This window comes from Papaver somniferum, chromosome 8, assembly GCF_003573695.1.
Source record: "Papaver somniferum cultivar HN1 chromosome 8, ASM357369v1, whole genome shotgun sequence".
NCBI lineage: Eukaryota > Viridiplantae > Streptophyta > Magnoliopsida > Ranunculales > Papaveraceae > Papaver > Papaver somniferum.
Genome location: NC_039365.1, coordinates 11815652 through 11885229, shown reverse-complemented (window position 1 = coordinate 11885229; position 69578 = coordinate 11815652). Strand labels below are relative to the sequence as shown.

The 69578-nt window shown below is 36.9% G+C and overlaps 3 protein-coding genes, 1 long non-coding RNA gene, 3 other non-coding genes and 2 pseudogenes across 8 annotated transcripts; 4 read left to right on the top strand and 5 right to left on the bottom strand.

Moving 5' to 3' along the window:
* The first annotated feature begins 26972 nt into the window (after nt 1-26972).
* Nucleotides 26973-27501, top strand: LOC113305087 (17.1 kDa class II heat shock protein-like). The gene is made up of 2 exons (XM_026554196.1): nt 26973-27242; nt 27430-27501. Exons 1-2 carry the CDS (start codon nt 26973-26975, stop codon nt 27499-27501), a joined length of 342 nt encoding a protein of 113 aa, XP_026409981.1.
* Nucleotides 27502-34362: 6861 nt separating this feature from the next.
* LOC113305086 (putative ubiquitin-conjugating enzyme E2 38) lies at nt 34363-35475 on the top strand. Its single transcript, XM_026554195.1, has one exon. It carries the CDS (start codon nt 34363-34365, stop codon nt 35473-35475), a length of 1113 nt encoding a protein of 370 aa, XP_026409980.1.
* A 69-nt stretch (nt 35476-35544) lies between these two features.
* LOC113306866 lies at nt 35545-38574 on the bottom strand. 2 transcript variants are annotated; one of them, XR_003338876.1, is made up of 4 exons: nt 38285-38574; nt 37772-37877; nt 37544-37671; nt 35545-35901 (listed from the first exon to the last, which is right to left on the bottom strand). It is a non-coding gene; the product is annotated as an uncharacterized LOC113306866 (long non-coding RNA). The 2 variants fall into 2 exon arrangements; XR_003338875.1 differs by having other exon boundaries at nt 38299-38573.
* A 6405-nt stretch (nt 38575-44979) lies between these two features.
* On the bottom strand, nt 44980-45112 carry LOC113307347. Its single transcript, XR_003339129.1, has one exon. It is a non-coding gene; the product is annotated as a small nucleolar RNA snoR77 (small nucleolar RNA).
* A 1073-nt stretch (nt 45113-46185) lies between these two features.
* Nucleotides 46186-46320, bottom strand: LOC113307346. The gene has a single exon (XR_003339128.1). It is a non-coding gene; the product is annotated as a small nucleolar RNA snoR77 (small nucleolar RNA).
* A 219-nt stretch (nt 46321-46539) lies between these two features.
* LOC113307349 lies at nt 46540-46635 on the bottom strand. Its single transcript, XR_003339131.1, has one exon. It is a non-coding gene; the product is annotated as a small nucleolar RNA snoR53Y (small nucleolar RNA).
* A 95-nt stretch (nt 46636-46730) lies between these two features.
* On the bottom strand, nt 46731-46839 carry LOC113307336 (annotated as a pseudogene).
* Nucleotides 46840-54338: 7499 nt separating this feature from the next.
* Nucleotides 54339-64794, top strand: LOC113305085 (annotated as a pseudogene).
* A 592-nt stretch (nt 64795-65386) lies between these two features.
* Nucleotides 65387-66260, top strand: LOC113304336 (17.8 kDa class I heat shock protein-like). Its single transcript, XM_026553418.1, has one exon. The coding sequence runs from the start codon at nt 65603-65605 to the stop codon at nt 66098-66100; it is 498 nt and encodes a 165-aa protein (XP_026409203.1). The 5' UTR covers nt 65387-65602; the 3' UTR covers nt 66101-66260.
* The last annotated feature ends 3318 nt before the right edge of the window (nt 66261-69578 follow it).

The window sequence follows — 69578 nt, the reverse complement described above, 5'->3', positions numbered from 1 at the left end:
ACCATGTCAAAAAATATGCTCATCATGCAACGTTGAAAAGTCGTAGGGGCATTACAAAGACCGAAAGGGATGCGTCTATATGCAAAGGTACCAAAGGGACAGGTAAAAGTGGTTTTCTCCTGGTCTTCTGGGGAAATAACGATCTGATTATATCCAGAGTAGCCATCTAAAAAGCAGTAGTGACTATGTCCAGCTAATCTCTCTAGCATCTGGTCGATGAAGGGAAGGGGAAAGTGGTCCTTCCTAGTGACCTTGTTCAATTTCCTATAGTCATTCTGGACTACAGTATTACCGGATTTCTTAGGTACAACCTGAACGGGGCTGACCCACTTACTGTCTGAAATGGGGTAGATAATGCCTGCATCTAACAACTTAAGGACCTCGTTTCGAACTACCTCTTTCATATTAGAGTTTAGTCGACATTGCATCTCCCTAGAAGGTTTGGTATCTCTCTCTAAATAGATCTGATGCATACAAACAGTGGGACTTATACCCTTAATGTCATCTATGGTCCACCCTAAAGCCTCCTTGTTGTTTTAAAGGACGGTTACTAGCCTACTTTCCTGGTCACTATCCAAGACAAAAGAAATAATCACAGGTAAAGTCTCAGACGGGCCTAAAAACCTATATTTCAGGGAATCTGGCAATGGTTTTAGGTCCAACTTAGGAGGCTCTTCTAATGAAGGAACTAGGGTAGACTCAGAAACTGGTAGTGGTTCGACTTTAGGTTTCCATCCATTACTAGTATCTAACAAAGGGGTTGAATCTAACAAAGCATTCACCTCATTAATCACATTATCATCATCAAAATCAATCCCAAAGTGAGCTAGGCATTTCTCTAATGGATCTTCTAACAAAGTGTTTGGTAATGACTCCTCGACTAATGTTCCTATCATGTTCACCTCTTCTATGTTCGAGTCATCTAGTTCAGAGGGTAGCTTACTAATATTAAAAATGTTCAGCTCAATAGTCATATTACCAAAAGACAATTTCATAATACCATTTCGACAGTTAATGATCGCATTGGATGTAGCTAAAAACGGGCGACCTAAAATTGCCGGTATCTGGTTCTCTGGGTCAAGGACGGGTTGGGTATCTAGAATAACAAAATCCACTAGATAAATAAACTTGTCAACCTCTATGAGAACATCCTCGATCACACCACGAGGAATTTTAACGGACCTATCAGCTAACTGAAGTGTCATCTGGGTAGGTTTCATCTCACCAAGTCCTAGCTTAAGGTACACATGATATGGTAGTAAGTTCACACTAGCTCCTAAGTCAAGCAACGCTTTCTGAACATGGTATTTACCTATTGTGCAAGAGACGGTAGGGGACCCTGGGTCTTTATACTTAGGAGTAGTGGTATTCTAAATAATAGAACTCACCTGACTAGCTAGAAAGGCTTTCTTCTGGACAATTAAGCTTTCGCTTTCGCTTACACATATCCTTGAGAAACTTGGCATAAGAGGGAGTCTGCTTAATTGCATCTAGTAGTGGAAGGTTGATAGTTACCTGCTGAAAAACCTCCAATATATCATTAAAATTAGACTCCCTCTTAGTTGGAACTAGCAGCTGTGGGAATGGGTCTCTAGGGATAAAGTCGAGCTCAATATGACCCTCATTGGTCTCTTTAGAACTCTATCAGTCTCCTCAGTTTCTGGTTCAGAAGGGTGAACTACAGCATGTTCACTATCAGGCATGGAAACCTTTTTGTCTATCACTCTACCACTCCTAAGGGTTTTAATAGCATTCACATGATCAGATGGTCTTTCACCTATTTCATTAATTCCTCTAGGGTTGGGTTGAGTCTGACTAGGAAGCTTACCTCTTTCTCTTAAAGACTCATTTATCTGACTAACCTGGGTTTTCAACTCGGAAATAGCCTGAGAGTTAGCCTGACCTATTCTCTTATTTTCTTCTAAAACTTGAGCAACATATTGCTGAAACTGCACAGTGTTACGAGTTAACAAAGCAAGAGACTCTTCTAAACTCATAATCTTCTTATCCGACGGGTTCTGAAACTGTGCCGGAGCTGAAGGATTCTTAGTGTATCCAAAACCTGGGGGAACCTGAGCATTACTAGACTGACCTTGATTATGGCCCTTGGACAAAGAAAGGTTTGGATGGTTTCTCCAGCCAGGGTTATAGGTTTCTGAATATGGGTCAAACTTCTGTCCGTTATCAAACCTAGTGTTGTTGTATTGGCTTGCTCTTCAACAGTATGGCCTTCCCAAAAAGGCTCATTTCTTCCACTACTACCACTAGAATGACCTAATTCTAAGGCTTCTAACCTTTTGTCTATAGCTGCTATTTTGGCATCTGACTCATGATAACCTTTTACCCTATTAACATTTCCTCTACTTAGAAGAATTGTTTTCTGGGGTTCCCTACTGTTTTCCCATTATTGGGTCTTATCGGCGATTTCATTCAAAAATGTCATCGCTTCATTAACAGTTTTATTCTCAAACCCACCTGTGCATAAGGACTCAACCATGGTTGTTGTTGAATAATCTAAACCCTCGTAGAGGATCTGAACTAACCTAACCTTCTCCAAACCATGATGAGGACATTGAGATATCAAGTCATTGAACCTTTCTAAGTACCTATATAAAGATTCTCCCTCTTGTTGGGCAAAAGTACATATTTGTGTCCTAATAGACGATGTTTTATTCCTTGGGAAAAACTTATGTATAAAAGCAGAAGTAAGTTGGTCATATGTTTCAATTGACTCAGAGTCCAAACTATACGGCCAAGATTTGGCTTTATCTTTTAAGGAAAATGGGAATAACCTAAGTTTCAATGCATCATCACTTAGGTTCTTAATTTTCATAGTACTACAAACTTCCTCAAATTCCCTAACATGAAAATAGGGTTTCTCATTCTCCTTCCCTAAAAACATTGGGAGCATCTGTAAAGTCCCAGGTTTCAGTTCATAATTTTCCTGGGTTTCATCTAACTTGATATAAGATGGTCGAGAGGTCCTAGTTGGGTTTAGTAAAGCTTTCAAATTTGTCATTTCTGGCACTACCAAAGGACTAGGAGTACTAGGGGTACTTTCCTCACGAAGAGACAGATTCTCAAAACTGAAGTTTCCAAAAACGGGGCTCTCAAAAGAAGAGTCTTCGAGATCCCCGCCTTCACAAGAAGAACTACTAGGTTTGTCACTAATCAAACGACCTAGAGTGTTTCTTTTCCAAGCCCGTTTAAAAACTTCGGGCATACACTAGAAAAACAAAATCAAAAAGAAAAGTCCTAAAACGGAAGGGATGTTCCATGCAAACACAAACAAGGATGACTCCACCACAGCAAACAAAAATCATGATGGCTCCACTTAGATTGTTTCTATACCAGCTTCTAATCCTTCGAACAGGAATTCGTTATAATTTAAGCAAACCCCTATGGAATCAATCCAAGTCAAAGTAAGTTGAATATAGGCGAGGGAAACTCGGTGGAGCTTTGATACCCAAGGCCTCACCGGTATTACAAGGCGGGGCAGTCACGCATTCAACTTACAGAAACCGTCAAGAACTTCGAAGTATGCTTAAAAGAGTAACCAATATTTGTCGAATGACTTTCCTGTTAAGCTCGTTACTCTATCGGTTTCGTTCTAGTCAAAATTTTAGACTTAGGTTCGCGTTTGGTGTCGTTTTCCTAAGGCGGGCAAGAAGAGAACGGTGATGAAATCTGAACCCTTATCTTGTATGGCCAGTCCTTGCCCTTTACTAGGAAATTAAAGCAGCCGTTTTCAAGTCCTCAACATATATGCATACGAAGGAAGACATTAACTTCTGACAGGGGATTCGCGAGTGTTTCGACAAACTTACTGGTGGATCTCTAAAAGAGTCACAAACTAATACCGCAAGTGCACGGTGTCGAGGTGTAGAACAATGCAAATACGGGTCGATCCACAGGGACAAGGTGTGTGTAGTTGAAGCTTAGAGTTTCACTAAAACTGAGTTGTAACAAAGAGTCTTGGTTGTGTTAAAACACACTTGAGATGATGGCAGTGACTGAACTGAAAAACAATAGAATGTAAAGCAAGTAAACAGGAACATGCTAGGGCTTTTGAATCCACCTCTAACTCACACTGACTATTCATCACTGACAGTAACTTTGTTTTTCTATAACCACCAGCAAGAGGGATGTCAATCCTCTATATATCAAGGGTCATTTTGATATGAAATCTCCTATCACAACTAAGGTATCTTCCCTAAGTATTAACTGTCTGTTTAAAGCACAATTAATCAAAAGAACAATATATAAAATTAAGCATGAGTTGCAGTTCAGCAACACTAGATGATTCTAACTACAATGGATGCCTGACATCCAATGTGAAAGACTAGTGTTGAAGCCCTAAGATGGAGTTTCACTATGAGCATTTACACACATCATGTCTACTGACAAGAGCATGAATAACAAGCAATAAGCTAGGGCTTCAACTCAATCCTAGCAAGTGATAAATTAAAACATGATGAATATGTGAAAATAAAAGTGAATTTGAAAGTGAAACAAAAACAGAACATGAACAATTGAGGAACTGGCTAGTCCAGTCCTCTTGGTGGTGCACTGGCTAGTCCAGGCATGGTTACAACACACACACACCATCCCTATTTATACAACAATCAAAAACCCCAAAAATTCCCAATTCAATGAAATTAGGGTTTGCATAGAAAAATGAAATTAGGTTTTACCTAATCACTGATAGCACTCAATAGCTTCGTCCCAATCTTCCTTGTCATTTTCTCTTGCTTCCCATACCTCCAATTTGTGTCTAGCTCGACCCCCAAAAATCCCCAATTCATAAAACTAGGGTTTCGAATAAAGTGAAATTAGGTTTACCTAATCTCTGAAAACGAATGATAACTCTCACCCATGCTTCCAATTCTTCTCCTGATGCTTCCCACGCCTCCAATTGCTCTCCTAACTCACCTAATTTACCAATTTTTCACACGTTAGGGTTTTGAGAAAAACGTGTATAAAAATGGGAAATTAGGTGGCTAGATAGGTTGTAATGATGGTAGTGGAGATGGGTTATGGTGTTTGGTTGATTTGAGAGGAGATGGTGGTGGTTGAGGTGGTGGTTGAGCAGGGCAGTGGAGTTGGTGGCGCTGGACATGGAGTTGCAGCAGAGAAGAAGGGGGAAGAAGAAAAAAAACACGATGGAGAGAAGGGTTTGTTTGGTTTTGGGTTATAAACCTAGATGCTAGGGTGTTGAGTGGGTTTAGCAATTTTTGATGAACAGCGAGGATGAGACGTTGGATGCGAAGATGGTGGATCGATCTAACGGCGAGATGGAAGGAAGCGGGAAGCGACCGTTGGATGCCCGATACAACGAAACTGACGGCTCAAGATGGAGTTAGGTGTTGTAGTGATTGACAGGAGCTTCAGACTTCGATGCACGACGATGAAGCGACCGTAGGATGCTGAGATGATCCAATCTGACGGCTAGAAAGGGAAACGGGTATGGATATAGGAATTGGATTTGGGTGAGGGTTTTGGGCCTTGGGTATGCCAATCCCATATCTTCTTTAAGAATAATTCTTCCTCTTCAAGCCCACTTCTAGTTTATCCGGCTCTTGAAAACATCATTCTTCGCTGCCTTCCTGCGGGAGTCTTGACCGTTTCTTTGCTCTTTTCGCTCAACAATTCATCCAAGCTTTATTTAGTACCTAAAAATACAAAATTAATTAATAAAAATATTTATTCTTGAAAACAATGAAAATAAAGAATATGGGATAAAATGTAGAATTAATGCACAAAAGATGAGTTAAATGCCAAGAAAAATATATAGAAATATGCACTTTTTAGCACTCATCAAATACCCCCAAACCTGAATTTTACTTGTCCTCAAGTAAAACAAAACTAAGGAAATCCTACCTATACCACTGTCGCTGGTCTCTCGAATGCATTTAGCGTATGCACTAAGCCTTTTAAACCACTAAGTGTCCCTAGTGGACGAGTGAAGTCTCGTGAAGGTTTGCTTAGAACGTACCTACAAAGTTCTAGGATAAAGTATAAGCTCATATTCCATGAAATGTGACATGTGCAAGACAGTAGAAGCTCACAGCAAAATGGAGATGTCAATCTAGCTATCAAAGGCACAATCCTAGCACTGATAACAACTAAAGACACGTGATAAGAGTGTAAAGTGTATCTACACATGCGTAAAGAAAGATCGGATGTTATGACTACTAATCACCAAGAGATAGTTTCTCAGGCTAAGAACCGAGGTCGAAATCTAGCTAGCTGTCCGGACTTTACGAGAATTGTGAATGAGTTGGAGGTATTTCACAATTACTCGCGTTGTACATCAATGGCATACACCCTCCTTGCTTATTACAATGAAACAACAAAATGACTATTTACATGACTCTTATTTACATTGACTACTCTCTTTTATTTTTGGAACAAGAGAGGATGGAATTGAAAATACTTGATTTTTTTTTTTTTTTTTAAGGAAACACTTTTGATACATGAGAAAAAAGAAACAAAAAATTACATGACACTTTGCAAGAGGTAGCCCTTTTTGATGCACCCAATTAAATTCGATGGTTGTTTTTCTTAATGTAACCTCCACCTTCTATCCCAACCAACCAAAGAACAAGCTAGTCAAGTTTCGTTCAGTATTCTAAAGTGATTGGCAACTAAAACTTCCGATAGAACACCTCAAGGATGAGGCTATACATGTATTGGTAGATCGTGCGCGTGCAAGTTTCTTATCACTATGTGAATTGTGCTAGAATCAGGGTGCCTAAATATCTAGACTAAGACTCCTAATATTACATATTTGCACAAGAGTCAACATTTCAAGATAAATGAGCTCCTTTTTATGTTTTTTTTTTTTTCAATTTTTTTTTTTTATTTTTTATTTTGATTTTTCATATTTTTTTTTTTCAAAAAGAATGAGTTCTTGTTTTCAATTATGGCATATTATCAAAGTATCTACTTTCACCCCCAAACCTAAACTAAACATTGTCCTCAATGTTTCAAAAGATGTAAAGAATTATAATACAACATATGGAGAGGATTATGCTGAGTAGAGAAAAAGGAAAGAGAATACCCGATTTCGGCGAAAGCAAGATTAGAACTCCGTTATTCAAGGCAAAAATCCAACATTTTTTTAGCCGAGATCATATTGGATTAGCACTATATATACAAAAGAAACAAAAGATTTAACTAAGAAACTATCTACTAGATTTTATACAAGAAAATTTGGTTTTTAATGGGATTGGACTTTTTGGGAAAATTTGGTTTTGTCGGGAGACATTTGGTTTTGATGGGAAAAAGAAAAATTTTGGTTTTTAGGGAAACATTTGGAAAACTTTGGTTTTTATGGGAGAAAAACATTTGGTTTTTAATGGGATAAGGAGACCAAGCCCACTGTTGGGTTTTGCGAAGCCCAGCTACGTTTTTGAAAAACAGGCCCACTGCTGGTGAGTAAAGCTCACTGTTGGTTTTTGGAATTTTGAAATTTTGGCCCACTTGAACTTTGGTTCAGGCCCACAGTTCAGAAACAAGCCCAGGTAACAATTTGAAATTTGGGCTCTTAAATAGCCAAAGGTCGAGGCCCAACTGGGCTTTGAAAACGTTTTCTGTTTTTGGGTCAAGCCCACAGTGTAAATGTTTAGTTTTCAAATGGATGTTAAGCCCACAGACCCAGAAATTTAGTTGGGCTTTGGCTAGCTACTAACTAAAATATGAGGCCCAACTGGGCTTTCAAAAGTTCAGTTTTCTTTAATTTAAACAACAGGCCCAAATCAATCTAAAACCACAAGCCCACAAGAAATTAAACAAACAAGCCCACAAGAAATTAATTACAAACCCAACAGAAAATATAAGCCCAAATGTTGGGTTTAATATTACAAGCCCACAAGAAAAATGGAAGCCCACAGTTTGGGTTCTCTTAATGGGTTTAGGCTTACTTGCTTAAGCACAGCCCAGTTGTTCAGTTTGGTTGCAAAATCCCAGTTGGGCTTTGGATCATCCTAAGCTTTGGCTTCAACACTCAAGGCCCAGTTGGGCTTGGTTCAATTTCCTCTCCTTCTGCAGCTTCAGTAGCAGCAGGAGCACCAGTTCAGGTTCAAAATGGTGAAGCCCAAATATGACAAAGCAAGCAAGCAAGGGCTTTGCAACAGCAGGTAGCAGCTTCACCAGCAATCAAGGCTCAGCAGCTTCACCAGTTCAGGGCTTTGCACCAGCAGCAGGGGCTTTAAGGCAGCACCAGGGACAGATTCAGCTAGCTAGCTAGCAAGCAAGGGCTAGACAACAGCTACAATTCAGTGCAAGAGCCTGGTTCAAAGTAACAATTGCACAGCAGCAGCAAGCGCAGCAGAGCAGCAGGGACTCAGCAGCAGCAGCAGTACAGTTCAACAACAGCAACAGGCAGCAACAGGGGTAGTTCAGCAGCAACAGGCTGCAACAGCAGCCACAGCAGCTCAGCAGCAGTCTTGGCCTGGCACAAGCAGGAGCACCACAGCAGCACAAGCACAGCAGCTCAGCAGAGGCAGTGAACAGGGAAGAAAGCAAAGAATGCAGGATGATGCAAGAAATGAAAAAAATGCTTAAACTAAGATGCTTATGATTACACTAATATGCAGATGCAGATGCATATGCTCTAAGTTACAGTTAGGCTAAGTTACAGCTAAAGATACAAAATTACAGCTACACTAAAACAGCAACATTAAAGCTATACTAAGTTACACTACAGGTGCAAAACAGAAAGGCAAGAGCAATTTTTTTTTTCTTTTTCTTTCAACTACACAGCACCAGTCCCCGGCAACGGCGCCAAAAACTTGGTGGCTCTCTAAAAGAGTCACAAACTAATACCGCAAGTGCACGGTGTCGAGGTGTAGAACAATGCAAATACGGTTCGATCCACAGGGACAAGGTGTGTGTAGTTGAAGCTTAGAGTTTCACTAAAACTGAGTTGTAACAAAGAGTCTTGGTTGTGTTAAAACACACTTGAGATGATGGCAGTGACTGAACTGAAAAACAATAGAATGTAAAGCAAGTAAACAGGAACATGCTAGGGCTTTTGAATCCACCTCTAACTCACACTGACTATTCATCACTGACAGTAACTTTGTTTTTCTATAACCACCAGCAAGAGGGATGTCAATCCTCTATATATCAAGGGTCATTTTGATATGAAATCTCCTATCACAACTAAGGTATCTTCCCTAAGTATTAACTGTCTGTTTAAAGCACAATTAATCAAAAGAACAATATATAAAATTAAGCATGAGTTGCAGTTCAGCAACACTATATGATTCTAACTACAATGGATGCCTGACATCCAATGTGAAAGACTAGTGTTGAAGCCCTAAGATGGAGTTTCACTATGAGCATTTACACACATCATGTCTACTGACAAGAGCATGAATAACAAGCAATAAGCTAGGGCTTCATCTCAATCCTAGCAAGTGATAAATTAAAACATGATGAATATGTGAAAATAAAAGTGAATTTGAAAGTGAAACAAAAACAGAACATGAACAATTGAGGAACTGGCTAGTCCAGTCCTCTTGGTGGTGCACTGGCTAGTCCAGGCATGGTTACAACACATACCCACCATCCCTATTTATACAACAATCAAAAACCCCAAAAATTCCCAATTCAATGAAATTAGGGTTTGCATAGAAAAATGAAATTAGGTTTTACCTAATCACTGATAGCACTCAATAGCTTCGTCCCAATCTTCCTTGTCATCTTCTCTTGCTTCCCATACCTCCAATTTGTGTCTAGCTCGACCCCCAAAAATCCCCAATTCATAAAACTAGGGTTTCGAATAAAGTGAAATTAGGTTTACCTAATCTCTGAAAACGAATGATAACTCTCACCCATGCTTCCAATTCTTCTCCTGATGCTTCCCACGCCTCCAATTGCTCTCCTAACTCACCTAATTTACCAATTTTTCACACGTTAGGGTTTTGAGAAAAACGTGTATAAAAATGGGAAATTAGGTGGCTAGATAGGTTGTAATGATGGTAGTGGAGATGGGTTATGGTGTTTGGTTGATTTGAGAGGAGATGGTGGTGGTTGAGGTGGTGGTTGAGCGGGGCAGTGGAGTTGGTGGCGCTGGACATGGAGTTGCAGCAGAGAAGAAAGGGGAAGAAGAAAAAAAAACACGATGGAGAGAAGGGTTTGTTTGGTTTTGGGTTATAAACCTAGATGCTAGGGTGTTGAGTGGGTTTAGCAATTTTTGATGAACAGCGAGGATGAGACGTTGGATGCGAAGATGGTGATCTAACGGCGAGATGGAAGGAAGCGGGAAGCGACCGTTGGATGCCCGATACAACGAAACTGACGGCTCAAGATGGAGTTAGGTGTTGTAGTGATTGACAGGAGCTTCAGACTTCGATGCACGACGATGAAGCGACCGTAGGATGCTGAGATGATCCAATCTGACGGCTAGAAAGGGAAACGGGTATGGATATAGGAATTGGATTTGGGTGAGGGTTTTGGGCCTTGGGTATGCCAAGCCCATATCTTCTTTAAGAATAATTCTTCCTCTTCAAGCCCACTTCTAGTTTATCCGGCTCTTGAAAACATCATTCTTCGCTGCCTTCCTGCGGGAGTCTTGACCGTTTCTTTGCTCTTTTCGCTCAACAATTCATCCAAGCTTTATTTAGTACCTAAAAATACAAAATTAATTAATAAAAATATTTATTCTTGAAAACAATGAAAATAAAGAATATGGGATAAAATGTAGAATTAATGCACAAAAGATGAGTTAAATGCCAAGAAAAATATATAGAAATATGCACTTTTTAGCACTCATCAAATACCCCCAAACCTGAATTTTACTTGTCCTCAAGTAAAACAAAACTAAGGAAATCCTACCTATACCACTGTCGCTGGTCTCTCGAATGCATTGAGCGTATGCACTAAGCCTTTTAAACCACTAAGTGTCCCTAGTGGACGAGTGAAGTCTCGTGAAGGTTTGCTTAGAACGTACCTACAAAGTTCTAGGTCAAAATATAAGCTCAGATTCCATCAAATGTGACATGTGCAAGTCAGTTTAAGCTCACATCAAAATGGAGATGTCAATCTAGCTATCAAAGGCACAATCCTAGCACTGATAACAAATAAAGACATGTGATAAGAGTGTAAAGTGTATCTACACATGTGTAAAGAAAGATCGGATGTTATGACTACTAATCACCAAGAGATAGTTTCTCAGGCTAAGAACCGAGGTCGAAATCTAGCTAGCTGTCCGGACTTTACGAGAATTGTGAATGAGTTGGAGGTATTTCACAATTACTCGCGTTGTACATCAATGGCATACACCCTTCCTTGCTTATAACACAAAAACACAAAAGATGACTCTTTACATGACTCTTATTTACATTGACTACTCTCTTTTATTTTTGGAACAAGAGATGATGGAATTGAAAATACTTGATTTTTTTTTTTTTTTTTTTAAGGAAACACTTTTGATACATGAGAAAAAAAAACAAAAAATTACATGACACTTTGCAAGAGGTAGCCCTTTTTGATGCACCCAATTAAATTCGATGGTTGTTTTTCTTAATGTAACCTCCACCTTCTATCCCAACCAACCAAAGAACAAGCTAGTCAAGTTTCGTTCAGTATTCTAAAGTGATTGGCAACTAAAACTTCCGATAGAACACCTCAAGGATGAGGCTATACATGTATTGGTAGATCGTGCGCGTGCAAGTTTCTTATCACTATGTGAATTGTGCTAGAATCAGGGTGCCTAAATATCTAGACTAAGACTCCTAATAGTTACATATTTGCACAAGAGTCAACATTTCAAGATAAATGAGCTCCATTTTTATGTTTTTTTTTTTTCAATTTTTTTTTTTATTTTTTATTTTGATTTTTTCATATTTTTTTTTTCAAAAAGAATGAGTTCTTGTTTTCAATTATGGCATATTATCAAAGTATCTACTTTTCACCCCCAAACCTAAACTAAACATTGTCCTCAATGTTTCAAAAGATGTAAAGAATTATAATACAACATATGGAGAGGATTATGCTGAGTAGACAAAAAGGAAAGAGAATACCCGATTTCGGCGAAAGCAAGATTAGAACTCCGTTATTCAAGGCAAAAATCCAACATTTTTTTAGCCGAGATCATATTGGATTAGCACTATATATACAAAAAAACAAAAGATTTAACTAAGAAACTATCTACTAGATTTTATACAAGAAAATTTGGTTTTTAATGGGATTGGACTTTTTGGGAAAAATTTGGTTTTGTCGGGAGACATTTGGTTTTGATGGGAAAAAGAAAAATTTTGGTTTTTAGGGAAACATTTGGAAAACTTTGGTTTTTATGGGAGAAAAACATTTGGTTTTTAATGGGATAAGGAGACCAAGCCCACTGTTGGGTTTTGCGAAGCCCAGCTACGTTTTTGAAAAACAGGCCCACTGCTGGTGAGTAAAGCTCACTGTTGGTTTTTGGAATTTTGAAATTTTGGCCCACTTGAACTTTGGTTCAGGCCCACAGTTCAGAAACAAGCCCAGGTAACAATTTGAAATTTGGGCTCTTAAATAGCCAAAGGTCGAGGCCCAACTGGGCTTTGAAAACGTTTTCTGTTTTTGGGTCAAGCCCACAGTGTAAATGTTTAGTTTTCAAATGGATGTTAAGCCCACAGTCCCAGAAATTTAGTTGGGCTTTGGCTAGCTACTAACTAAAATATGAGGCCCAACTGGGCTTTCAAAAGTTCAGTTTTCTTTAATTTAAACAACAGGCCCAAATCAATCTAAAACCACAAGCCCACAAGAAATTAAACAAACAAGCCCACAAGAAATTAATTACAAACCCAACAGAAAATATAAGACCAAATGTTGGGTTTAATATTACAAGCCCACAAGAAAAATGGAAGCCCACAGTTTGTGTTCTCTTAATGGGTTTAGGCTTACTTGCTTAAGCACAGCCCAGTTGTTCAGTTTGGTTGCAAAATCCCAGTTGGGCTTTGGATCATCCTAAGCTTTGGCTTCAACACTCAAGGCCCAGTTGGGCTTGGTTCAATTTCCTCTCCTTCTGCAGCTTCAGTAGCAGCAGGAGCACCAGTTCAGGTTCAAAATGGTGAAGCCCAAATATGACAAAGCAAGCAAGCAAGGGCTTTGCAACAGCAGGTAGCAGCTTCACCAGCAATCAAGGCTCAGCAGCTTCACCAGTTCAGGGCTTTGCACCAGCAACAGGGGCTTTAAGGCAGCACCAGGAACAGATTCAGCTAGCTAGCTAGCTAGAAAGCAAGGGCTAGACAGCAGCTACAATTCAGTGCAAGAGCCTGGTTCAAAGTAACAATTGCACAGCAGCAGCAAGCGCAGCAGAGCAGCAGGGACTCAGCAGCAGCAGCAGTACAGTTCAACAACAGCAACAGGCAGCAACATGGGTAGTTCAGCAGCAACAGGCTGCAACAGCAGCCACAGCAGCTCAGCAGCAGTCTTGGCCTGGCACAAGCAGGAGCACCACAGCAGCACAAGCACAGCAGCTCAGCAGAGGCAGTGAACAGGGAAGAAAGCAAAGAATGCAGGATGATGCAAGAAATGAAAAAAATGCTTAAACTAAGATGCTTATGATTACACTAATATGCAGATGCAGATGCTCTAAGTTACAGTTAGGCTAAGTTACAGCTAAAGATACAAAATTACAGCTACACTAAAACAGCAACATTAAAGCTATACTAAGTTACACTACAGGTGCAAAACAGAAAGGCAAGAGCAATTTTTTTTTTCTTTTTCTTTCAACTACACAGCACCAGTCCCCGGCAACGGCGCCAAAAACTTGGTGGCTCTCTAAAAGAGTCACAAACTAATACCGCAAGTGCACGGTGTCGAGGTGTAGAACAATGCAAATACGGTTCGATCCACAGGGACAAGGTGTGTGTAGTTGAAGCTTAGAGTTTCACTAAAACTGAGTTGTAACAAAGAGTCTTGGTTGTGTTAAAACACACTTGAGATGATGGCAGTGACTGAACTGAAAAACAATAGAATGTAAAGCAAGTAAACAGGAACATGCTAGGGCTTTTGAATCCACCTCTAACTCACACTGACTATTCATCACTGACAGTAACTTTGTTTTTCTATAACCACCAGCAAGAGGGATGTCAATCCTCTATATATCAAGGGTCATTTTGATATGAAATCTCCTATCACAACTAAGGTATCTTCCCTAAGTATTAACTGTCTGTTTAAAGCACAATTAATCAAAAGAACAATATATAAAATTAAGCATGAGTTGCAGTTCAGCAACACTATATGATTCTAACTACAATGGATGCCTGACATCCAATGTGAAAGACTAGTGTTGAAGCCCTAAGATGGAGTTTCACTATGAGCATTTACACACATCATGTCTACTGACAAGAGCATGAATAACAAGCAATAAGCTAGGGCTTCATCTCAATCCTAGCAAGTGATAAATTAAAACATGATGAATATGTGAAAATAAAAGTGAATTTGAAAGTGAAACAAAAACAGAACATGAACAATTGAGGAACTGGCTAGTCCAGTCCTCTTGGTGGTGCACTGGCTAGTCCAGGCATGGTTACAACACATACCCACCATCCCTATTTATACAACAATCAAAAACCCCAAAAATTCCCAATTCAATGAAATTAGGGTTTGCATAGAAAAATGAAATTAGGTTTTACCTAATCACTGATAGCACTCAATAGCTTCGTCCCAATCTTCCTTGTCATCTTCTCTTGCTTCCCATACCTCCAATTTGTGTCTAGCTCGACCCCCAAAAATCCCCAATTCATAAAACTAGGGTTTCGAATAAAGTGAAATTAGGTTTACCTAATCTCTGAAAACGAATGATAACTCTCACCCATGCTTCCAATTCTTCTCCTGATGCTTCCCACGCCTCCAATTGCTCTCCTAACTCACCTAATTTACCAATTTTTCACACGTTAGGGTTTTGAGAAAAACGTGTATAAAAATGGGAAATTAGGTGGCTAGATAGGTTGTAATGATGGTAGTGGAGATGGGTTATGGTGTTTGGTTGATTTGAGAGGAGATGGTGGTGGTTGAGGTGGTGGTTGAGCGGGGCAGTGGAGTTGGTGGCGCTGGACATGGAGTTGCAGCAGAGAAGAAAGGGGAAGAAGAAAAAAAAACACGATGGAGAGAAGGGTTTGTTTGGTTTTGGGTTATAAACCTAGATGCTAGGGTGTTGAGTGGGTTTAGCAATTTTTGATGCACAGCGAGGATGAGACGTTGGATGCGAAGATGGTGGATCGATCTAACGGCGAGATGGAAGGAAGCGGGAAGCGACCGTTGGATGCCCGATACAACGAAACTGACGGCTCAAGATGGAGTTAGGTGCTGTAGTGTTTGACAGGATCTTCAGACTTCGATGCACGACGATGAAGCGACCGTAGGATGCTGAGATGATCCAATCTGACGGCTAGAAAGGGAAACGGGTATGGATATAGGAATTGGATTTGGGTGAGGGTTTTGGGCCTTGGGTATGCCAAGCCCATATCTTCTTTAAGAATAATTCTTCCTCTTCAAGCCCACTTCTAGTTTATCCGGCTCTTGAAAACATCATTCTTCGCTGCCTTCCTGCGGGAGTCTTGACCGTTTCTTTGCTCTTTTCGCTCAACAATTCATCCAAGCTTTATTTAGTACCTAAAAATACAAAATTAATTAATAAAAATATTTATTCTTGAAAACAATGAAAATACAGAATATGGGATAAAATGTAGAATTAATGCACAAAAGATGAGTTAAATGCCAAGAAAAATATATAGAAATATGCACTTTTTAGCACTCATCACTTACCTCCCGTACCAGACGGGGGATGAACCTTTGTAGTCGACTCGGGCCACGACTCCATGTCATGTACGAACCCGATGCGCCGAGGTGATATCGTAATCACCGTCCTTCTCTATAAACAGTTTATATTTAAACTACCCTTCTGTAGGGTTTAAAAAAAATAATGTCCCAAAATTTAAAGTCCAAAGTCCAAAAATATAAAGCGAAAAAGAGAAAGAAAGTCTAAAAAAATAAAAATCTACAAAAATAAAAATGTCTTTTTTTTTCCTCTCTATAAAAAAAATAATCTTCTTCTTTCGCTCCTTTCGCTTTGCCTTTCACTCGAAGTCTTTAAGTATTCACCAAAAGCTTTGGCAAAATTTTCCTTCGCTCCAAATTCCGAATTCTGTAAGAAAAAGACAAAAACCCAAAAACGCAAAGAAGAACAAATAAAATAAAAACCTAAAAAAAAAATCTAAAAACTCTAGCCTAAAGACAAGTCCGCGTCGGCGGCGCCAAAAATTTGGCGCGGTTTTAAAGTTGTTGTAGTAAAAAGGTTCGTTGAGACTTGTGAAGGAAGATATTTTTAGACTTAATTTTTATAAATAAAAAAAAATATAACAAACTCGAATAAAAAATATTGTGAGAATTATGGAGAGACTGTGGCTAGAATTCCGCTATTTACCAATTCCAAAGTGATACTAATTATAATCATGCAATTTCACACGTTCAAATTGATTCTCAACTATTGCAAAAGTAGATTTTTAGAAACAATAAATGTTAATCCAAAGCATGAGACATCAAAACCCTAGGCTAAGCATGTTCCATCAAAAGAAAATACAATTGTTTAACAAAAACCATAAAATCTATTTTCAATCTAGGCAAATAATCATAAATAAAAATTGCACAAATTAAATAATTAAGAATTACCACTTTTTCATTGGAAAGATAGCATCATTCGTCGCCCCAAGGATTGGGTTTAGCTCATCATTGTGGAAACGCGCTCAAAAGTTGATTTCATTGCTCAAAGTGTTTACAAATGATGAATTGGAGAAAAACTATTAAAAATCGGGTGTTTGCAACGTTTTTAATTGTTGAAAAACACTGTCACATAAAACGATAAAAGCCAACTGTCGTTGTTCAGCTTCTACGACCCCCGCCTCTGTGTCGTTATCACTGTTGATAAACGACTGTCTTCGTGAGCCTGTTCTTCGTGTTCTTCAGTTCTGCAGCAGCTAAAATGGTATTCTCTGCAACTCGATTTTTCGGCTCTGTGATCCTCTGTAACTCTCCCAAACTCTCTAGAACGCTTCTATGTGATCCTAGGAACCTATTTATACTCAGTAGCACCAAGAAATCTCGCTATAACTCAAGATAATTCTCTCTTAACTCGGCCTTGATGAAAAATATTCTGGGAATATTTTCTTCCCTGATTTAGCTTCTCACGCGTTTCTACATCTGCAAAATCTCCTTATTTATCTTTGTCAAGGTCCAAAGTGTTGCTCGAGTCATCAAACATGAGCAGAACACGTTTAAATTCCTCACAACTCGTGCAACCTCATGTTTTTCCTCCAACTCCCTGTTTGGATTAAACCAAGTTATCCAGCCAAATTTGATCGAAACAAACACCCATACCAGCTCTGTTAGGACATATCACAACTACCCATGAAGTTTCAGCAATTGAATCGCACAAAAACTCCTCCAAAATCCGATCGAAAAATCTGTTAGTGAAGTGAATATTTTTCCCGCCATTTTTTATTTTTGAACTGTTGAAGATGGAGTGCCCCTATCCTTTTCTGGGGTGCGAATAGCAGATGGGTGTTGAGGATAAATTTGGGTGCTGAGGATGAATTTGGGCTACGTATAACCTTGGGTGTTCCTTAGCCAAATATGGGGTCCGTATAGCAAATGTCCTCCAGGGGTCCAAATAGCACCTTTTGAGCAACTTTTTTCACACAAGTGTATTTCTCCTAAAACACCTACACAAACATAAAAACACCATAATAAGTACAAAATCAAGCACTAGCAATAGAGACACTGAGGACAATTCAGACACAAAAATGTGTCCATCAATGCTACTCCATTAAACCCATATATGTTGTATGTTGATGGCACGAGATCCGAGTCCTTGTACCCCATGGTTCTAAAGGTATGATAAAATCGTATATCGACCGAGCTTCCCGTATCTACCAAGATTCTGTCAATTGCCCAGATTTTCTTCTCTTTGGTTTGATCTTCTTCCCATTTCGAGTACTTCCCAAAATTCAGTGTTACAACCAAGGGGTTTGTGTGAGAATTTCCTCCTTCTGGTGCATCCTTTGCTGAGAACGTTATTTCTATTTTCTTCCATTCCTCTAATGGTTCTCTTTCTGTAACGCTGAATATTTTGTTTCCTTCAAAGTCCCTCTTATGTACCCTTTTCAGTATGTTGTCATGAAAATTTTGGATGCTCTTCGCTACATGTATTATCGTATTACAGTTCGGATTTTGTGCTCCCCGACCTATTTCAATTCAGTATATCTGCCGATTATCACGAAGTGGTGGTGGTACATAGCCTTCCAGAAAATGCGTGAGTTTTCCCTGCTCTATCAGACGAAGTATTATTCGCCGAATGTTTCGACAATCCTTTATGTGGTGTCCATGAAAACGATGATATTTGCAGAACTCATGACTCTTGGTTCCTTGGGGTGGATCTCTTCCCAGATTGGGGGGTGGTGGGATCTCTTCTATTAATACTATTGCCTCCCATATCTTTTCCACAGTCGTGTTAAGCCTAGGGAGCTTCAAATCCTCGAAATCTAGTGTATTTGGTCTCCGCTCTCCAAATCTAGGCCCTTGATTATTCCTTTATTGATACCCTGCATTGTAACTTCGTGGATCATAATTCCTTTGTCTTGACTCCTCGTACCTTTGTTGATCGATCCATTCTTGATCGCCACTAGATACAACAACAAGCTTCGCTGGGACTGGAGTTGAAGGCTCTCCCTTTTCATGTTTCGAATCATTCTCCACGACATGCATTGTCCTTGGTAATATCCTTGAATTTCCTTCTTTCGCTGGCATCGGTGCCACTTCGCTAACTTACCTATGCTTTTCTTCCAAGGACATGTACTCCTCTTGGTACTCTCTTAATTCATTCATCGTCAAAGAGTTTCAGATAATGAATATTTGAGTGTACAACAGGTTAGTTGGGATTAAAGCGTTCACGAAAGCTAAAATGAAATTTTTCTCATCAACTCTCCCTGCAAGCTCGCTGCATACCGTTCTCCACCTCGTCACCAATCCTCGTAGGATTTCTGTGGGTCTCCTTATCAAATTGAATATAGTCTCAATTCCTGGCCTCAGCATGTTGTTAGTTATATATGTGGTCAGGAATATCTTCTGCAAGTCTTTGAACGACGAAATCGATCTTTCTGGGATCCCATCAAACCAGGCCAATGCTTCCCCGGCCAAGCTCGCCAGAAAGTATCTACAAAGTACCGCATCATTTCGTCCTCATTGCATCAACGAAAGGGTGTATTGCTTCAAGTGCTTCACAACACTCTCAGATCCACTGAATATGCTTGGTAACGTCGGTAACACGCATTTCTCTGGGATGTCCACGTGCATTATCTCATAGGTAAATGGAGATTTATCGGACTCTTCTATTGCCTCCGCCAGCTGCACTCTGCTGCCTCTTCGCGAATTGCTTATCAATGCTCTCATATATCGCAGCTCATTCAAGACGTCTTGGTTCAGATTCCCTCCGTTTCTCTCCTAGCGGTCTCCTCTCATCACACTGAGCCTTCCTTCCCCACGTCTCCTTTCTTCCTCATCCTTCCGATTGAATTCGCGCTGTCTTTCATCTTCTCTTCACCTCTCATTTTACTCGTGCCTCCGTCCTTCTTAGTACCTCCGCCTTTGATCTTCCCAGTTTGATATTTTCAATGCTATTTTCAACTATTTTTCTTCGCTGCTTTATCTTCATCACCTTCTTCTTCGCTCTCCTCCGTCATCCTCGCGGGTGTATCTTCCCCGTCGTAACTCCTTTTCTCCTGATGATATCGTTTCTACCTTTGAATTCGTGGCTTCGGCTGCTGCTTCCTCGTTCAGCTGGCGATTCTGCAACACCAACCTGGCGTTTTGTCTCATCAATCTGGCATGTTTCTCTGCTAGATCCTTGTCTCGTTCCCTATCAAGGCGGAGCGTCTCCCTTAGTTGTTCCAACGTCATGTCTTCTTCACCAATATTCTCCTCCATTTCCTCACGGGTCATCTCCTCTCCTGCGACGGTTTCTGTGTCGGAAATGTGTACAGATCCCTCTCTAAAGTTATCTTCATTAGCCTTCTCAGTCCGCCGCTAGTTCACGCCCTGTCTTTCTCCTGCAGCCGATGTTCCTCCTTTTTCCATTCTTCCTCCGCTTTTGGCCTCCAATCGTTGGCTTCTCCTCGTCGCTATCATGTGTGTCGCCCGATCTGGTGTTTCAGTCATCGATTTTCCCTAATTTTAATATTGGTTTTTCTCAAAAACCTAATATTAAAAAGGGATGTTTGCTAAAATATCTTACTCCTACAACTTTAGTTAAGATGTCTTGCCAAGATCTATTACTCCTAAAACTTTAGCTTCTCTACGCTCCTTAGATGAGGATGAATCCCCAATCTAAGTTCCCTGTTTCTAGTGCCAAAATGTAACTACTGGAAACCCAGTAGTACACCCAAAGTGATAGTAACCAAGATCTAAGGCATATTAAGTAAGATAAACACCGAAATCTTTATTGATGAATCATTGAAAGTAACAAAGATACAAGTTCTTGAATACAAGGAAACCCTAATCTCTCCCCTAGGTTAAACTCTCTCACTCTCCAAAAATATGATCCCTTATACATTGCCCAAGGACCTCTATTTATAGGTCATCTAACCCTAATGGAACACAACTCATTTTATCTCGTCGCGTTTTTCATAAAGTTTTTCCCTTTGTTTCGCTTACTTCACATGGGCTTGTCGGGACACCTGACTCTTTCTTGCTCCATAATTTATCTATCTCGTGGATTGTCTTTTCATCCAAGTAATCTTACTTCGTCCCTTATGACTTCGTCTTTGATATCTTGTTGGGTACTTCAACTTGGTGCGAATTTCCTCGTCTCCGCACTCACTCTCTTTGTACTTCGCAGGGGCGATCGTTGGCGAGATAATTCTGACATTTGACAAATTTCTGACTGGGATCTTTTAGTGAGATTTTCTATCCCTAATTCTTCTCTTTATGTCCGACACGTGGCGAATTCTATTTCGTGTACCTGCAGTACGTTCCATGGTCGTTGAAAATTAAATTGTTCTAAAGTTAATATATTCACACAAGAGTCAAGTTCTCATCAAAAACCCGAAAATGATATTCATCTCTTTATTCAGACCCCAATTGACAAGACACTGGACGCCATTTCCCCATGTATTTTATATCGTGGGTGGTTCATGCTTACCCACGTACGTACATATCTTTAGGGTTAGATTTTAGGGATAACAAAACCCTAGGTTTTACCATGCTACTAAGAACTGTCCCCAATAACTTTTCAGAGGGCATTAATCAAATATATCGCCCCTTCATAAAACCATCAACTAACACTGGCTTGATAAATGCAATGCACAGTGGTAATCATATCTATAACTTAGTTAAGTTTTTACTGTTTTGATTTTCTCTTCCTTAATTATTGCTATTCTCTGACAGTGATTTACGACGGCTCCAGATCCCCTGTCCCCTTCTTTCCTATCCCCTATGTCCCTCCAATAGTACGTCGACACGTGTCTCTTTTTAACTTCCCTTATTCCATACGGTTACAGGATTGGCTCCCGATCGTCTACGCCCAAACTTCTCTGCAAACTCTGTGCCTGCCAATGAACGGACGCCACGTGTTCGGTTTTCAACGTACCAAAATCAGAAAAATTGAATATATTAAAATTGTTAAAATTAAAAAAAAAAAATCCGAAGATAAAAATGGAAAATGTTTATCTTCCCTGAACTCTCTCATACGGTATCGTAGTCTTCAGAATAATTGATGAACACTTTTCATCTTCTTCGGCATTTTCAATCTATGATTGTTTTGTTTTAGTTTTAAATACATATGGAGCCTGGTAGAAATCGGCTACTATAACTATAGTGAAGGAACTCCTTACCACTGTATGACCAACACCCATAAGTTAAAATGTTTCATTCGCTATCTGTATTTGTTCTTTCTCTCCTTGGCTGGTAGTCTTTTATGCCTCCTCCATTGCAACCAAATGACTTTGGGGGATTGGTTTTTCTGTTCATAGTATTAATTGGAAGGATGAGTTTTAGCAAACATATCACGTAGCTGCTCTCTTCGTTTTCACTTTCAATAAAATCAAACTTGAGTGATTTAAGAAAGGAGAGTTATGTGTTGAGATCACTGCATATAGAGTCCTTCAGTTTGACACACTCGAACATTTTCCATAACCATAAATCTGATACGGTATGAGCGAGGAGATATTTGAGGGAGGATAAACATTTTCCATTTTTATCTCCGTGAGAATCTTTTAATTTTAACAACTTTAATATACTAAATTTTTCTGTTCTTGGTATGTTGAAAACCGAACAAGTGACGTCCGTTCATTCTCAGGCGCAGAGTTGTAGAGAAGTTTTGGGTGTAGACGATCCGGAGCCTACAGGATTTGATTATTTTGAGTAATAACAGGCGAAAAATAATTCCTTTCCTTTAATGGCATTAAGCAGGGTCCGAACCTGATATCTCTAATCAATAACGTTTTTCCATTAAAGAGAACATCAACAAAGTTCATAACTGATTAATATAAAAATTAAATTAATAGTACTGTAACAGCGTATAGCAGCTTCTCTGAATTGGGTTGCAGTCTTCGCATTTGTGCTGTAACTTGCTGCAGTCACTTTGTCTTTGCCTGCAATCTCAATTGTTTATGAGAATATGGTACTGTAACATAGTTTATGTCTCTGCAGTATGCTACAGTCTGTTTGATTTGGTTTGCAAAGTAGTGTAAACTGCTGCAGCATTGGTATTTTGGTCCGCAGACACAGTCATTGTCTTTGAGAATTTGTTATTGTAATGTATGTAACCTTATACTGGATTTTTTTATTTTTTTTGTTCTTTTAGATATAAACACTCTTTCAAGGAAACAAACAAACAAGTTCTTCAATAAAAGTACAACAGAAGATTCTAACCATTTCACCGTGAAATGACTCGTGCACCAGTTATACTGTAGCGCAATGTCTGTGACCATGGATATCTATAATTTGGATTTTATGATCGCCTTGAAGTGTTTTTGGTTGGACACTTCCATGAGAAAGCATTAGAGCTACAGTGGGTAGATAGATAAGCTTGTAGGAAATGCTTGGTTAAAAGTATAATGTCAAGAAAGTGCTAATTCACACCAACAAACTATTAAATCAATAAGCAACCATCATAAGGCCATACCAATTGTTGAAGAAAAAAATCAGAAAAATAAGTTTGCAATTTACTTCACCAAAGTTGATTAGTATTTCATCAAGTCCATTTTAAGCAGAAAGAAAAGGTACTGTGTAGGAGAAGAAATATAGCTCCAGAAAAAAATGCATATCAGAAGAAATATAGGTTCCGACCCTACTTAATTCCATTAAAGGAAAGGAATTATCTTTCACCTATAATTACTCAAAATAATCAGATCCTATAACCGTATGAAATAAGGGAAGTTAAGAAGGGACACATGTCGACGTACTATTGGAGGGACATGGGGCGATAGGGAAGAAGGGGACAGGGGATCCGGCGACACGACTTTAGAAAATTATAGTACTACTTTCTGGAGAGATAAGATATAGGTAATCGAAATTTGAGAGATGAAGCGATTTGTGCATTTATATACTACTTGTAATTAAGCGATTTGGAGTATTAAATAGAGAGAACTAATGTTTTATGGAGAAGCAATCATCTAGACCAGCAAGTAGTGTTTGGCATTACGATGAAATTTTGAACGTCAAATAAACTTATTCCCTCCGTCTCCTTTATATTAGAGACGGAGGGAGTTGATAGACGCATTTATGTGTCTAATATAGCTCATTTGTATATATTGTTAGTACTCGATATTGTACTTATTTGGTTATTTTATGTATTTGTAGGTGTTTTTGGAAAATAATCACTTGCGGCGAATTTGGCTAAAAATGTGGCATTTGGACCTCCGTTGATAACGTACCGGAAGCGCCTCAGAAGTGTACCAGAAGTATCCCAGAAATACCCCGGAGGAACCCCGAAAAAAGTGCGGAAAATGCCCCAGAGGACACTTGCTATACGGACCCTTGATTTTGGATAAGGGGTAACCTAATTACTAAGGAGTGACCCATTTCCAGGCATCTGCTAAAGGGAGACCGGAACTGGATAGGGGGAGGTCATCTTCAAAGTTTCAAAACTGGATTTTGGCGGGAAAAGAACTCTGCAGAAGAACAGTTTTAGGGGTTCGAATTTGAGCGAGTTTTAAGGAGATTCAACATCGGATTTTCACTGGGTTGGACTTCCTAGACTATAAAAAGATCAGTATAAGCAATTTAACCCAACCAATTGGGCTGGATAAGCCGGAAGAAGAGATCAAAGCTCAAACAGGTCACGTACGCTGCTGTTCAAGTTTCAAAGATTTGTGAGAGATATTTGGGAGAGTTTGACGCTGGAAATTAATGTATTTAGTCTTGTTCACGTCTTAAGAAGAGTTTGGTACCTATTTAATAGCTAACAGGGCGTGAAAAAGCAAAAGAGAACGGATTATCGTTCCAACTGGCAGATAATAGAAATCAGAGATTTGATAGAATTTAAGGGACTCTGTTGAGATATAAATAGGTGGTTTTCGAGTCTTAGAGGGGTTATAAAGTTTTAGGAGAGAATTGGGAGAGGTTTAGAGCACTACAGAGCAAGAAAATCCAAGTTGCAGAGATTCTGGTTCTGCTGCTGCTGCGAAGAGGAAGAACGTGAAGAACAGACTCTCCAAGATCGTCGTTTATCAACAGTACCATCGACTGTCCCCTGCGGGTCGTAGTTCTTCAACAGTGCAAACAGCGAACTCTCTGTGTCGTTGTTATACAACACTTGTGTTGTATCGATTATTTTCAGCACTACCCCTTTGTAACAGTGACGCTGCAACAGTATAACAGCGTTACAAACTTCAATTATCAATTATTTTCATCAATAAAAACACTTATTTAGCCATGAATACATCTTGTGAGTGTGTTTTTGAGATGAGGAGCTAAACCCAATCCCAGGGGTGACAGAGGAAGCCATTCTCACAATAATTATGTGGTAATCTCTATTTTATTAATTTATGCAATATTTTTATATGATTAATTGCATTGATAAAAATGATTTAAATGGTTTTTATTAATCAACTGTGTTTTTCCTTGATAATGCATGCTTAGTTTTAGACTCTTGATGCATTATACTTGTGATTAACATTTGATATTTTGGAAAATCTGCTCTTGGCAATATTTAGAATCAACCCAATTATTTAAATTGCATAGTAAAAAAATATTAGATCACATAAGTATTGTTGATTGGTGGAATCTTAACCCCTATTTCTCCATAAAGTTTTACTTCAGTTTGCTATTTTTCCTAAATTTTATTTAAATCTAGAAATTTTGTTACCTTCACAAGTCTGAAAAGAACCCCTTTTACCACTAGGTAAGTACCGTGTTGAGAAAGCGTTGCTTGACTTAGGAGCCAGTGTGAACTTACTGCCATACCATGTGTACCTTAAGCTAGGACTTGATGAGATGAAACCTACCCAGATAACACTCTAGTTAGCTGATAGGTCCGTTAAAATCCCTCGTGGTGTGATCGAGGATGTTCTTATTGAGGTCGACAAGTTTATTTATCCAGTGGATTTCGTGGTCCTAGATACCCAACCTGTCCCCGACCCAGAGAACCAAATACCTGTGATTTTAGGTCGCCCATTCTTAGATACGTCTAATGCGATCATAAACTGTCGAAATGGTATTATGAATCTATCTTTTGGTAATATGACTATTGAGCTGAATATTTTTAATGTAAACAAGCTACATTCTGAGCTAGATAGCACATGTATTGAAGAGGTGAACATGATAGGAACCTTAGTTCATGAGTCATTACCAAACATCGTATCGGAAAATACATTGGAGAGTTGTTTATCCCATTTTAGCCTGGATTTCGACGATGACAGTAACATTGAACAAGTAAATGCTCTGTTGGATTCTGTTCCTATGTTAGGTATTGATATATGGAAAGATAGGTTCGAACCATTACTAGCTTCTGAGTCTATCTTAATACCTTATTTAAAAGAGCCTCCTGAGTTGGAGTCTAATTATACATTTTTAGGCCCACCCGAGTCTTTCCCTGTGATTATAGCCTCCGATTTGGATAGTGATCAGGAAAGTAGTCCAGAGACCGTGCTTCAAGAAAATAAGGAAGCCTTAGAGTGGACCATAGAAGATATGAAGCAAGTTGAGGATGAACCACCTGATTATGACTTAGAGAAAGCAATTGACCTTTTTCAAGAACCGGATGGTCTAGAAATTAGGAATATTGTGACTAGTTTATCTAGAGACACCCAAAACTCTAAGTTTGGGGGTAGTGAACTAGAAGAAGCTCTAGAGTATTTTAAATACTCTCCGGATCCGGAAATTCAAGCCATAGTTAAAGGTCTTACGGAGAATAGTGATTACCCTAAATTTGGGGGTAGAGATTGTCAATTATCCCCAATAGAAGTCCCTAACTTGGGACTCAAGCCTAGTGCATCTGAGGTATCGCTTGAGTGTATTCAGACTCCACAACCTGATCCGCCTGATAAAGTCCAGGAAAAATCCATATGTTAGAGGCCCGTTTTTCGGATGAATCTGTTTGCCGAGACACTCATATGAAGCCCAATTGGGCACTCCAGATAAATCCAGTTGTCTTGCGAGAAACTTTAGATCAGGTTGTCCTCTTTCTGCTCATTTTTCTGATCTTGACCATTTGTCTCCTATTAGTGGCAGTTCTATTTGGTCTTATGGACCCACAATTGTTTCGACTATTGGTATACGACTTTGGAAGGTAAAAATTCTTTTTGAGGTATTTGATGTCTAGCTAATGACTATAAATTTAGCATTTACTGGGAGGCTCCCGCGTTCATGTGAGGAGTATTAAGTTGAAGGCCGTTGAATGGACTATCAACTTTAGTGTTGGACTATCGGTATTGCCATGAATATTTTCAACGAAGATAATTGTATACATCTAGGTAGAGTAAGAAATGGCGAGGACTCCTCCAACAGAAATGGATAATTCATACATGTTCCTCATGGACTTACATGGCAACAAAATGGAAGACTGTGAGATCAGAGTTAGGGTGGAGGCTGATAGAACCCTTGTCATTAGTTACAACACACCCGTTGTTACTTGCGAAGATGGTGTTAAATATATCTCCACGCATATAGAAAAGCTTGATCTCCCTCAGAACGCAAACATGGATGCAATCTCAGCTGTTTCTCATAATGGGGCTTTATTAGTTAGTGTCAACAAGGTAAGTCGATTGGGCACAACAAAGTATATCAAAGTTATTAACGCGGAGGTTTGATTGATTGGTATACATTACCAATAAAAAGGTTATTAAGGAAGATATTGCACTGATTAGATAGATTAGTACTAGCTATTAGCTGAAGGAGATGGATTATGATCATGATGTTTAGTTTAAAGTTTCTTTTATGAAGAAAGACAAGCCTGGTAGCTTGTTGTTCGTTCGTCTTCTACTTTTACGTAATCTGCTTTCATATGTATCTTAAACTGATGATTCATGAACTGTTACATCTCAGTTATGTTTTATGAATGTTCCTTGTTTGAATTGATTTTAAACCGTAAGTTCTTTCTTATTGGCCTTTCTTAATTAGGAAAATGAAGTCCTTGACTGTCAACCTTAATAATCCAGACTGTGAAAGAACGGCATGTTAGTAATTTTTGTTTAAATTTCCACCGTTCGTCTTTTTTGTATTTTCTTATTTCTTATGTCCATGCATGAAGTACTTATATCTTCGCTCCCATTGAAATTCTATTTTCTTTTCTTTTCTTTTCCGATGAACTCAATGTCTTATGTTATCCAAGGTTCCAAGGCCACACTACCAGCGGACCTGTATTTTTAAAATTTGACACACCTATTTGGAAAATTACTTGGTTCAACACGAGAACTGGTTCACGGATACACGAATACGACTGTGTCATGCAGATTGCAGATATAGGCTACAACTTTTCTTTTTCTATTTTCATTTATTTATTGAGATAGAAGAATATAATGAGACTAGATAGCAACAGATAGTGACTGGTGCACATAATTCTGTTGATAAAAACATACCACCATATTTACTTGGCAAAGATTTGAAGGAAATGAGGAGGCACAATTGAGTTGGCCAAAAATGGGACTAAAACTTGTGGTTCTGAAGTGAATGTTGGGAATATCTTTGATCTTGTTCTCCAACCAAAAACCTAAATTTAATTTTGTTAATCAAATCAAATACCCTTTGTTTATAGTGTTTTTTAGAGTTAAAGAGACATTTTGTGTTTTGGGCTACTTCTTTGTTTGATGTACGTGGGCGTTGGGGGCATTTTGCATTCTTTTATGTTATTGGCTTGTTGTTAATACAATGATTTTATAACTTTCGATGAAATATAATCCAAGTTCTCATTGCATCTAACGGTTTGGATTGCCAAAACTTACATAAACGAACTAGGAAAAAAAAAATTATACGAAATTTGGTGGCCTCACACACGCCCATTGGGTTTGCTTGATAAAATTATGAGTATCTATAATCATAAATAGATAAATGATTATAGCATAATCATTTTTATAATAAATTTTCGTAGACACATTTCTCAAATAATTGATTATCTTTAAAAAATTCTCTCAAAAGGAGGGGAAAAAACAATGATCTAGAAGTTTTCCCAAGTCCCCTAATGTTTTTTTAGCCCTCTCTCGATAGTTTAGAAAAAGAAGAAAAAATCCAAATCAATTTTCTTGAAGAAATTAATTTATTATAATAGTTTTAAATTATTGTGATTAATTAGTGTGATAGTAAATTTGTAATACAATTATTTCGAATAACCAGTAGGAATTCTTATCACCAACTGGGCGCCAACGCACTTCTGTATGACAACTCTATTCTACAAAAATATTTTTTTTCAGTTTTCAAAAATAATAATCGATCATTATAATGTATATATCTTTTTTGTTTTAAAACATTCTAGTTATTATAATAGTTATCCAACACATATATATTAGATGTATATTCTCGTGCATGATATCCTAACAGAGATAAATATCTCTCAAACTAGACAAGAAAGTAATTATAAAATATACGAGAATATACATCTAACATGCACACAGAACAATTTGTGACTTCATTGCATTAACCTAGTTGATTTGTATAATTTTCAGGACGTTAGTGATGCCCTCCTATCCATTTGCACCATGGTGAATTGACAAGGTTGTTCTTGCTGTAACTTCTATTAAATTTGCTCCGGAATTGAAAGCTGTTCCAGTCTATATACATATATAGATGAAGTTATGGGGTTTGGTCACAAGCTGACAAGTGTGGCTCGACATGGGTTACCACAATCATCATGAGTGTACCATTTCCAAAATGCTTTATATACCCGGAGAATATCCTGGGAATTCTACCGTGACTCACAGCTGCGGATCCACATCTGCCCGTTTATAACCCCAATGCCGAGAACTTTCTCCCTCGCTCCCCGAGTTTTTTTTGTGTCAACGTAGCATCATTCATTCGTACCATTTGCCATTCGAGTGTATCAATGTCTTCGATTGTATTGGGACCCAGCCCAACAAGTAGCTCCCACGTGGCAATATCTCAATGATTAATCTTTTATAAAATTTACTACAGTATTTCTTTTTTACTTTTAAGGCATTCAGCGTTGAAACAAGGCGCCATAGTAATATAAGATATGATTGAGGGCTAAATTGGTAAAATAGTTTGCTAAACCCTAATAAGATGTGGTATTTTTTCTTTTTACTCTGTTCTCACGTTTCCCTGAACTGTTGAATTGAAAACATGCAGAGAGGAATTTTGGGGGAAGGATCGGTGGTTTGTTAATATATGTGCCTAAAGGTGAGAGAGAGTCATGCGATGTTATGGTTTATATGTAATTATTATCAGGATTTATAGGGTTGACTACTTTTCTATTTGGATATGTTTATTTCTCTTCCTCTCAACTGATATTTGTAGTAATTATAATCAAATTGCTTTGAAAGTAGGAGTTTGATTATGATGATCTAGAATTCTAAGATATGAATCGGAACCATGGTAGATATTTTGAATTTTGGAATATGCATGTCTATGTTGTTAAACCGTTTCGGTTCTCTCTTTTCTTTGAGATTTTTTATACATTAGAAACTATTGATAATCCTTTCCTGATTGAAGTACTAAAACAAAAATAAACCTAAATAAATTAGATTAATAGTAATACCGATCACAATATAAAACCCAATAGTTTAAGTAAATTTAGGGATCGGTTTTAGAGTTTTTAGAGGATTGTTTTTTTTTTTTTTTTTTTGCGTGAATCTAATATTTAGAACAATTTTTTGGGGATTTTAATAAAGTGCCACATTTCCAATATGCAGTTTCTGAAAATGCCACCGTTTTTTTCAGAGTTTATTAAATGCCATACTCTTGACTTTTTTCATCCCGTTTTTTTGAGATAACGGTTAATGGCTGTTAGTCTCTGTTAGTGCATACGTGGCATTAAATAACCCGTACAAAATTACATAGAAGCCCCTGAATCAGTTAACAGGGATTGAGTTAATCAGTTATAGAGTAGTGAGTTAACCGGCTATAGAGTAGTGAGTTAACTCGCGACTCGGTGCACGTGAGAAAAACGTGCAAGATTTGCTAACGGTCGGAATACACGTGGGATCAATCTAAGAGAAACAATCTATACTAAAAATGAAAAATGGTATAATTTCCTCCAGAACAGGCTTGCAATTGAAGGACTGTCGCTAGGTGTGTTTACAAAACCAACTCCAATTATTGACAAAGCAAATTCAGAAAACAAAAACTGCTTCCAAAATTCTGTGAAATCCGTACACCCCGTAGTAACAAGAAAAAAGAGATTGGGTGCAGAACCTAATCCTTCAAGAGGCCTCGCTGCTTGAAACATTCTAGCATGGCAACACCAATCTTAGCTGGAGACTCGACCACGGTAACCCCAGCTGCCCTCAGGGTCTTGATTTTGTCATGGGCAGAACCTATCCTTCAAGAGGCCTCCTGACACAATAACTGCATTTGCAACAACAACAAAATTAGGATGACAAGGCTAATAACAGAGAAACCTCACAGCTTAAGTAAGATGCAGAAACAAATGAAACACGATACATGATATGCTCAGGCATCTATAGCTAACAGGCATACCTCCAGCATGACCCATATGACGACCGGGTGGAGCTGTAAGACCGGCAATGAATGCTACTATTGGCTTCTCAGTTCCACTTTCCTGTATCATAGATAACACAAATCAGTTCCACTCAACAACATGACACAATTTATGAATTAAAAAACTGTTCTGAATACTAATTTAGGTCCAAGGGCAAGTTTGCAACCCATAAGATTCTTCTTAATTGCCCTTTTTATACAAAAGATACTCCACAAATTTATATTTCAATATACCTTGATTAAAGCAGCAGCATCCTCCTCTGCAGTTCCTTTATCTGCAGCGCCAGCTCAACTCTCAGAACCAACCACTTGGTACCCTTCTCTGCATCACTAGCCACTGCATCATTGCTTCAATCTCACTCCATAGCAGCACCTCAGTTTCAGCTGCATCACTACTACAAGCCTACAAACAGCTCACTAGACTCTGTCTTCACTCCACCACCAGTCACTCTTCACCAGGATCACTTCAATTCCATCTGACCAGCTGCAACAAACCCCAATTCCAACAGCAGCAACCTGTAGCTTATTCTGCTCTTGCATTAGCTTTCTTTGCATCAACAACCAACATCAGCTGCCACCTCCTGCAATCTTGAACTCAAGGAGCAACAACATTTCACCAGCTTTCTTCCCTTGCTTCGCCAGTAGTCGCCAAACCCTTCAGCTTACAGCTCACAGCATCAGAATGGCAGAAGCAGCAGCAACATTGTCTCCCAAATGCAGTATCAACTTGTACCACCTGCACTATTTCTGTCTCAAGCCTTCCATTAACTGCCATCATCTGCAACATGCTCTTCTTGAATTCCAGATTCATCTCCTCAGCAACACAAACAAAACCCCAGTCCGAGACAAACCCATTTGAATAGCAGACAACACAAGGCAAGACCAACACTCCATTGCAGTACTGTTGCATCCATTCTACCAACATCACCACACAAACTCAGCTCGAAACCATTCACCAGTTCATACCAACAGCATCAGTTCACCCAACCAACAATTCATAAACCCATTAGCTCATTCAAATCCCTATAATTCCTAACACATGCATCTAACGGTTCCTGCTGCTCAATAAGACAACCACCCTTCACCAGCACATACTCCATCCCTCTTCCATGTATAGCAAAATCTTCATCTGAGTTCATCATTCTCTCTTATTTCAGTTCAATCCCAAGCCAAAACCCATTATTTCTCATCCTCCATCCATCCAATTTTCACTCAGTTCGAACCCTTGAGCTTCACATAACCTAATTCTGCCAATTCATCAACAACAGACTCATCTTCTCCATATTCTCATCAAATTCAGATGCCAACATAACCCATCTCTCAATTCCTTGTAAACATAACCCATCTCTCCAATTCCTTGTAAACTTGGAATCTCAGTTCCATTTCTTCAACAGCAGAATCAGATTCAATTATCTTTTTGAACTCAAAACCGTGTTTTAATCCAAGACCCATGTCTAACATGTTGTGTTGTTCTCAAACTCAATCCTGTAACAACCCCATATTCCTCCTTCATCGATCTATAACAGCAGCAGAGAGACATGCGTAAGAGGAGAAAGAATTGGGGAAGAAATGGATCCCTTCTTCTCGACCCCTAATTCAACCCATTAAATAACCCTTTACTCAGACACTAAACCTAAGCAAAATCCAGCTGAAAACTGACTCAAACCCTAATTTCTTCCACTAGAGAACAGAGCGGACAGAGAGAAAGAGAAAAAACTAGAAGAAAAATGAAGCGATACAAACTGTTTTCAATCCCACGAAGGATAAAGTAGTCATTTAGCCTGTGCTACGTGTAATAATTTCGTGCACGACATCTTGAGCCGTCCATATAAGACACGTGTAAGTAATCTTGACAAAGTCAAAAAAATTTGACCAATCATGTGGGTCCAAGGCGTTAGTGCTAACGGTTGTGGCATTAAATAAACTCTGAAAAAAAACGGTGGCAGTTTCTTGAATCGGGATTTGCAAGTGTGTCATTTTGTTAAAATTCCCCAATTTTTTCAACTATTGAAAGCTTAAATTTCCTATCCTAATTGTTTAGGGAGTCTTGAGTTGGATTTTTACTGGTAAATTTGGTTTTCATCACGAGTCTAATAACTTCAGGAATCAGTTTCAGAATGAAACTCGATAAGCACACCAACTCGTCTTAATAATGTATCAAAGAAGTTCACTGAATTATTAAAGGCCGGAAACCACAGTCCTAAGATGATCTCCACTACTAGGGGTTAAGGTCGTGAGTTAATACATAGGACATAAAACATCTTCTACCTCAATATTATCTCCAATGCTAGAGTCTTACCTTTTAAGATAAATGATATGGCCAAGTGGGTGCCAAAGATATTACGACATCTTGACTTCCACATAAGATGACCTCGAACCTAACACTAGAAATGCTCTATGTCTTTAGGAAGTTTTCAGAAGGTTTTTCTCTTGAAAGAAATTTTTTGCAATTTTTCCCCGCTAGAGTTGTATTAAATTTGAAAACCACACTACATAAATAGATACGCAAACTAGGTCAAGTTATTCCCGACTTCTCGGCCAATCTGATTCCTTACAAGAGTGAATATTGGACTGCTGAGTTTTACCAAGTTTGTGTGGAATTGTACTTGAATATTTACTGATTTGTTCGTTTGGAATGATATCTTTATTCTTGAGTAGATGGAACACTTTATTTGCATCGTTTTAATGGTACTTTGCATGTGGCATTTGTAGTGTTTAGATTTTTAGTTTGTTTACGTATATTCTTATCAATATTGTAAACCAACTGGCTTTAGCCCAGTTGATCAGGGGTTGGGCTCCCAATCTATAGATTGCGGGTACAATTCCCTCACTGATCGTGTGAAAATAAATAAATATGTATATATATGTGTACTATATGATTAAAGTGACTCTTACGCTCTAACGAGTCTAGCCGAGAGTTGGCGCTTTTTTAGCTGAGCTTGTCACTTCTGGCTCTTCCCTTCTGACGGAGTAGGGTACGAAGAGCGAGTTGGACTAGGAAAGAATTTAAAATTTTAAGAATTGGTTCTATAGTTTTAGGCTCTATGAATATTGATGACTTCATCTTTATAATTTAGATAAATTTATTGAATTGTTGAAGGCTATGATTTTAATGATTCAATTTTATTTGATTTTCACCTGTAAAGCAGGATCAAAAGAGGATAGTGCTACATATAATCTGAAGGAAATTATAATTTTAAAAATCCAATGGAAAATCGTCAACATCAGGAGATGGTCGAGATAAGAGTAGACTTAGGAGGAAGTAACAAAGAATTAGATAAAGAAGAGAAACACATTGGAAGGGAAAGTCATAATGAAGAGGAGGTGATCCAAATAAGAGTGGAAGGAAAAGGCAGAGAAGTAGCTGAAGAAATAAAAGTGAAGCAGGAGGTTGTAAGCAGAAAAGAGTTCAAACAATTCGATATAGTAAAATCTACTCCTGCTCTCAATGTTCCCTCATCTTGTCTGGCTGATCAGCAAATAAACCAGACCAATGTCGAAAGACACAACAGGATTATGCAAGAATGGCAGTTACTCAAAAAGGGTCTACCTGATTCAATCTATGTCAGAGTTTACCAACAAAGAACTGATATTCTCGAAGCATTTGTTGTTGGCGGAGCAGGTACTCCCTACAGAGATGGTTTATTCTTATTTCATATCATATTCCCATCTAATTATCCAAAGGTACCGCCCAAACTGTACTTCAAGACAAAGCCGCGTGGTGGCTTGTGCATGGATTTTCTAGAATACGGAGGTGGTATCAACGGCATTGATATTCGTCAAATAAAAGGTCTTGAAAAATGGAATTCAAAGAAATCAAGTATACTGGAAATGCTAGTAGCCATTAGACAATCATTTCACATTGAGAAACCTTATTTTCGGGATCATAATATGAACGACCTCCGTTTAGTAGAGGCCATTGAGAAGGGTTATAAGTTGGACGAATCTTATGATTGCGATGAAAGAGTCTTCAAAACGAAATGCTGGACAATATTGGGTATTCTTGCGAAACCACCGAAGGTTTTTGAAGAATTTGTTTGTCAACATTTCCGTGATCGTGCCGAAGCAATTCTAATAGCTTGTCGACCTTATTATAGGCTCAAATATGGTGATCATCCTATATATGAGACAAAGTTCTGCGATGAATATCGACAATCCATGGCTAATACGTATGTAAAGCTTCTCAAGGCGTTTATAAAGAATGGCTCTTCTTTGGATGATTATGTTGGAGACATTAATTTGGAAGATGACTTTGATTATATTCAGCCGCCTCCGCCTCCCACCAAGCCGCGTTGGCATCCACTGATTGCAAAGTATTGAGGTATTTGTTTGGGTTTTTGTATTGTTTGGTTTGTTTCCTCTTGTGGGCCTCTTTGATGTGGCTTGCAGTTTATTATGGGAGATGATACAGGGACCGACACTTTGTCCCGAGAAGATAGATTTATAGAGTCCAAGAGTTTGGCATTAGCTTTCCTAGCATACTTAACTAATATATCTGCTATACTACTAACATCTTTTCTATCAACACTAAGAATTTAAAAGTCATCAAAAAATTCAAGAAACTACCAGCTATCTCCAATAATTCCCTTGGTTGTCCAGCAGCAACTGTTGACTTCACCCATCACAAGATTATACATATTCTTGCTATCACAAAACAAAAAATCAGCATCTTCTTTTCATTTCTCTCTTTAGCCCATGCTGGCTATGATGGCCAGTGCCTCAGCTATTTCTGAGTCGAAGTGAAGCCTGAATCAAAAGTAAAATCAGTTACAATATTATCTTTAAGTTAAACAATTCCAATGCGAAAAGTGCCTGATTATTTCTTGGAGGATGCATCCAGTTGGTAATGATCAGGCGAGGTACTAGGAATTGGCACAGGCCTAAAGATATAACTACCATTTTTCTGTTGTGCATGCATTATTATCAAGAAATTCGATACTCCATTCAAGCAAAGACTTGCTAACCTGATTCACAACATTAATAGGGTTGGGTTTTATGTTATCAAAGAAAGCAATGCTCGTTAACCCAGATATTATTTACATGTTATCAAAGAAAGCCACCCTGAGATTCAGGGAACATACAGGTCTCCAAGAATCCCATTGGGTTATTTCAAGCTTGTCTAGTACTTTATCAGGCAGGGCATAGCAAGCACATAATTTAGTGCCTAGGCAGAGCAGCTTAACTAGGTTTCTAACCCCAGGAATTGTTGCCATGCAAAAGATGAAGGAATCATCTATAAAAAACAGTCGAATGATCTTTCCACAATCTAGACCCCGGATATAACTCCTTGTTGTTCAGCCCAAGAGAATAGTCTTGAAAGACTCTCAACAGCTGTAATAAACAATCAAGGAGACAAGGGGTTTGCTTATCTGAGACCCCTTGAAGGCTGAAAATGTTGACCTGTGGATCCATTTACAATGACTTGACTAGAAACAGTGGCCACATATATCTTTACTAGTTTTCATGAAGTGCAAAACTTCATGTGCAATAACAATGTTGTCAACAATCTGCCTTTTAGGAACAACGGCAGATTGTTGGGGGGGTATAAAATTATTTAGCACCACTTTATGCCTGCTTAGCTAGCACTTTCTGCACTTATTTGTGTAATGCATTGCTTGGGCTAATAGGCCTAAGTCAGCAGGCAAAACTGGATCAATAAATTTAGGGATTAGAGAAAATATAGGTCATATTCAGACCATCAGGACATTACCAGTTTCAAAAAAATTCTCAGTAAATCAGTTATACCATCTCCCAAAATGTCCCAATGTTTTTGAAAAAATCTAGGGGGTAACCATCAGGCCCTGGTGCCCCCAGGAATTCATTGATCTGAGAATAACCCAAACTTCGTTCTTATGTGGTATTCTAGTGAGAAGATAGTTATCATTAACATCAATAACATTAAGAAAGAATATCACCAAAAATATTTTGAATATTCGAATTTGAACTAGTACTTATATTGGCAAAATAATTTGACAGACAGGCACCAATCAGATCTTTATCTTCTAACCACAAACCACCATTATCTCTTAACCTATAAATATGATTAGTTCTTCTCTGAGAAGCTTTTATATGGAAAAATCTAGTGTTTCTATCACTTTCCTTAAGAAATTTGTCTCTAATGTTTTCCTTTATGTTTTCAATCTTGTTCCAAGTTTCATGCTCTTCTTATAATTTTTTTTTAAACCTTCCTAGAAACTAAATGCCCAGGCTTCCTAGAAGTTAGTTACATACAACAACTATTATTCTTTCTTCCCAAATGATATACTGTAGTCATATCTTCTGTTGTCGAAGCAAAGTGACGAGGCATTCCAAACAAAGCCAGACAAACACTTTCAGTAAATTTAGAGACTACTACAAGTAAAAGACGGAAGTGAATGATGCAAGATACCTTATTTTTTTAAACATATTTGTTCAGCCGCCAAGGCATTACTTCTTCCGCCGAATCTGTAGTATTCTTGGACGGGTCCGTTAAAATATCTCATGCCGATGAGGAAATCTTCCTAGTATGACTTGTGCCTGTATAAAGAAATTTCAAAAAATACCAAACATCAATAAAGCTTAAAATGAGATAACCCAGTAGAGAAAACTAGTTATATTAACTGAAACTGCACTTTACCTCATAGTCCTATCGTCAGTGGTTATTACAGACAGGTGCCTTGCAGTCAGTGGTGATTGATGGAAAAGTGAATAATGGGCACTCGACTGCGATGACATTAAGTAAACTGTACAAGTACCTAGAATCAGTAAGTCCAAATGTCCAATTCTGAATGCAGGGCAAGTGAAGCACATCAAAATCAAATTCTTTTAAACAAGCAAATTCAGAGAAAATTTTCTATTAATCCAACTATTCTAGTCAAGAAAAGACGCAAAGAACAGGAACCCATTACTACAAATTTGGCTTCAGAAGATCAAGCTAAGCCTAAAACATCCAAGCCTATGAGAATAAAGAAAATTCCAACATATTTATAGTGGAAACTTCTATTTACAACAGGAAAATATAATTAACAAGCACCAACGCCAACAAAAAGAAAATCCCCAAATAAAGACTAAACCCTAACAACAGATCAAATTCTGGCCCAAAAAATATTAACAAATAAATTTGATAACAAAGAAAACACTCCAATCTAACCTCAAAATGGTTACCTTCAGTCCTGGACTTTGCTGTCGATTGGATCGAAATTTCAACTTAAAAAACATCAGAATCTCAAGAAGTCTCTGAATTCGGACTCTCACAACAACAACCACATTGCCGAAGAAACCAAACATTTCACCTCAATTTACATAACCCACTTCATAAAAGTCAGATTTTCCGTATTTACAAATCATATTTGAAGTAAAGAAATGAGAATCGGATAGAGAAGCTACAGAGATGAGATGAGATATTTTTCACACAAACAGAAACAGCATTCAATAAGAGTGAAAGAGAACGCAGTAAACGATGGTTATTGGACCGCGGTCGGTGCCCTTTTTTTTTTTTTTTTTTTTTTTTTTGAAGCATCCATTTTATTTGTATTGTACGGTCAGGCAAAAAAAAAAAAGTGGTTTCTTAGGTCCATTCGTATGCAAAAGGTTAAAAATAAATTGATTGACCGATTAGGTGGTATGGCAAATGAGTTGCGCTATTATGGGAAAATAACTGAGCTACAGAGTTTCTAACGAACGATATTCATTAAAATGTTGGCGATAATATGAATATTGTTGGCGTTATAGTTACCATCGCTCGATTTTCTTTATATCGTTTTTGTCTAGCATTATCGCTTAATTTATGATAGCGATTTCCCTCCACTTTTCCTATATGTACCCCATGTACCTCTTCAAACCACTCACACCTACTTTAACATTTTTGCTTATCATTTTTGTATTTGTATCCGCAATTTTAAATTTCATAATCATCAATGGCAAGATCCAATGAAGAGAGGAATGATATTATGAATTGGTTTAGATTGCACAAGCCGAAGAAGGTTTCAAGAACTTAACGGATGAGGAAACTGAAGATAATAAACTAATCGACATTTTGATGCTCATACATTCGGACCAAATACCTAGACTTCGACAAAAGCAGTATTCTGGATAGAGTCGTGGATCAAAAATAAATAAAAATAACAACTCTTTGGAAAACTTAGATTGGAGACAGTTGTGTGCACTAACGGCTTGGTACATTTGGAAAGCACGATGCTTAAAGTGTTTACAAAACATTACACCATCACTTGTGGACACTATCAACCGTATTAGTTATATCAAAGCCTGCCATACTAGCTCAACCAAGTACATTCCCAACAAGAGTCCAAACCCAATTCATCTCATCAACGAAAATTTAGAAATTTCCAGTGTACATCATCAATGTTATGTTACAGTACTTGTAAAGAAGACGCAAGTTATTCCCCAACTGTCTGATCAAAGAGAAAACGGGAAAGAAAAAAGTGTTGCAAATTTGGTATTTGTTACTTGATTAGGCTTATTCCTATACACATGTCAAGTAGCTGGTCTTGCCATTTTAGCACCCACTATGGGTATTCCAAAGGGAAAAACACATGTGTTTAACTGTCAAATATACTACTTAGGTATACACGACAAAGTTTCTAAAGAGCGATAGAGTGTCCATCGCTATATGGTCTTAAGATCGCTCATTGGTCATTCCAACGCCAACGATAGTCATGTCGTCGCTAGTTGAGTTGATGATCGCTCATCAGTTCTTTATCCAACTGCTAAAATTTCCCTCCTATAAATAATCATCTCAATTCACACCATCTCCACTTCAAATTCGTTTAAACATGCCTAGTGCTCGCATAACCGAAGTAGTTAGTGACCCCTTCACTTGAGAAGAAGATGTTTCTCTAATTCGATGTTGGATTTCACTTGCAAGCGATAGAGATTTCAATTTAGAGACTTTTAACTTATGGGAAACTGTGTTTCAAAGGTTTATGACGTTAAGTCATGTAAATTCAAGAAGAACAAATGAGTGTCTTCAAAATCGTTATTGTTTCATCAATAACGATGTGAGAAAGTACGCGCAAATTATGTGGATGATAAAAGGGGATCATCTTGGGTTGTCAACTGAAGAACCAAAAAATAGAACATACCAAATTTTCTGAAAACAACAGAAGATGGTTTAGTCATGACGAATGTTACGAACTCTACAAGGTTCACGTGCATGGATTCAGTATTCATTAAGTATTGTGTTATGAAATTAAGGTTAATTTTTAATGAAATGTAAAACTAGTTTTGATTTGAAAATTAATCTAAAAGATAGTTTTCATTAATTAAAACAAAAATATCGCATTAGAAATATTTAAACTAAGTTGTGTCCATAAACTATTCATAAACTACTCATTTCCCTGGCCATTTCCTCCTTGACCAAAGATCCAATATTGCACGCGTTTTCTGGTCAAGAGTGTTGTTCAACATATCAGTTATTAAGACGGTTTAAGACTAACTTGGTGTTGAGTCTCTTCAAAATCATCATAACCTTGATAAGTAATGGATTCACTCAGGCGCAGGGGATCATTGATATAAATCTTGAAATGCATGTGGTTGAAATGTTGTAGCTTGATGAAATGGTTGAAATGCTAATGCGGTTGAGGAAATTGGGGTATACAGATTCGATTGCCTAATTGCTTCAATGTTCTTATCACCACCAGGAGTCATTGTGTCAGAAATAGCGATGTGTAACACAATCCTATTAAGGCTTAGCTGTAGCATTCTCCGAGCTTGTTCTTCTTCAAACTCAGGGATTGTTTCATACGTACGACAAGCAGACAAGGTTAAGGTTGGGTTTGGTAATGCTTCTTTTTTTCAAAAAGCACTTTCAAAATTCAAATATAATATTTATTTTTCATATTAGTGTTTGGTAAAATAATTTCAAAGTGCTTTTAACCCAAAACACTTCCAAAATACCTCAACTTTTAAAAGCCGCGGGAGATGAGCTTTTAAAAACTCTAAAAGCATAAGCTTTGGTCCCACCTAATTTTAATGCATGATTTTTCTTTTATATCCCTACTATATTTTATAAATGATCAAAATTGCCCTTAAATCTTTGATAATTAATATTTTATTCTCCATATCATATTCTTTAAAGATTGATATTTTAAATCTATATCACATTCTTTAAAGATTATTATTTTCACTTTAAAATTATATTTTATATACCATTTCAATTGAAAAAAATAAAAAAATATGAGCCAATATTAAATATATATTTGATTTTAGTATGATTTTTTTTATCCCAAATTATATCTATAATAAGAATAAAATATATATAAATATCTGATTATGTTTATATCTCATAAAATGGAATAATACTATATTAAAATATTATGTCTGTTTTTGTCATTTGTTACAACTACAATAAGTGAATCTATATTTTACCGAACACAATTTGATCAGTTTTTTAATCAACTTTAGATTTTAGTATAAAGTTTACCAAACACATAATTGCTTTCTTTACACTGCACAACGCAGCACAGCACAGCAGAAAGGCGCTTATAAAAAAGCCGCAGCATTACCAAACTAAGTCAAAAGCTCGTTCTATACAACTGTTGAATCCTCTGAACAATAGCAGAATGTTGACCATCTTCAATCTGTTCTTTCCAAATATCAGAATCGTACTTCGGTATGACCAGAAAAACATTACGGGGATTGATAAGAGAAGATTCTAAAACACGGAAATATGTATACCAACAATACTGAAAATAATAACATTGTTGGTTACTAAATTTTCCATATCAAATAATAAATAAATAATGTGAAGTATATCGGTTATTACCTCCAAGATTCCCAAAAAGCCATTAAAACTATCTTTGGCACGTCGAGAAATTACGAAGGGATATATAATGCTCTGACAAAATTGGAGACTCCCGGCCATATGTTGGTGCTTTCTCTAAATCTTCTAATGCTTCAAGAAAACCGATTAACACCACTGAGCTAGCATTTGGAAACAGAAATTGGCATAAGGTCCATAATACAAATAGACGTTCAAGCTCCTCATAATGCTTAGGGAAAAAATATTATTTATTTTCTAACATGTTCTCAGTCTTTATCCATAGCATAACTTAATCTACTGGCTGGGTATTAGTAGATCCTTTAAGTTTTCTGTTTCTTTTTCTTTTCTCACTCATATTTGTTTAGAAAGTAAAACTAAAGAAAATTTTGTTAAACTAGCAAAGCGAAGAGAACAAAAACACAGCGAATAAATCATAAGGGCAAGGAAGGTGTGAAGGGGAATAAGAGACGGTGCGGTATTCATAGGCGTTATGTCGACCATTAGCGATATTAATTCGATTGTTGGTGCTAGACTTTACATCGAGCGATATTCAAGGTAGCGCTGACGATTGAGACTTCATCCCTGACCGGTATTTTTTATTTCGTTCGCTAGAAACTCTGTCGCTTAGTGGTTTTCCCATAGTGCCGCAACTCATTTGCCATGCCACCAGGTATACCAAACAGGATTTTTAAACCTTATGCATAAGAGGCTTTATAAAGAGAGGTTCCGTACACACTATAACATGCACATTATCTTACTTGATTTGCAATATTTTTTCCACAAAACTCAAATACCAATTAATTCAATTTAAAGCCACTATTTATTTTGATGATAAGTTCCTCATATATCCCAGATAAGAATCAATTCAATAGAAAGCAATTTAAAGCTAATATTTATCCGAAATACAAAACCTCACTGTTACCAATATTAATTTTAACCATTTATCGATCTTAATTTTAACCATTATTTTCTAACAGTTGGATCATGAAGTGTTAGATTGTGGTGTTACACATTTCCAAATATACTCATTTTTAGTAAAAATCTGAAGTCGTATAAGGAAATTGATCCTCCCGTGCAAGGTCCTAGGAAAAATGACTTTCAACTGCACAACAGTTGATTCTCAACAAGAAAGAAACTCCCCAAGAGCTGTAGCTAAAATCAGATGGCATCACCAGCTCAAGAAGGTAATCTGCAACTTGGAGTTGAAACTACAATGGCATTCAAGCGGAGATCCAAGATTGTGCGTTGAATGATGTATTTCTTATTTCACCAAATTCAATGTTTTTTTGTTTGTACCAGTTTTTTTTTGGGGGGTGGGGGTTGGGATTCATGAACTTGTAATCTAACAAACAAGATTAACAATAAATTAACACCACCAAAAATGATTAGGAAAGCAATACAGAGATGTAGTATGCTTCCTTTAAAATTTTAGATCAGCACTCCACGACATTTCAAACTACATACCTAAAATTTCAAATTTCTCATGACAAATGATACAACAGTGGACAAGGATAAAACCGTCTCTCACAGTTTGTTTTCGTGGATTCTAGTGAGCCCAGTCTATTGGAAGAGGTGTAAGAGAAGGCACGGTTAGTGTGGTTTTTCTCCCGGTTGGGCCGGTCATAGAGACTTTTTGATGATACAATGTCCCTTTATTCAAAGAATAGAGACTTTTTGACGATACAATGTCCCTCAGTTCAAAGAACTTCACATCATTCAGTCGTCTTTTCAACTTATCTTTTGAACCCTGATTTTGGGCATATCTAAATAGGCATATAAAACAATAGTCCCATCTTGAGTGACCTTATAAGGGGTTCCCTATCGGTAGTTCAAATAACTATATACCCATAATACAAAAATCTAAAATCAGTTTTCTAAAAAATCAAAATCAGTTTCCCTTAACATCTCTTCTTCTTCCTCCTCCTCTAGCCGACTCTTCCCCCTCCTGCGAAAAAAAAATTTCATCATCGTGATTAATTGTCGATTCGTAAAAATTTGATAGTCAATTAAACTCAACCACATAATGACTCGTAAAACGAAAAGCAGGGACTAGGTAAACCAAACCGTCTTCTAATCCATCAATTGAAGAAGAAGAACCAATTGAAGATGAAGGTGTAGAAACTGAAAATCAACCACCAATTGAACCAACTGCATCTCCAACTCCGGAAATGAGGATAAGAAAGTAAGTTTTACAAACCCAATCTCCTATTTATTGTTTTTCATCGATCAAATGACGGTTACAGTGTTGGGTTCGGCTCAAAATTGAGTTGCGTTTTTAGCCGAACTGTTCTTCACAAAAGCTTCTTGTAAGTGTATATGGACAGTTCGGCATAAAATTTCATGAAATTTCAAGTCGAACCTAGTCACAGATAGAGATGCATAGGGATTCGGCGTATTCGATAATCATAATATGTGCCGAACCTAGCACATTTACGAGGTTCAACTATTACGATATTCTCAATATGTGTCGAACCAATAACAATATATTAACCCAAAAAATAACAAATTGATGTTCGGCTCATTCGATTTTCGAAATATAAGCCGAACCAGTAATTATTTTTTCCCAGGCTATTCAGGATGTTGTTCGGCTTACTATGAAACTTTCAAATAAATCGAACTAGTGTCTAGCAAAAGGGTTGGAATTTAAAATTATAGATTCGGCGCATGCAGTAAACAGATTCAGTGAGCCAAACCGTTCATCAATTGGTAAATTCAGCTCATAGATGTGAGCCGAACCTCAACTTGTTTCGCCGAACCATGATCCAAAAAATCATCTAAACAACCTTTACAATTCTGAAAATTATCTTTATCACTAAACAAAATATTTAATCACTAATCAATATTACTAACACTAATACGTAAAGGGCATATTTGCCATTAAAAAAATTGGGTTAAGGGATAATCTGATTTTGCTAATTCACAACATTTTTTTGTCTTTATGCAGTATGCCTAGTAAGATTTCAGTATGCCCAAAATCAGGATTTTATCTTTTTAAGAAGATGAATAAATGAGGGAAACCCCATGGACACTATAGTTTTAAAGAATCTTACAAAAAAAACTACAAAAATGTACTTGAGCTTACTAGACCAGCTTCAGAGAAATATGAATTTCTCAGCAAATCTGAAAAGCCAAAGAATCAATTTCCCAGTAGAACAACACCTCCTTGCCATTGTTTTTTAATTCGCAAAGGCGCTGCCTGGATTTCTACTCGTTACTTGAATCAGTTCGGTTAACTTATTAACTAATCAAACAATGCAGATTATAAAAAGCATGGCAATGGCAATTATAAACCAATTCTAGTGGAATTTTCTAAAGTAGTTCAGTTTTATTTTTCTGAGTTTCTGAGTTCTATTTCAAAGGTTGATGGCAACACAGGTAAAGAGTCCTTGGAAAATCAAAAACCATGGAGAGTATACAATCTCCTTGTCGGGAATATCCTGTATAATAATCACAGATTTAAGATCCTAATCTACAATAATAAAGAAATCACCCACTCCAGACAATTAGCCAATAGATCAATCGATTTGAACAGAAACCCAATACAAATCAACAAAATATAAAAGAGATCGAATAGAATTCTATTAGGTCAATGAATGAAACAGGTATAGTTCCCTAGGATGTTCTGGATAAACAAAAATATTCAATTCATTACAACCGAAATCACTAGAGGTTTAATAATCATCTAAAACTGAAACAGTAGAACAATTCTTTCTTTTCCCTTCATCAAACTGTAGAATTTCTTATGCTAAATATCTGAATCTCTCAATCCTATGCACAAAGGATTCAATATCCCTCTATTGCTCAACATTTCAATGTTTTGGTAATAGAGACAACACAAATCAATCCATTTAAAAGAAGTTTAAGCTAAACATTAGAGTTATGCCTTGATTTATGATATTTATCATTACAGATTTACAGTGAATTACAATTGAATCCAGTATATCACTTTTAAAGAAAAAATATCCATGAAAAATTGGAAGTTATGATTAAACAATTAGAATCAGTCTTTGATCCTCTTCATCAAACAAAGCAATTCACAATTTTGAGTCCCAATTCCAATACATGAACAACAAAAAGATGAAGAAATGAGAACAACCCATATTCAAAAGGACCTTCAAAACCTAACCCAAACTACCATACCAAATGCATATTTTTCCTCCTTTAATCCAAACCCTTCAGAAAAAAAAAACAACTACAAACCAAACCCTCGCATCTTTTGTTTTTGAACCCATATTATCGAATGTGAATGTAGCAAAAATTTGAGAGAACATATTGTACTTAAGCTTACTAGACCAGCTTCAGAGAAATATGAATTTCTCAGCAAATCTGAAGAGCCAAAGTAATTAATTTCCGAGTAGAACAACACCCTCCTTACCATTGTTTATTAATTCGCAAGTGGGCTGCCTGAATTTCTACTCGTTACTTCAATCAATTCATTAAATATTCAAACAATGCAGATTATAACACAGGATTTGGTCTTATACAGAAAGAAATTTCCATTCTATCACTCAATCTCTATGTTGAAACTCAATAGAATCTGAACCGAACAGAAACGAAATAAAGAAAATCAACAAAGTATAGAAGAGATTAAATAAATTCTATAGGACAGTGAATGAAACAGATATAGTTCCCTCAAATGTTCTGGATAAACAATAGGATTCAATTCATTAAGACCGAAAGGAATCTCAGAATTAGCATGGTAGTTAATCATCACTGGGAACTCAACAATTTCAAATCCTGATAAGAACCCTAATCTCTAAACGCATTGAATAACAAAATCCCTAAACAAATAATCCTAAAAAAAAAACGAAAGAAATCTTGGATGCTCAGATCTATAATATGGATATGGTTCAATTCCTTGACCTTCCACAAAGTAAGGTCTCGTAATGAGCTGGGATTGCATCAAAATCATCATCGCATCGTGAAATCAATAATCAATACAAAATAAAAACAGGAGATTCAGAAACTAAAACGCAGAAGAAGAGCAGATTTGAGGAGCCGAATACGGAGAGAGGCGGAGAATACGGAGAGAGAGAGAGGCAACGTGATGGAGTGACTTTAAAGAGAATTTTGATTAGGGTTTTGCTGGTTTAGGGCTTACTGGATATAACCGCCCCAGATACTACAGATGTTATAACCACACACAACACTTTTCTTGTTACACCCACGTCTATAGGTGCTCCTCTACCTGTATCTTTTCAAGCGAAGCTGCTACCCACCTACGGGATTTCCCACCCACATTTTTACACCCCTATGTGTAAGTTATACAAGGTTTGAAAAACGGCCGAATTTTCCGAAAAAACGTCCGATATAACGCTCACGCCCATATACCGTGCCCGTGAGGCTCACCAATACGCTTACCTAAATAACACCGATAAATAGGAAAAAATGGCGTTATTTAGACCCGTTATAACCGTTTTCACACCTGTGATTACCATTTTTCTAAAATTAATATTTCAGTTTTTTTCTTCTAAATAACATTTTAACACACGTTTTTTACACCGTATTTTCCGTTTTCATACCGGTTAAACCCGTTTTTAAGGAAAAAAATTTGAGTTGGAGAAATTCTTATACAATTTTTAATTTCAAACTTACAACTAAAATTTCATAAATAATCATTAAACACTTCAAATTTTATAAACTTACAATAAGTAACCTAGTGACAGTAGTGCTTGAAATTTTAAACTTAGACAAACCAACTTGTACCGTCATTTTTTTTCGACTTATTCAAGTATTTTCTGTTTTCTCGACGATTCTCAGTTGATTCCTCCTCCTCTTCCTCCGACTCATATTGGTTCGCGTAATGCATTTGGTTGTCGTAGTTAACAGTATCGTCATCTTCATAACCATAGTCTTCTTCCTCATTATCATTACGATTATCTACTTCATTATTGATATTAATATTCAAATTATACTCTTCATTAATTCCTCGAGTATCTTCTTCTGGACGATCTTCAGTATAATGAGAATTGTATATGGGATTTTCATTTTCATGACCTTGTGTATTGTCTCCAAATGTTAGGTTACTCACTGGCAACCTTTGATATGAGATTTCAACTTCTGGATCATGCCATTCGTATGGTGGAGGGAGAGGCTCTGGATTATTAGCTGCTTCCTCTTCCAATTCATTTAACCAATGTTCTTCCTGAGGTAAAACTGGTGTTTCATCATCCCCTGCTATCCAATCAAGCATATTTTCATATGTCAGCAGGCTATGAACATCGTGGACATCGATGTTATGTCGCTTTGCTTTACCTTGAACTCTTTGCTGCTCCAATCTTAAATTGTACTGAACATATACCAAATCGTTTATTCTTGACGAAACTAAACGGTTGCGTAGTTTGGTGTGAATTCTTTCAAACACACTCCAATTCCTCTCGGATCCAGACGATGTGTTTGTCTGGCTTAGTATCTTTACCGCGATCCTCTGGAGTGATGGAAACTGAGCATCGTATGACAACCACCAGCTTACAGGATCACCTTGCAGAGCAGCCAATCTTGCTGATGGTGATGCAAATTGGCCTTGCATCATTTGCATTCTTCCCGCCTAAAAATATCAAAAACTGTGAATAGAAATTCATATAATTACGAAATTAATTGTTAATAAAAATTCACACCTCTAGCATGCATGTCGCTTGTTCTTGAGGGCTACTAATCATTTTTGATATAACTTCACTGAGACAAATTTGGGGCTGAGAAATTTCATTGTTGATGAGATTGGCTGCTGGGTTGTAGATATAATATGGATTCAGAAAATGCGCTGCAGCATGAAGAGGAGAGAACTCAACTGATCTTTCCATCGTCGGTTAATCACACCTACAATAGAATTATTTCGAGTTTTACCCAAACCCCTTTTTATAGTTTCCACACATGTAGCAAGTGCATGAAACAAATAACCCATGGTAGGTTTATCTGAATCCAAGAAACGGATCATTTTCAATAAAGGACCAACCATCATGCATGCATTTTGGCATGTGTGCCAAAACATCTCATTCAAAATAATGTTTTTCACATCTTTAGCCGTACGAGTTTTTCCTTCTGGCGAGTTCAAAAATTCTTGGTCTACAAAAAGACTCTCGATTGCATTACATTGATCAATGATACTTTTGATTGCGATAAAATTTGTTGAAAACCTTGTTAAGCCAGGGCGCAATAGATTGCGTTCCCAGAATGTTGTATGAATCTAGCAAGAACCCAACCATGATTATAAATAAATTTACTGATTTTTCTAGCTTCTGAAATCACACCTTTAACAAAGGGGAACTTTTCAGTATCTTCCAACATTAAATCCAACACATGAGCTGCACAAGGTACCCAAAAAAATGTACCATACTCTATGGCCAATCTCATACCTATTAAAACAAAATGAGAAATGAATTAATAATATATAAAAATAAACAACTGTAATTAAATTAAGTTGTAATAGTTACATGCGGCTTTGAATTGGGATCCTTGATCAGTTACTATTTGAACAATATTTGTCGGACCAATATCTTCTATAACCGGTCTGAACAAACTCATCAAATACTCTGCTGTCAACCGATTATGCTCGATGTCAACGCTTTTCAAAAATGCTGTCCCATGGCCACTGTAAACTAAGAAGTTTACAATCGTATGGTTATTTTTGTTTTTCCAACCATCTGACATGAGTGTACACCCATACTCTCTCCAATAATTTCGTTGGACCGACACCACATCCTTCTGAATCCTTTGTTTTTCCTGCCTTAATAATGGGTTCGACAACTTATAGGAAGACGGAGCGCTGTATGATTTTCAGAAATTTGCAACTGCATTGGATGCCTCGTGGTACTGAGTTGAGTTGGCCACATTGAAGGGAATATCATTAGCATAGAAAAACGTCCAACAGAAGAATCAACTTTTTCCCGGCATGTTTTACTTCTCCCAAAATTCGCCATGCTAGGTTGAGAATCCCTATTAGTATTATATTGTCCTCCCATATCTACAGACATCCTAGGTGCTTGGTGTGGTGTACGCATTGAAGAACTAGGTATGTCCATAGAGGCCTGTGGACGCTGTGATGTACCTTCTCCGGCATTAGTATTCTTACTTTTTCTTCCAAAAAGGTTCTTCAACTTCGATAACCCGCCCATTTTCTTTTGTGTTACCGGCGCTTGTTCTTCTTCATCTATATCATGCACAGGGTTCCACGGTTCATTTTCATACATATCTTGAATTTCTGTATCTTCATATTCAGTTTCTGGTACTCGTTGCCGTTTTGCTTTGTTTCTGTCTGGCACCCATACTTTTGCTAAATTTTTAATCTCAGGTGGCACATGCATGCAGGGAGTAATTGTACCTCTTTTTTGTGCCAAATGCATTTTGAAACGCGAAATTCCCGCAGACACTTCTTTTTCACAAAAATTACACTTCAACTTTTTACCATCACTCATTACAGTACAATATGCATGAAAAACATCTCGTTTTGCAGATGTTGATCCTTCCATTATATTCTGTAAGTAGGAAATTTCACATAGCAATAAGTGACATATATAAATACAAGTTAAGTGGACATATTCCATCAATGTAAAAATGGTTAGAGTAGCATTATAATTAGAAATCACAAGTTGCATTAGTCATTTACTCAACTTGAATATTAAAATTTGAAATTAAGGATCGTGTAGCCTCTCATTTTTTCATGATTGAGAACAGGAATACAAACATACCATACATCAATTCATCATGCCATTTTTTTTTATAAAGAAACAATGATTTTTTACGTGCCAACTGATTCAAGTTGAATGAAAAATCTACAAAAAAATATTTAATATTACCTCTTAAACTTGTATTTGAGAAATTCAAAATGTAAAGCATTCCTTTGAGCAAGAAGCAGAGAACCAGAGAACCAGAGGTATTGATTTCATTTCAATTCTCTTCTTGTCCTTTTAAAGCATTCCTTTGGGCAAGAAGACATAATAGCTAGCAAATCGAAATATTCTTGAAACATTTGGAATCTCGTTGCATGCGTATATAAGCACAGGCTAGCTATGTCTTTGATCATGAAACCAACTACTCTTTTTACTTTTTTTTTTTTTTGTTTTATTTCTTTAACTTTTGAGTCTGAACTCTAAAGTACAGACCACATGTAGCATATACTGTACACACCTCCAAATGCAAAATAAAAAGATAAATCGACTCTCTGACTTCCCTCTCTCACTCTCTTTTTCTCTAGCTAGTCTCTGACTCTCTTCCTGTTGCATTCCTTGTTGGTTAGTCTTGTAGCAAGTAGCTAAGAGCCTAGGATATTATTTGACAACAAAGTTTTGACTGCTTTTGAATCCGAATATGCATTATTGAAATATTGGGGAATGCATCGAACTATTCGAGTGACAACTTGAACATATCAAGTGGATAGTGATAGTATGCGGGTATAAATATTGTCGGTAGACGATAACTACAATGCATTGTTATAAGTCATAGACTTAGGGTTGTGAATTTTACTAGATATCCATAAATTTGTATGTTAAAAACCCATAAACAAATAAATAAAAAATCAAATAAATAAATTAAACCAAAAAAAATGAAAAAACGTAGTAACAACGTTATTTAGACCCGTTGTAACCGTTTTCACATCTGTAATTACGTTACATAGGAAATTCAGATCACAAATTATTTATTTTTCTTATTTAACAGTTATCACACCCGTTATTTTAAAAAAAACGTCAAAAAAACGCGTTTTATTCCTATATAACGCGTTTTTGACCCAAAACGTGCTCACACCCGTCAAAACACGTTATAACGGTCACGCCTAGTACCTGTGACCTGGGCCGTGACCCGTTTTTCGAACCTTGAGTTATATACAACGTACATTTCATACTCATCCTACCCACCACAGGAAAAAATAATGGGTCCGCTTTAAAAGTAACCTATAAAAAATTGACACAAAGGATGTGAAATTTTTGGTGTATAAAACCAGTAGATTTTTAGTATTTTCGTTTTTCAAATCGGATGTGAAATCCCAGGACTCAACTCTGAACAGGCGGTATAAACTACTAGGTTGGAAAACAATAGGGGCACAGGGAATGCCAGATAAGCTAGGATTTGACAACAGACATGTGAATTGTTGGCGGCTTGCCTAGGGGTGTGGTGGACCAGTCATTTCACCATTGGATTCGTATGAGGTTAGGTTTTATAAACCCAATATCCAACGGCTGTTATTTGTTGGTCCATAATTGGTACATCATTTCTGGTACACCTTTAGCTTTTTCCAAATTGGTGGTTACATCGTGATTAAGGCTTATTCCTATGCACATGCCAAACATCAGATTTTTCCATATATATACCCATTATGGGTATGCCAAAGTGTTAAACGTATATGCATATATCAATTATAACATATAGGCATACATAAAAGACTTTCCAACGAGCGATAGAGTGTCCATTGTTATATGGTCAAAATATTGCTCGCTGGTCATTCCAGCGCCAACGCTAATCATTACATCGCTCGCTGATTTGATCATCGCTTAGCAGTTTCTCATCTAACAACTGTCATTTTTCTCCTCTATAAATATCTAATTTATAACTCATTTCAACTCACACCAGAGTTTTTAAATCTCTCGAGAATTTCTCAATCTCGAATTCTTTTCATCACTCTTCCAATTCCTCATAGAGCATGGTTGATAATATGAACATGGGTGAGTTCGTAGAAAACGAACATGCTGCCAAAAATCAAAGAGTTGTTAATCGTGCCAATATGCAAAGTGAAATTAGGAGAAGTCAGTTTATGAGGCGATTACGAAAATTCACTACTGCGGAAGATGAATGTATTTGCAGGAATTATATTTATTTTATTGATATTTTATTCGGAGATGCATTACATCCCCAAACATTTCAGCAAAGGATCTTTGGAAAATTTCAAGAAAAAACAATGAACCTCAACATCGTGATGTTTCAGAGTTGATTCATCGCTTCACTATAATCAATCAGGAAATTACTAGGTATGTTGTTTTACTTCAGCAAGAAGGTCCAAACATGAGGGATGGTGATACCATGATGGAACTTCAACAAAGGTGTCGTGGTGAATATATTGTCGTATTTACTAAAAGACTTCCAATTTGGTAGTTGTTTCGAGATTTTAAGATGTTTGCCCAAATATTGTCCAATATTTATGTTTTGATTTATTATTTATCCACTTAGGTTCTTGTGTTTTAATTTCTTAATTTTCTAAGTATAAGTTTTAATATTAATTAAGCTTAATTTTCAACAATATTCGTCAATTTTTCAAATAATCATTTTACAAGACATAAAATTAGACAATAATAATTTGAAATATAGATTTTAAAAATAAAAATTTGGGACAATGTTCTTCATCTTGTTAATCTTCTTCATTTCACAAAACTTCCAATCAATGCTCTCATGAACGGAGTTTCCTTTGTTTATCTTCTACTTTGGCTTCAAATTTGTTTTTCCTTGATTTTCATTCCCTTGAACTTTTCTTTTCCTTTTTTTAGTTGCGGTTTTGTCTTCGTTAATATCGAAAACTTGAAGACTTCTTTACTTCTTACTTATTTCTAACTATCACATATCTTCTTAACGGCACCTTCAAGCACTACTCTAGAAAAATCAAGTTGTGTTTGAAATTGTGCCATTTGGGAAAAATCGACAAAAATAAATAGATTAGATTGAGAAATAGAGAAATTTAGATTAACAAAAAGAGAAATAGAGAAAAAAAAATACACAAATTTTTGGGGTAAATTCTGAGTTTGAAAATTACCTATTTATAACGATAAAGAACTAGCCGTTGGCACTAGAGTCAATGTCGAGCAATATTCATGGCAGCGCTGGCGATATTGTCAATAACGTTCGCTAGAAACTCTGTCGCTCAGTGATTTTCCCATAGTGGTGCAAATCGTTAGCCATGTCACCTGGTATGCCAAACAACATTTTTTGGTTTGTGCATAGGAATAGGGCTAACAAATAACATGTAACTTGGTATATTAATTAAAAAAAATAACGAGTTAAAGTTTTTCTTTCCTTTGACCCTAGCCGTGCGATTTTGACTTAGTGTCAAGAGATTAGGGTTTCATCGAGCATCCATGGATACTGCTCCTCATCTAGATCCAGGTATTGATTCGGGAGATGGCTTATTACCACCTCTTCATTCTCTTTCTAATTCTCAAATATCAGGAAATCATAATCATAATTTGAATTCTTTTGAATCTTCTAAACCTAATTAGAGTGGTGTTGCTAATTAATTTAAAGTTATTTTGCCGAGATCGTCTGTGGGTTTATCTTATCGTCCTCCTACTGTGATTAATGGATTTCCTAAAGCTTTGATTAAACATTGTGATATTATTACTCATTTGATGAAAAGCTTGTGGCGGGTGGTTTTGTTGGGCGTCAACTTTCATTCAATTATGTTAAATGCTCTATTGAGAAGGCATGGAGAATAAAAGGTAATCTATCTATGACTATTCATGGTGAGAAAGCTTTCATTCTTAAGTTTTCACTTGACGAAGATCATGTGACTGCTTTGGAACATGTTCATGTGTTCATATTTGGAAGCCCCTGCATTGTTAGAGCTTGGGAGCCATTTATTGAAGATGAGCCGGAGAGTATACAAATCCCAGTATGGATGATCATTAGAAGGGTTTCTATTCATGCCTTTGACCCTGAAAGTTTGATTATCACACTAGTGTTGTTGGGAAGCCATTGTTGCTGGATGGACAAATTGCTGCTCAAACCAGAATGACAATTGCCCGTGTTTATGTAAAGATAATCCCTAAGTCTGAATTGAAGAAGATTATTCCAGTTTTATTTGGAAATGGGTAGGAATGTACTGTCAATGTTGATTATTTCTGGAAGCCTCCCCGGTTCACGATATGTTCGACCTTTTTCCATAGTGAAAGTAAATGCCTAAGAGGGTTGTTTCACCTGCGCCTACTGTTATGTATGTTCTTAATTTAAAAGAGAAATGTGGTAATCCTTCCACCCCCTTTTCTACTACAAAAAAAACAGGATGATGTGATGCACAATGTGGAATGAGAGTGGTCTCCAGTCACACATAAGAGAAAATCTATAAAGATTGTTGGTGATGATTGTGCAAGGGATATTTCTAATGATGTTCAAGCTTCTTATCATATGCATCCTTGGTTTGAACCTGTTAGTAATATTGTCGTCTCAGATCAATTGCATTCATTTCATAATCATTATCTCCATTACTTGATGATGCATTTGTTGAGGAAGTGGCAGCAGTAGGTCCTGGTGATCATATTATGAAAGAAATCATTAATACTCGTGGATGTGGTGTATCTAATGTGGGTATGGATGGATTTGAACCTCCTAGTGATGCATCCAAGAATGGTTCAAAAGGCTCTAGTAGAAAGTCAGAGGGAGTTCCTTTTATGAGTGTCAAAGGTACTGACCTAAAGAAAACAGGACGGTTAGGCAGTCACCTCTTATACTTTAAACCCATGATTAGTCTAGGATGTTGGAATACCAGAGGGATCACTGACCCTCTGAAGCATGTGGAGGTGAGAAAGTTAATAAGATTGAACAATATCAGAATTTATGATTTAGTCGAAACTTGTGAGTAGGTTTGAATAAAGATAGAGTTAGGAATAATATTCATCCCCCGTGGTCTTATCTTGATAACTATGATCATCATAATCTTGGTTTTGTTTGGGTTATATGAGACCCTAATCGGACTAGAGTTCCTTTTCAGTTTACTTCTGACCAGTTTGTATTTGCTAGAGTGTCCATGCAACATAGTCCTTAGTTTATTCTCACAATTGTTTATTGACATAATGCTAAGGATTTGCTAGAATACCTGTGGAATACTATTGTTAGATTTGCTGCACAAATAATCTTCCATGGTGTATCTTGGGAGATTTCCATGCATGTTTGTATGCTCATGAAAAAGATGGGGGTGTTATCTTTTTATTCTTCCCTCAGTAGCTTCCAAGGATGTTTGCAAGGATGGATCATTAAATGATAATGAAGTTGGGTTTGGGGACATTATTAGAGACGATATAGGTGAACCATCCAGTGCAGTGGAAGCTGGCTCTGCTCCAGGCTCTACACTACACCAAATTCCCGGATTAGTAACGGCTTTGTGGCCGTTACAAAATTCCCGTTACAAATGGCCGTTACAAAATGTTCTTAACAGGCAGAAGCCGTTACTAAATTTTTTTAAATTCGTAACAGGGCTAAGCCGTTACGAATTTTTTTATAGGCGTACTAGTCACACGCTTGGTCACACTTGGGTCGTAACACCTTTAGAATGTGTGTGTGCCATTCACATGCGTGGAATTATGTTTCCACCACGATGAGTTATACCAGAGGATATTTCCTCCCATGCGTGTGCGATTCACATGGGTACTTTTGAGGATATCTCAACAGTTCGACATATCGAGATTCATATTCAATTTTTTCTTTTCTCTCTTCTGATCCTTCTCTTTTCACTCCTCTCCTCTCAGGCGATGAAAACTTAGTTTCATCACAGATATCGTTGATTACTGATTGTTGATGAATGCATCTGTATAGATGATGAGGGTGGTTGTGTAATTGTTGAGGTCTCTATGTGAGGTGATGAATCAGGGAGATAGTTAGGGTTAGGTTTAGGGTTAGGGTTTATTCTTGAGGTGAAGAAATCATGGGAAGATGATGGATCTATTGAGAACCCAAGTGATTCATGGTGGTGCTATTAAATAAATTGTTGATTCAACTTAGTATAAATGGTAGGTTGATTTAGGGTTTCAAATGAAAAGTTGATTTAGGATGATTTAGATCTTAATTTTTCTAGGTATTCTTATTTTTATCTCTTTTTTTTTTGTATTTCGATTCTCAGATTCGTATTTTAAAGATCTGATGATTATAATCGTGTTTTATTTTTCATTTTTCAATATATAATTCGTATTTTGGATATCCTTGTTGTATTTACTTTTTTGGCTTCTTATTATCCCCTCTACCTAGATTGGTTCAAGCAACTAAGCTATTTCGGGTTTATTTTGTGCAGTTTAAAAGGAATATTGTTAGAGCATCTCCAGGCGTTAAAACAAAAGCTTCAGGAGGAGGTAAATCCGTGTATTTTCTAAAGATAATCGTTACCAAAATTATATTGTAAACAAACAGATGTTCTCAATGCCCTTCATTGTTTCTGATTAAACTTCTTACCTTCATGGTTTACTTGATTAACCCGAAGCCTAGAACCAGTTTCTATAAAAAAAAAATGATTTAGGTTCTCAATAGCTCGATCATGATAATTTTCTTCTATTATTTTCTCTTTTCTTTTCATATTTGCTGAAGCTAATTTTGTTTATTTATAATGTCGTATTATGTGACTAAATTGATTTGGTCATGCTTATATGTCCTTCTAATTAGATATTAGGACTCTTATGCTTATATTGTTCTCCTTTATTTTGTGAATGTAACTTATTAGGAAAAATATTGCTTCATGTGCTTCTTAGTAAAACTATAATTGACATGAATTTTCCAACTATTTAAAATACTCCGGCTGAAATAAATATATTTGCATCATCAGTCTTTTGTTGTGTTCATCTTCTATCAAAAACAACTGCAGTTAAAAATGTTTGACCCACTTTTGTGTTATTTAGGCATTCGAAAATCTTAGCATGGCTATGAATCTGAATTGTTGTATGTCACATATATACCAAATAGTAGCTCTATATAGGGTATGGATATTCTTGCTATTTCACTTCTCTATGATCTACAATGTTGAGAGCCCGTGACCTCTCTGTATGTTCAGTTTTTTTATGCTTGTAAATTTCATAACTTTGGTAGCCTTTCTTATAGATTTTCTACTTTGTTTCATGTATTATGGGTTAGGCATTATGAACTTAAAGCGAGGGATTATGAAAAATTTGATGAAGAATTCTTGGCAACTAGTGTTTGAGAAGTATCTGCAAGCTTTGAGTAAGTTACTATGTAGTGTATGAGCTGAACTTATAAGTAAAAATGACTTGGAACTTAATGTATTCCCTTGGAGTTTGATACTTCACAAAATATAATTTGGTACTTAAAGAATTTGAGTTCTTTTTTGATATGAATTGATTGAACGTGATGTTATGAATGTATTGATGGAATAAAGTATTGTTGAGTGTGGACGATGGATAATGTAAAGTGTATGCAGTTGGAATTCCGACGTACTTTCAGGATGGCAATGAACTGCGGGTCAATATTGACCTGGTCAAAATTGGTCGTTATTGACTAGTTTTGACCAGGTCAAGGTTGGCTGGCAGTAATTTCTTTGTTGTTACGAAAAAGTTGGTAACGGCTCTTAGCTGTTTCAACTTTCCACCTAGTAACGGCTCCGGCATGTTATTAATGTGCCACGTAGTAACGACTCGAGCATGTTGCGACCATGTTGTTACAAAAAATTTGTAACGGCCGTAAGATGTTACTACATGTCATTTCGTAACGGGATTAGATGTTACTAACACCGTTACAACCAAAAATTCGTAACGGATGCATTGTCGTTATGAAAAAATGCAACATCCACTTTTGAAACAGGCGAGGGCCGTTACAACCCAGATTCATAACGGCTTAATTATGTTCCGAATTCCAGAATTTGGTGCAGTGCTATTACATTGCATGAGCTTCAAGGTGTTGAAACATGTATTATGCTTGCGGTTACGAAAGGATGCACCAAATTTTATTTGCAAGATTGTTGTGTCTTACCTATCCAAGGATAATTCAAAACCCCCATGGACGTGCCATCATGTGTGGGAAGCTATTAGAAGATATCACAGTCAACTTCAGTCGTGCACTAATGTTCATACTTATCATGAAACAAATCGTGCTGCAGATTTTCTGGCTAGTTATTTGCGTAACTTAGAGTTTGTAGAGATCATTCCCAGATAATTTACTGAGGATTTGCAAATGATAATTAAAAAAGTTTCCGAGGGTAAAGTGTATCATAGGAACTGTTGAGCAAGTGTCTGTGTTGAGTGCTCCTTGTAGGGAACTGTGTTGGTGTTGTTTTTACTTCTGTTGGTTTTGTTTTTTTCTTGTTTCTTTTTTCCTGTTGGTTGGGGTCTCATTGATCCCCTCTCCTTCCAAAAGAAAAAAAGAATTAAGAAGAAAATAAAAAAACATGGAAATTGGTGGTACGAGGCTTAAATCGGTTTATGTTGTACGATTTAAAAAGTCAAAATATGATAGAGAATAGTAATTTGTAATTTGATGATGATGTGGCGAAATATATATATTATACGAGCTCGGAAATTCATAAATACACATATAATTTGTCTTAGGATGGAAATTCACGAAATTAAGTCATGGTTCCAAACTTACGGATGTTATAGACGGAATCACAAATCACAAGGGTATAATTTGCTAATTTACTGATTAGGATTTCCGCAAAGATAATACGATATGGGTAGTTTAAACTAATTAAGATTATATTTTACGATTGGAAAATGCTTTGGATGAAATTTTCCTTGGTTTAGTTCTTCTAAGTCGATTCAGTTTAGTGCCCAAGAAAATCTCTTCTTCTACTTATGCATGACTAATTAAGATTATATTTTTCCTATTTGGTGTAAGAAGGATATTAATGCAGAACGGAAGTGTGAATAAAGAATTTTTGTAGTAAAGTAGAAGAATAGATGAGAAAATCTCAATATTGGTTTATAATAATGTTATTTAATACAAAAGACTTGTCTTCTATTTATAGGGAAGACTTTTAACTCTAGTTGTATTCTAAAACTAAATAAATTCTAGAAATAAGAATTACCTAAAATAATAATAAAAATATAAATCCTAAATCTAACGGATGTCCTACATCAGGCCCGTCATCTTGAAAAGAATTCGTCTCGAATTAATAAAGAACTGAAGAACGTGTGCTACATCAGGCCCGTCAGTCACCTTCGAGTTCACCAAGTATTGTAAACAACCCGTCCAACAAATAATATACTTTGAGTACGTTAACGATAGTAAAGTGTAGCACCATAATACAGAGTGTTTAACACTAAAACGGTTGGCGACGTTGTACGGTATATCTTTTATAGTAATTTTATCGGAGTATGTTTGATCGACAAACATCTTTGTGGTTGATTTTTGATCTTCAACAATGGGAACAACTTGAATAATTTTTGAAACCTGCAAAAAGGTTATTGATGGTGATTCTATAATTGGTGAAGAAAGCGTTAGTGTTGGATCCTCTATCATTGGAGGAGTAACCTCATAAAGGTTATCAAGTTGTGACGAATCCAATTGATGTAACATAATCTTTAATTTTGCAAGCCGTCAATAATTTTCTTTCTGTAAATCCGCAATTTCACGAAATACATGATCAAAATTGACATAATCAAAATTGAAATTGAACATGATAACAATGCTTAATAGCTTGGTTTAGAAATATATGGATTAATGGGCTTGCTTAGCTAAGGTATGATAATGGGCTTGCTGTTGGCAAGGGAAGAACAGAAGAATAGCGGGAATTGAATTAATTAAGAGAAAAAAAGGTAGTGGAAAGGAAAAAGAATAGGACGTTTAGGGTGGTTGCCAGAACAGAAGCTCGGAACAGAAACTAAAAGGTAGTGGACGGAAATAATTAATTAATTATTGAGAGGAACAGCAGCAAGAAGAGTAGCGATGGAAAGATTTGGACAAAGAGCAGTAAAAGTGGACAGAAGGACGTGATGGACGTGATAGAGAGAATAAAAAGGGTATGGTAAAAATAAAGGTACCAGACGTCGTGAGGATTAGAGAGAGAGGTATTGGACGTGGAGAAATCGACTGTTTGAAATAGCTGACGCACGCTTTTTTCTTTTTTCTTTTTTTCAAAATAAAAAGATAGTTGATAACGGTTTTGAAGAAGAGACGCGGAGATCTCGACAAGTAGAGGTGATGAAAGGGTAAAGGAAGTTTAGATGAAAAGAATAACAGAATCGAAGCCGAAGCTCGTGATGTAACTTAATGCAAAACGGAAGAAGAATTTTTGTGGTAAAATAGAAGAATAGTTGAGAAAATCTCAATATTAGTTTATAATAATGTTATTTAATACAAAAGACTTTGTCTTCTATTTATAGGGAAGATTTTTAACTCTAGTTATAAGAACCCTAACTTGCAATCAAAGTAATTCTAAAAAATTCTAGAAATAAGAATTACCTAAAATAATAACAAAAATATAAATCCTAAATCTAACGGATGTCCTGCATCAGATATCTTATGTCAAGTCTTAATATGATTGCGAGAAAGAAAATTTAATTTAGGACACTTGGTGTAGCTTCATTTTCTAGACCTAACTATATGCTCTCAAAGCAACTGCAACGGTGCGATCAAAACCAAAAATCAAAGATAAAAAAAAAACGATTAAATTTGAGTTTAGTCTGTAGTGTGACGCTACAGTAGTCGAGTATATTTAGTGGAGCGGTTATATAGTCTTCGTTAGCTGTGGAGCGAAGTTATAAAGTTCGTCCAAATGAGGTGTATATATACATTACGCACCCTATGGGGCGTTTGTTCATATAAATGCCTGAAAGCAGGCAAGCTTTATATGTCCGCTCACTGTATGTACACGTAACTGACACATGTGGGAGTTAAAAGAGGCCAACATTATATCTCCGCTCACCATAATATTTCTTTTCGTGTCAGTGGGGCCAAACTAATACCTCCGCCTATCATGAGGCGTACATTTTAGCAACGCCTAGTGGGGCGTACATTTCACCCCCGCTCCTATCAAGTGAAGTTTATATACACGTCTCATCATGGAACGAGGATTATACATCCGCTTGTTGTGAAGCGTATTTTATAACTTCGCCTACTGTCAAACGTACACTATACGTTCGTTCGACTATATTTGGTTTTGGTCTTGGTCTTGGTCGCAGACCAAATATAGTCTGGAATTTGGTTTTGGTTCGTCTTTTAATCTTTACTCAGTCCCATTGTGTCTCGTTTTTATACTAAATTTACAGGTTTGATCGTCCATTGTGGTTGCTCTCGGCCACATGCACCGTCTGATAAGCAAATGATCACAAATAGAAAGTATTTGTACTCGTAGAAACTCGTCGATAGATTGTGTTCTGCATGATCTATGTAAGAGACACTTAAATGTTAGGTGTCTAGAACTATTTGACAATTTCTATGAGCTACTAGAGAAAATGAAAGCGATTAATGTGTGCAAAACTAAAAGTCTCTAATATCAATAATGGTAGCATGTGAGTATATTGCGACGTTAGGTGGTCACAAAATTATGCACGTTGCTATACAGGAGTTTATTTAAGACAATCACTTCATAGCTCTGTAAAGAGAATATACAAGGGCTAGTACAGCCAGATCCTCGCACCGTCATCATGGGTATACTTGGGTTATGTATATTAGTTGCCGGTATCGTTAATCTAGGGTCTTTTTGCCTCATTGATTGATTGAGCTACACTGATGATCAAAAAGGTGCATAATCAAATCAAATATTTATTTGTTATTCGCATGTCGTTTAGTTCTTGATTTAATCGCTAACCATTTATCCTACTCAGGTCCGAAGTACACATTCGTTCATGAAGCAACGTCATCCCTAGCTATATCATATTACCATTACATTATCATCGGAGGAGGAACAGCCGGTTGTCCACTTGCTGCAACTCTTTCGTCCAACTATAATGTCTTGCTACTAGAAAGAGGAGGATCCCCTTATGGAAATCCTAACATAACCAATTTGAGTTCATTTGGTTATAGTCTTTCAGACCATTTTGCGACTTCCCCTTCTCAGCGTTTCATATCCGAAGATGGAGTAATTAATTCGCGTGCGCGAGTTTTAGGCGGAGGAACTGCCTTAAATGCTGGATTTTACTTATGTCAAGGACTCGGGTTGGGACGGTAAACTAGTAACTGAATCGGAAAATGGGTCATTTCTCCAAATATTGTTAAAACATGATTCTAATGGACGAGTAAAAATTATTATGGATGAAATGGACAAAAAAAAATAGCAAGGATGAAACTAGATTCATCCTGTCTTAAACTTAAAAAATAGCGAGATGAAACTGGATACATCTTGATGTAAATTAAAAATAAAAAAAAGTATTTGAAAATGGGTAGGATGAAACTGTTTCATCCCGGCTATTTTAACATTTTTGTCCATTTAAACAGTATCAAAACCTAGATGTCTTTTTCATCCAGAAATTGTTTATTTTGATCTTTTTAACCAATTTTGTGTAACCGAATCTTATGAATGGATGGAAAAGATTGTCGTGTTCAAGCCAAAAGTTGAAGCTTGGCAATCTGCAGTTCGGGACGGATTGCTAGAAGCTGGTGTTTTGCCTAATAACGGATTTACATTTGACCATATTAATGGTACTAAAATTGGTGGTACCATATTTGACCTTAAAGGGAAAAGACATACTGCGGCTGATTTGCTTCAATATGCAAATCCTAAACGGCTCACTGTTCTTCTCCATGCTACTGTCAGTAGGATTTTGTTTAGGTCAAAAGGTACGGAATTTTCGAGAAGCATCTAACTTTCACCATATATTTTGATTATTCGATTGAAGTAATGAAGCTCTTGGTTTATATGCAAAAATGTATTGCAGGAAAACAGAAGCCAGTAGCTTATGGTGTGATATTCACTGATGCATCTGGTATTAAACACAAAGCATACTCAAACCAAAAATCGGGTTTAGGATCCAAGAACGAGATCGTATTATCAGCTAGTGCACTGGGAAGTCCTCAACTGTTAATGTTGAGTGGTGTTGGACCAGCTGATCATTTGAGATCCCTAAACATTACGATTGTGGTTGATCAACCTCTTGTTGGCCAAGGGATGTCTGACAATCCTGTGAATGCAGTCTACGTCCCTTCTCCTATAGAGGTTGAGGTATCACTGGAACAAGTTGTTGGCATTTCCGAATTCGGGAGTTACATTGAAGCACTTAGTGGCGCCAACTACCTGGAACGTTCTTTGCAGATTGGAAATGTTGCAAAGGATTTGGAAATGTTTTTACCTCATGTAAGTTGTTGCCTTGTTGGTATTCATTCTTCTGATGCCCAAAGTAGCATTTTCCTTCACACAGTGTCTTCTTTTCTTTTTCTCAAAAAAAGTACTTCAAATTTCAGTCTAAAATTATGGGTATTGTTTATTCGTAGAATCACCAGCTCCACACGACTAACGTACCACCAAAACAAAGAGAAGTGATGAAGAATGATCTTAATTCCACTGCATTTAAAGGTGAGTTCATAGTTGAGAAAATCATTGGTCCTTTATCAACTGGCCTTCTTGAGCTGGCAACCAAGAACCCAAATGCCAACCCAGTTGTCACTTTCAACTACTTCAAAGAACCCGAAGACCTCCAACGGTGTACTAATGGTATTAAAACAATCGAGAAGGTAGGCATTCTCTAAATTCAGGTACAACACTATCATTTAAGCTACAAGTCATTCGAAATTACTTGCGCCCGTATTTGAACGTACACTGGTTTGATCATTCTTAACTATTTATATACAGGTATGATAATATCTCCTTCCAGGCACTACTCAACCTAACTTCGAGTTTTCCCATAAATTTGGTACCCAAAACTGGTAATGACCCGACATCATTGGAGCAATTCTGCAAAAATACTGTGCTGACTATATGGCACTACCATGGAGGATGTCAAGTTGGAAAAGTTATTGATCAGGATTATAAGGTTCTCGGAGTTGATTCTCTAAGGGTCATTGATGGATCGACATTCATCAACTCTCCTGGCACAAATCCTCAGGCTACAACTATGATGCTCGGAAGGTATAATATTAACTAACTTCATCTTACACTGTATTGCCGATAACTAATTGATAGTCGACTATTGCCCTTTTTGTGTTGTTTTTATTATCAAAATGACAATGATTGAGAACATGGATAATGTAGGTACATGGGAATCAAGATTCTGAACGACAGACAATTGCCACTAAATGGGACTATGGACGGGCCTAATTAGATGATCGAATTAAACTACGTACGGAAGTAGTATTCGATGTATAACAATCAATATAGCTAGGCAAATGCTATATTTTGTTCAGAGTTTCTCTATGTACTTCGACCAGTAGTAATCTGGTAATCATAAATTGCAAATTTGAATAATGAATACAGTACTTGCTAGCTAGGATATTGTTACATGCACGCTATCCTTCTTGAAAGGTACTAATGGCAGATTTCACAAGTGAGCAAGACTGCTAACAGGGGGTAATGATTTACCTGGAGTACACCGAATTTCTAATAAGACAAAACATCTTTCACCAAAAAAATAGTATACATCAAATAAATTGGTAAGTCCCATTAGCGGCCATGCTATAACGTTACATTGTTGCTGACCATTCTCTAGTAGGTTGGATTCCTAAAAATAAATAGATACAAATAATCGGTATTTTGGATCATTGGATCAATGAGTAAAATTCTTTGGTCAAATTTTTTCCATTGGCCTTTCAATTGGGTCCAGTTTGGTCAAAAGATCGATGGAAGTTACTAGACAAAACCTTTTCTGGTACAAAATGTTGACATCCTAGAGAAAAAGAAAATAGACTTCTCTAGAATCGACGTTCTTCTTCCACTTTCTGGAACAATCGACAGTGATATAGAAATCTTAATCCTTAATTCTTCTGAATCTATATGTGATGAATCCAATCCTCATAACCATCCAATCCAATTCTGCAACATAACAAACATTCCGGAAAATCTCATAATCCCAAATCCCAAATTCACAGTTTTCAAATAAACCCTCGAAAAAAAACCCAAAAATCTCAACAACAATGTCGATGATTCCAAGTTTCTTCGGTAACCAGAGGACAAACGTTTTCGACCCATTCTCACTAGACATCTGGGATCCATTCCAAGATTTCCCATTCTCAGGTTCTTCCTCTTCTGCACTTTCGTTTCCGGCTCGTTCCGAAATCTCAAAAGAAACATCACAATTGTCAAACACTAGAATCGACTGGAAAGAAACCCCAGAAGCTCATATATTCAGAGCAGATCTTCCTGGTATTAAAAAAGAGGAAGTGAAGGTTGAAGTTGAAGAAGGAAGAGTGCTTCAGATAAGTGGTGAAAGAAGTAGAGACATGGAAGAAAAGAATGACAAATGGCATAGAGTTGAACGCAGCAGTGGTAAGTTTTTAAGGAGATTCAGATTGCCTGAGAATGCAAAAGTCGACGAAGTTAAGGCGTCTATGGAAAATGGAGTACTTACTGTCAGTGTTCCTAAAGTTGAAGAGAAGAAGCCTGAAGTCAAATCTATTCAGATTTCTGGTTAGAGTGAGTCTCATTACCAATCAATGAAATGCGTCTCTGCGCAATCTAGTATGTTGTGTGAAATGTGAAGAATAAATGTGGTAGTCCGTTTAATAGTGTCAGTGTGTCTGTAATGGTTTAAACTTGTTTGTTAATGAATTAATTATGTTAGAGTTATCATCATACGGGTGATGCACCTTTACCACTCTTTGAAACCCACTCATTCAATTCTGAGCTTGAATGTTATTCAATGCATCAGTCGCAGTTCTATCCTGCATGGGAGCATTTTTTGTTTGAGATCTTATTCTGTCACTTTTTGTTTGTTTGAACGATTGCAGCACGAATCGGATGAGTGTGCATTGAACTCACTGGAAGCAATGCACCACATGTCTGGAATTGGAATGCTCTGGTAAGACAACGATTTTGTTTGTTCGTTAATCTTTAAGAGTTCTTTTGGCTTCTTAATAGAGTTGGTTGAAAAACCTTTTACTTGGGAAAAAATTCTCGTCTCAGTTTCTGGTTTGCCTGATTGAAAATTTGCCTCTTGTTACTCAAAATTGAGGTACCAAGAGAAACCTATTACTAATTGCTATAACAGTGGGTCGGGACACAAGCAGATATGCACTGTTTTTGTGTTGCATTTTTTTTCTTCTTTTTTTTAATTTAAGCTCTTATACTGCTTTTTTAAGCTATTGGTTTTGCAGGTGCCACTGTAGTACAATGGTAAAGTTACTGAGTGATGATACCAGTGACATGAGTTCGAAACTCGCCGACATAAGAAATTTTTACCGATCAAAAAAAAACTTCTTTTAGCAGCCATACTAAAATACTTGAGTGTGCATAAGAAATTTTTTCGGATTTAGAGTTTCCTTGTTGTCCAAACATCCTTGGTCTATAAATACTTGAGTGTGCATTTCTTGCAAACTATCCTAAGAGTCAGAAAAACTTCACTCGTGTTGTTTATGGTGGAGCCATCTATCCGGAGAAGAAAGTACCCTAATTAGGTGAAATCTCTTATGACCGCTCGTTTAAAAACTTATGTGGGACCAAGAAGCTCTGCGAGTATCGTTGGTGGGGAACTGGATAATTTCATTGCTATTTTTGTTTTTGACTATTGACTTTATTGACTAACGGTTGTTGGAACTTTGATTATACCCAGTTTGATTATTCTTGAGAGCCTTTTCCTCTGACATAAATGTTACTTAAACTAGATCAAAGTATCGACTGGATCTTTAGAACTGTTGTTAGTATAAAGACATCTTGTGATAATTCATTGTTAACAAACTCCGTTTTGTAAGTGATTGATCACAAGAGGATTCAATTTTGTATTGTGCAGGTGTTGAGAAGGCAATTGGAGATTAGAAGACAAGAAGATTTTTTCTCATTAGTTTTCGTATCTTGAGAATTTTGTGCGCACATCTTGATCGGCTGGGAGACGACTTAGATTTGATTTATCTAATCAGAAAATTATATTGATCGACAACTATCATTTGGTGGTATTCTTCAATATCCGAATCTGATAGTTGTGAATCTCAATCTAAGTTATTGATCCGGATTGATTTTACCAGACAAAGGATTTTATTAGATTAAACATAAGAGCCTTTGTAAACAACTCAAGACATCTTTTACCAAAGACTATTGAAGTGGTTACCTGACAGTTTTATTCCTTTGCTGTTTGGAATACGATAAAAAGGAGTAAAGCAACTCAAGGTAGTGGATTCTATCTTGTGATTCACGTGCGTGACCAAAAGGTCGAAGACGCAAGGATATTGAAGAAACTAAGTAACTAGGGATAGTTTACTTGGTCTCAACTATACGAAGTTGGATTTTGTTCTTCGAATAGCGGCTTAACTCTGAGAGTATTCAAAATTAGACAAGGTCTCGAGGTTTTCTACATTTGCAGTTTCCTCGTTAACAAAATTTTGTTGTGCGATTTACTTTATTTTCGCATTATACTTATCTTATTATAATAAAGTAAATCACTCATGTACGTTAATCCTAACCACTTGACTTTGATCCTATAGTCAATTGATCTTGTACCGTATCAATTGTCAAGTGAATATCAAGTTGTCGTATTGTCTTGACTATTGTCCATAGACGATCACACTTGGTATTGGACTTATAGGTTGAAAGATAGTGGTGTATTTGGTTACCCTGGTCTTTTCACTTCTCTACATATTCACAACACACATTTAATCTTCTCTACATATTTTTAACAAAAATTCAACGCCCATTTAATTGCCATGCCTTGTGCTCAAGATCTTACTCGATAAAGAAATAGAAAACCACTTATAAGTAAACACACTGTCAAGCTATACCAAGGAGACAACAAGATTCCGATGAAGATAACAACGCCACTATATTATCCGGTCAAGAATTAACATCCAGTCAAGGTCATGTGTCTACAAAAACAGAGCCCAATGGGTGGTTAGTACGAAATCCACAAAGTTTATCAACAACTTCCTCATGGTGTTAAAACTAGTGTTGATCGGTTTGCTTGGACTACCGTGTACTATGCACGAGCATATAAAATTTTGCCCAAACTGGTCGGTATATTGATAGAGCGTTGGTGGTATACTACACACATGTTTCATTTTCATGACTTCAAAATAGGTATCTTCATATATTTTGAATTATATTTTTTTATGTAAAAAATACGAGGATTACAAATGAAAAGAACAATTTAATTTTTTAAAGGCAGAACCCATTAGATTTTCATACTTGAGATACCTTCTGGGGTGGGAGATGATGTTCCATTTGACCAACAAAGTTGGTTGGCAGAAGTGCGATACAAAGATACACTTCCGTTGTATTTTTAGGTAACAACACAACAAAATCATAGAGGTTTAAGAAGTGGCGGAATTCTTATTCCAGTTTAAAGGAATTTATATTCATCAAATTGCATGGTGGTAAGGATCCTGATTCGGAAACTCATGACTCTGCTAAAGATACAAAACTTACAAGTTATTTATTTTATGGGTACTTGGTTCATATTTTTCCCAATTCAAACTCAAGTACTCAAGTGAGATGGCTAGAGTCATTTCAAGATATATAAAAGGCTCCGAATAAGGATTGGGGCTCCTCTATATTATCCGAATTGTACATTTGTCTCAATATCACATGCTTATGTGTGCCAAACATATAAGGTGAAAAAGCTAACAACACCACCCAATATTTCTCTTAGCAATCTGTATGGACTAACTTTGAATTACTTTTAAGAGAATCAACAAGACTCAATCAATTAAAAGTATATCAACGAGTTTATATCTCCCTTCTTGTTTTGATTTACTCGAGCTAATAGAAATCAGCGAGTCTTTAATCAAACACAAGGAATAACTTGGATGGTACCAAAGACCAATATCCAAGGATCAATCAATGACAATCAACAACCAATGGTTGGATTACTCTAATTGATGATCTAACGCACAACCTGTATTATTTCAATTATAGAGGTAAAACAATATAATGCAGAAATGGAAATAACACAGACACAAGAAATTT

Excerpts from the sequence above, each read along its gene's own strand:
- LOC113304336 (XM_026553418.1), top strand. The coding sequence starts at position 65,603 with ATGTCGATGATTCCAAGTTTCTTCGGTAACCAGAGGACAAACGTTTTC.
- LOC113305087 (XM_026554196.1), top strand. The coding sequence starts at position 26,973 with ATGGCGAGGACTCCTCCAACAGAAATGGATAATTCATACATGTTCCTC. Across the intron at positions 27,243-27,429 it reads TATTAGTTAGTGTCAACAAG|AAAGACAAGCCTGGTAGCTT; the intron begins GTAAGTCGATTG and ends TCTTTTATGAAG.
- LOC113305086 (XM_026554195.1), top strand. The coding sequence starts at position 34,363 with ATGGAAAATCGTCAACATCAGGAGATGGTCGAGATAAGAGTAGACTTA.